At 35.5% G+C, this 72,089-nt stretch overlaps 1 protein-coding gene across 1 annotated transcript; it reads left to right on the plus strand.

Annotated features, from left to right (window-relative positions):
- The first annotated feature begins 35,172 nt into the window (after positions 1-35,172).
- LOC131159946 (peroxidase RIP1-like) lies at positions 35,173-37,423 on the plus strand. Its single transcript, XM_058115193.1, has 3 exons — positions 35,173-35,464; positions 35,574-35,768; positions 36,647-37,423. The coding sequence occupies exons 1-3, from the start codon at positions 35,252-35,254 to the stop codon at positions 37,193-37,195; spliced, it is 957 nt and encodes a 318-aa protein (XP_057971176.1). The 5' UTR covers positions 35,173-35,251; the 3' UTR covers positions 37,196-37,423.
- Positions 37,424-72,089: the final 34,666 nt, after the last annotated feature.

The raw sequence follows: 72,089 nt of genomic DNA on the forward strand, positions 1-72,089 counted from the left end.
TTACCTAGACCCAAAAATCCGGTGTCGATCGACCTTCATCCCTAAGGTCATTCAACGGTCTTGAGCTTATAGGTTCCTGCATGCATGATATGGATCAATTATTACAAATAGTTGGAATTTAAATAATACTACATACCCAAATTAAAAATACAAAGAAATTAAACACTTTGGGTCTTCTTTTTCTTCAAGACAATATGTGCCGCAATATGATTTTGCTAATATGATCTTGCACACAAAATTGGCAAACATTAAATATCAAAGTATTTGTCATAATCAAAACGAGATATGACCCATAAGGTCAACAGAGTGTTTTGTCTATAATTGCTTTTTGATTTGTTTTTATTGAATTTGATATAAATTTAATTTTAGAAAGATAAGTAACATACCATACATATGAGGATGAAGGAGAACTTGTCTCTCTTTGTGTAAAAAGACATTGAACAATCACATCACATTCTATATCCTTGAAGGTTTTGAATATTGTGCTTATGCATACACAACACTTGTGCATATTAAATGATAAATGTCAAATAGGTCTAAGCTTATGTGCTTGAACACAGAAATATGCATCTGTTATAGTGACCTTATGTTGACTTCAATTAAAGTTGTGAATAATGTAATTTGCATATAATTTGCATACATTGACTTCAACTCTCCCACAAACTCATAAACCAAAACCCATGTGTTGACTTTAATCAAATTAAGTTGTGAAAAATGTGATTTTCATAAATAGAAACAACAATAAAGTAATAAATAAAAATCTAAATTTAACTTTTATAATTGCGTTAAAATCTAACATCAATTGACAAACATAAGAGGATATTGTTTCTCTTTAGCGACAAAATAGGTTTGTCATTGTTGTGTCGGGCACCCCACTTGTGACAAATACCAATACTACAACTAATGCTATTGAAAATATAAAGAACTAAAGCAAATGAAAAAACTAATAATAAAAAAAAGTAAAAAGAACAAGAGAACAAATTAATGAGGTTTGGTATAGAATTACCTACGTCCTCGGGCGTCGATGATCAATCAACTACTTTTTGACAAAGTACAATTTTGAAGTGTGTTTTTCAAATGGAGAGTTGAGTTCTTTATATATAACTTCAACCTCAAATCCAAAAAACACTTCTCACCGATGTGGGAAAAACAAAGAAAAAATTCAAATTTATACCAATGTGGAACTATTCTACCAATGTGGGATAAAAAATAATAAATCTCTACCTTGACAATAAATTCAACAAATTTTTCAGTCACCAACATTTTCTAGAGTTCCACCTCATCAGCGCCTTCCAAAAATATTCAGACTTGCAAGATATTGATCAAGTCAAAATAATGTTTGAACTTGATTGTTTTCACAATATTGGTCAACATATCTGCAGGATTTTCAACTGTAGCAATCTTCTAAAGAAATATCTTATCTCCATCAATAATATCTCACATAAAATGAAATCGAACGTCGATGTGCTTCATTCGTGCATGATAGAATTGGTTCTTTGTCAAATGAATAGCACTCTGGCTATCACAAAACACAACAATGTGCTTTTGAATAACTCCAAAATTTTCAAGTAAACCCTGCACCCAAATAACTTCCTTAATAGCCTTTGAAGCTGCCATGTACTCTGCTTCTGTTGTAGATAAGGCAATGGTAGACTGTAAGGTAGACCTCCAACTCACTGGACCATTGGCAAATGTAAAACCATATCCAGTAATTGATTGATGTTTATCCAAATCACCTATAAAATTAGAATCCACATATCCAATAACTCGTTGTTCAATAGTATTATTTTTCTCAAATACTATACCAACATCAATGGTATTCATAATATATCTAAAAATCCATTTCACAGCTTTCCAATGTCCTTTACCTAGATCATGTATATACCTTCTCACCATACTAACAGCTTGTGAAATATCAGGTCTAGTACAAACCATTACATACATCAGACTACCAACAACACTTAAATAAGGAACTTGTGACATATACTTACGTTCCTCATCTCATTTAGGAGATAAAGCTGCACTAAGTTTGAAATGAAGAGCAATAGGAGTGCTTACTAGTTTTGACTGCTCAGACATGCCAAAAATTTGTACTACCTTCTTCAAATATTGTTTTTGAGACAAACTAACTCTTCCTCTCATTTTGTCTCTGCGAATCTCCATGCCAGACATCTTCTTTACTTCACCAAGATCTTTCATCTCAAACTCTTGATTTAACTTAGTTTTCAACTTGTTGATTTCTTCCTTATTCTTTGAAGCTATCAACATATCATTAACATATAAGAGTAAATATATAAAAGATCCATTATGTAGTCTGCGAAAATAAACACAATGAGTATGTTTATTTTTTATGTACTTATGACCCATCATAAACTGACGAAATCGTTTGTACCACTGTCTTGGAGACTGTTTTAAACCATACAATGATTTAACTAGTTTACATACCCAATTTTCTTTTCAAGCAACTTGAAATCCATCTGGTTAAGTCATATAGATTTTCTCTTCCAAATCACTATATAAAAATGCAGTTTTTACATCAAGTTGGACTAGTTCAAGATCAAATTGTGCTACCAAAGCTTACAAAATTTGAATGGAAAAATGTTTAATGACTAGAGAAAATAGCTCATTATAATCAATGCCTTCCTCTTGTGCGTAGCCCTTAGCTACCAATCTAGCTTTGAAGCGAACATTATTTGCATCTGAAAATCCTTCTTTCTTTACATAAACTCATTTGCAACCAATTGTTTTCTTACCCTTAAACAGCTGGACTAACTCCCAAGTCTGATTTTGATAAAGAGACTGCATTTCTTCACTCATTGCTCTTTTCCACTTGTCTGATTCAGAGTTCCTCATTGCTTCTTTGAAAGTGTAAGGAACATTATCATCTACAACTAGAAGTGCATATGCCACTATATTAGTATACCAAGTAGGTTTTTGAATTTCTCATCTTGGCCTTGAAGGAACAATTGATTCTCGTTGCTGTGAAGATTCTCGAATTGAAATCTCCTCTTTTTATACCTATTCCCCACCATAACTAGAGAGTTACCTTATGTAGTCACATTTCTCACTGAGTTTCTCGAAATTGTCTCAACCTCCACCTGTTGTTGAGTACCACTGGTCATCTCTTCAACTCATGACTCCTTGCGTATTGTTTTCTTCACCATCGCAAGTTCATCAAAAGTCACACCTCTGCTTAAAATCATTTTTTTCGTCTCTAGACACCAAAGACGGTATCCTTTGACTCTTGCAGTTATCCCCAAGAATATTACTTTCTTGGCTCTTGGATCCAACTTAGATTCTTTAATATGATAATAAGTCATAGTACCAAATACATGTAAAGAATCGTAATCACTAGTAGCTTTCCATACCATACCTCATAGGGTGTTTTTCCCCTTATTGAAAATGATGGTAGACGATTGATGAGATGACACGCATATCTAACAGCCTCAGCCCAAAACCTTTTGTCTAATCCAACATTAGATGATATACATCAAACTTTCTCCAGCAAAGTATATATCATGCGCTCTGCCACCCTATTCTGCTGTGGTGTATCTCTAACTGTGAAGAGTCGAACATCGTGTTTTTTACAAGGTTCGGTCGCAGCCTATGTCCTTACCTCAAACAACCAGCGGTGAGGATTCCTTTACCACTTCATTACCAGGTGAAGCAAACCTCTCCCCATTCAAGGTGGAGCTCACATCTCTAACGAGAACATCCCTCTCGCTACGCAACGATTCAAATTACCTAAATCGTAGAAACTATACAAAAAAAAAAAAAGCAAAATGCTTGTACAAAAAAATACTCCTAAATCAAGCAGATTAGTACAAATTAGAATCAAAAATACTTCAAATAAAATCAATATAGAAGTTGAAGCTTGAAAGTATATCGCCACAAATCTAATTTAAGAGTGTGAGTTTTGAAAGATCAAATCAGAATTTCGTGAGTATTCAGCAAGAACATTGTAGCCTCTTCAGAAAAGTATAACCAAGGAGTTTTGAAAGAATACGTGTGTGCCGTTATCTCTTCTTAACCTAATGTGTGAGAATATTAATTTTAAATAGTGCTCTAGGGTTTGAAAAATTTTCCCTCAAATTTTCTCTCAACTTGGAAACCAATAATGCAAGATTTGGAAACAAGATAAGCGCTATTAATCATTTAAGTATATACATCCGTTGATTAGACTCGAAGGGTCAGTCGCTTAAGCTTTTTTAAATATATCGCATTCTAAAAGTCAAAATAGGATCAGTCGACTAGTCCCAATAGGTCAATTGTTTGTGCCTATTCTATTTTCATATTTTCAAAGTCAGTAGCACTTTAGTAGCGTGATGAAATATCATTAGTCGCTTGACCTCTTAGCAATACTTGTTTTTCAATGTTTTGGCTCCAAACTTAAATTCATAACTTGGAAAACTTAATTTGGACTTTAAGAAAATATTTTCCATGTATAAAATAGGTCTCTAAGTCCATAATTTATCCTAGGAGCTTCACTCATCAATATTGAAATTTGAAATACTTACATGAGACTTTCACACGATAAATCTATCTAAGTTCCTAAGTCTTCATATTGTGAAGCTTCCAAGATTCTTCTAGGATTTATGTGAATCTTTAATAATCTTCATATCCCTCATGACTTGAAACTTCATGTTCATCATGGCTCATAGCTTTAAGTGTGATTTTCATTCAAGCCCTTCGAGAATATCTACTTGATTTTATAAAAACACTTAGACCCTGAAACTTAACTGTTGGAATTGGTGTGATCCCAAGAGGGGGGGTGAATTGGATTTTAAAAGATTTTCGCTAAATTAAAAATTTACGCCAATTCACCACATATCATATCCCATTTTCATGTGTGTATGTAAATTAAAAAAACGATAAATGCAAACATACACGTGGAACATATCTCATTTAAAATAGAGGTGTGCATGCAAATAATTTTAACGATAAATGAAAGCTTACACATGCAGAAATTTATGTGCAGAAATATAAATGAGATTGAGAGAGAGCAACACAAGATTTGCCATCGAGGTTCGACCAAACTAGTCCACATCTTCGCCTTGGGCATAGCCCCTAAGGATTCCACTATATCTGCTCACTTAAACAGGCAAAGCAGAAGTTGTTTAGAACCTTTCCTTACAGGACAAGGTAAACCCCATGTTAGATTACAGGGCTAACCCCAACCTTATAACCTCTCCTTACGGGACAAGGAAAACCCTAACTCAATTACCAAGTTGAGCCAAACTGGTCTCCTTTACGGGCGGAGACTCCCGAGTTCAATTTTCGGGCTAAACCCAACCAGTCTCCCTTACAGGGCAGAGACTCCCAAGTTCAATTAACAGGTTGAACCCAACTAATACATAAAAAACTTTTGTACATAAAAATGCTTCAGAAAATACAAGCAAAGATGTACACGTTTAAGCTCTTAAAATGCACTCTCTAATGATATGAAATTTGCTCAGTAGAGTAAGGGTGTTTTTCGAAATAATATTTCAACCTTTGAAAATAATTTGTATTATGAAAACTCTAAGGTTTTGACCCTAACAAAAATATTCTCCAAAATATATTTGTCTAGGAATAATAGGAGAACCTAGGGTTTTGCATTCAACTTTTTTTGCAAAAATAAAATATAAGTAAATATTTATATGATAAATATGATCTCCAATAAATATTTTTGCAAATAAAAATTGTTGACTCAATGTGTCCAATCCTATTTTGATAATGACAAATCACTTGGTATTTGATCTGTGCATTGAGATTGTGAATAGGAACTATGTTTAAGCATGCACGGAAGGATAACGATTCATGGAAGCCATAAAGAATAAAGTTTCCAAGATTGGCAAGATCCATGGAACTCAAAGAGTACAAGAATGAAGATGCAAGCACCAAGTTCAAAAACGTCATGGGAATGGGTACTTAGAACTCATGTATTTATATTTTCACATTATTTAATTTGAGGCTCAAATCATACCTTAGAATGACTTTAGGACTCATGCATTTCATGAACATCATTAGGGGACATTCATAGACATAGAAATAATGTCAAAACCCCGGAAAATATTTTTATAAAAGAGTCAAGAAAGGAAGTAAAACAAATTTTTCAAACTAAAAGAAAAAATCCAGGAATTGGGAACTTTAGAAGATCGAAGTCAACGGTCAGTCGTCTGAAGTGGCAACTTTAGAAGACCAAATTTAACCTCAGTCATCTGAAGAATTTCTTCAGAAGACCGAAGATTAAGATCAGTCGTCTGAAGAACTTCTTGTGAAACTCAAAACCTGGCAAAAGACTAAACTCACACTTCAGCCATCTGAACCTGACACTTCGGTTGTCTGAGCCCCAACCTTAGTTGTCTGACCCTGTGTCCAGGTTATTTTTTTTTAAGCTTAAAAAAAACTTCAGTCGTCTTAACCCTTGACTTCAGTCGTCTGAACTTGCGGGAAAACTTAAAAGTTTAATTTTTATTAAGAGAACTTGCGAGATATTTTTGATCCAACGGTTGAGATCTATTCTAAACGCAAGATCACTATATATACTGAATATCTAAACCTTAATACAGTAGTGATGACAAATGAGAAGAGAATATAACATTTTTAAAAAGAAAAGTGAGAAACTTGAGCTGATTACTACACGATTGCCTGCACACCATTCCATATTCATTTTCCTTAGGTAAATCCACTCAAAAAACTAAAAGGGATCTCACTCATATGTCTTGATTTCAACTTCGTATTAAGGTTTGGTTAGTCCATTTAGTTTTATCAAGAGATTCTCATATCAACATCTATTTTGAATATCTTTAGAGGAGTTTTATATTGAGTTTTCACAATCATATAAAGATTGCTTTTGACAAGTTCAATACTTAAGAATCAAGAGTGTTCTTAGTCAAAGACTTGATGTTTTGAATATTTCTAAACTATTTGGTTAGATATCCTTAGAAGTGCATAAATATATATATAGATATATATATATATATATATATATATATATATATTGAAGGATATTTTCTGAAAATCATATATTAATTTTTTTGATCTTTGGTATTCTCATCACATAGATACTTATACATACATTAAGTCAAATATTACCAAGATCACATTGAGATTGAAATCTTGAGAGAAATATTGTTTTTGACGAAGTGTGATTAAAATCTTTGCAATCTTCAAAGTTGTTTTTGTATTCAAAGATTTAACCTAAGTTCTCCAAAGCATTGAGTTATATAAATATTTTTGGGATATTTAATTAAAAAAAAAAAAAAAGGGATTTGTGTGTTGAAGCATATAATTCATAAACGATTGTATCGTTTCATACATTCTAAGCTTCAAGTTTCATCACATGATTATGTATTAGGAATTTGAATTGCACTCACTAGCTTTTGTTGGAAGCAAATTTGAGTGTTTTACAGATTTCATTGTATTCACGGTTCGGGTTGTGAACCGGGTTTGAGGAGAGAGTTGTATCTCTTGTAAGCACCGGATTAGGAGAAAGTTGTACCCCTTGTAAGAAGCGGATTGTAAGGGAAACTTCATCTCAATTTAAGGTGCAAATGGTAAATCAATATTTGATTCTTTTTAGGGATACTTGTCGGCCAAAGATGGCCATCTATCATTCGATCAAAACATGATTAACGGACCGACATGAGATTCATGGAACCAACAGCTATTTTACTGAGGCTTTGAAAACTTCTTCGCAGTATTTGAATTCATAGAGTGACGAACATTGTTTCATCTTCCTTTACTTCCGTCTCCTAGAATTTTCATAACTATCATCCGCTTGTGGCTCATAAATACTGGCATTTTTGTTTTCCTTATCTTAGGATGAAACACGAGTAGACAAAATTTTGGCAATTGAACTTCTTGATGCAAGTGATATACGAAAATGCATAATTTCATTTCTTTAATAAAAAAGGAAATTTTTGAGACACAAGCGTTAACAAATTGCAACAAAAGAAAGAAGAAAACAAAAGCATCCTTGAAGGGGGCGGACGATCAAAAGTTTGCCACTTGAATTTCTCCATTTCCATGATTAAAGAGTAAACCCATTCATTCAGACTAAATGTAGAATATCTCTGATCCAAAACTTATTGTACTCTTTTGACTGATTTGAACTTCAAAATATTCTTTTAACGTTGCACAACGGGCTCCTCCGTTTCAATCGCCTATAGACCCAAATCTCTTAAGGTTTGTACTTTATGTTCAAAATGCCAACATTTTTCAATTGAATGACCTATTGCCCCTGAATGATACTCGCATTGAGCATTTGGATCGTACCACCTCAAGAAAGGGGACTGCAGCAACAATCCTGGTACTGGTGCAACCATTTGAACTGACACCAATTGCGGGAACAATTCTGCCTAAGTCATCAGAATAGGTTGAATTTCTTTTCTTTTTCTTTCCATCGGGGGTTCCCCTCTCATGTCCTGAACATTCAGCTGCCTTGTAACAGGCTTAGGCCTGAGGGAAATTGCTTGGGGTTGCGCACCTGGCTGGTCTATCTGATGGACTGTGGGTTTGTAAGAAAAGTTCTTATTTGTCCACCGGGTCTTACCCTCTTGGTAAGGATGCCCCTGAATCATCTGTGCTTCCTCGTCTTTCTTCCTTTCACTCGAATCAGTTTCTGCGCCATTACTTTTGGTTCTTCCGACTTTGATGGCCATTTCAATTCTCTCTCCTGTAGAAACAATATCCATGAAGTCATGAGGGGTTGCCCCTAAGAGATATCCGAAGTAAGGATCTTTCAATGTATTCACGAATAGGGAGATAGCCTCCCTATCTTCCACCAGAGGGCTCACTTGGATGGACATGTCCCTCCATCTATATGCATATTCTCTAAATGTTTCATTAGGTTTCATTTGCATGCTTTGTAGGGTCATGCGATCAGGTGCCATTTTTATCACGTGGCGATACTGAGCTATGAAGGAATTTGCCAAATCTTTCCAAGTACGAATTCGAGCTTGATCCTGCTGAATGTACCATCTGATAGCCGCTCCAGTCAAGCTATCTTGAAAGCAATGCATCATCAACCTTTTATCATCGGTGTGTGCAGCCATTTTCTGGCAATAAAGTCGCAAATGGGTCCTAGGACAGTGGGTTCCATCGAATTTTTTAAAATCCGGCATCTTGAACTTTGGCGGTAGAGTGACCTTTGGCACTAGGCAAAGGTCACTAGGGTCAACGGAGTCGAATGTATTATACCCTTCAATTGCTTTCAAGCACTCCTCCAATATGTCACAATGACGCTCAGACTCAGATCTGTTTATCTCGATATCGGAAGTTACTAATGGGGAAGTTCGTGCGACTGGAAACCCTTGTGCTGGCACAGTAGGGATGAATGGAGGTATATTTGGCATTGGATCCCCTATGACGCCAAGTGGTGGAGCTGATGTTTGTCCATGATTTGGGGTGAACCTTGGAGGATGAGTAGGGTCCGTATCTGTCTCAGGATCATTCTATACCGCTTTTTCTTTGTTCATCAATAATTCCAGAATTTTGCTCATTTTCTCAGTCAATTCTTCTTGTCCTTGTTCTATGCCCAGGACCCTATTTTCTAGTTGTTCACTCATTTCTCTTGCCTTTGGCCTAGTATTGTACGGATGCGTAGTGGTCTCAATATTGCTTTCGATTATTCAACCAGCTTCTTTCCTTGAGAGAGTTGTGGACCAAAACTTTCTTTTTAGAACCGAATGCATGATTATGTAATGCATGAATGTGTGAGTATTTAATGCATGACCATGGGATGCAATAGGTGTTTATGCATGGATCTAACTAGTGCACTTATACATACAAACAAAGATATGAACATGTATGTAGCCTATCCTACATAGCTATGCATGAAATAAAGTGCATGAATGCGATGTAACCTAAATGACTACTTTGCCAAAATTCTAGAAAAATTCCGCTAATGAAAGATTTCACGACCATTGATGGGCGACAATTTCAGTTCAAATCTTCCCTCAACCGTTTCTTTCTTTGTTGATGGTCCATGTACCTTAGAACCTACGAAAGATCAGGTTATGATCTAACTTTGGGGTTGACCCAGGCTGGTCAATCCATTGGATTTGTTCAATGCGGGCTTGTGTACCTTAACATGCACTTGGACCTCGAGTATTTTAAAATATGGGCTTCAAGCTATTTTATGATGGGATCAAACCCTAGTTGAAAAGGAATTGAGCTTGGATTGCTTAGAAAATGTTGGCCTGGATTTGTAGATAATAAAGCTGAGACCTGCTTCTGAAATCTGGGTTTGACCCTTTTTGAAAATGGGGCTTGAGCCATGTTTTTTCTTAGGAAAAGGTCGGGCCCAAGTTTTTTTTTTTTTTTTTTTTTTTGAAAAAAGAAATTGGGCCCGAGTTATTTGAAAAGGGTTGGGCCGACCTGTATTTTAAAATGCTTAGGCCAAGTGCTTCAGTTTTTGAAAGGATGGGTCATGGTCTCATTATTGGGCTTTTTAGAATACTAGCTAAGTAGTATGTAAGTCTAAAATAGATGCAAAATGCATGGTATAATACAAGGTATCTCACAACATAAATACAACATACAGTATGGGGAGAAGGATGTCCCGACCCAGGGTAGGTATGTATATATAGGGTTCTTTATGGTTCTATCCTAGTTGAGGAAAACTATATACAAATATGTGTGGGTAGGTTCTAACCCCTATTGACAAAAAGGTCCCCAATTTGAAATTCCGTCCTCCCCAATAGGGGTTCGGACAAAACTCGCACTGAGCGGGGTGGTTCGCGGGTCCCATCAAGCTTAAGTTACGAAGGGACAAACGCTATTACACCCCTATCTAATCTTAGTAGATAAAACTTGGGTATAGAGCGTGAAAGTGTGTGAATTCAATTTTTAACCTAATCCCGCTACCCCCACATTTATTCACATGCTATTAAAAATATGGAAACAAGATATCTATAATCAATATATTTATTCAAAAGGTATGGAAACACAATATCTGCAATTAATATGTTTATTCAAAAAATTTGGAAACAAAATATTTTTAGTTAATATGCTTAAAAAAAATATGGAAACAAAATATTTACAATTAGTATACAAAATATCTATAATTAATATGCTTATTCAAAATATCTACAATTAATATGTTTTATTCATAATATTTGGAAACAAAATATCTACAATTAATATTCAAAAAATTAGGAAACAAAATATTTTTAATTAATTAAGGTTGTTTGTAAATTATGGAAATAAAATATTTACAATTAATCAAGGTTATTTACAAATTACAATATTCACAAAATAAGGACTAATTAAAAGATTTATTAAATTTGAACTTGGGATAATTTCGAATTAATTACTGCCTCGACTCTCTAATGTCCCCAACGGAGTCGCCAAACTGTCGCGACGTCCCGGGAGCGCGTGTGCCCCGGGCGGCGAAATAAAAATTAATTTTATTTTTCAAGGAAAAAATAGGGAATGTCAGAGTCGCCACTAACCTTTTAGTGTGGTTATAACACATGATTACTACCCCGTTAGGGGTAGAATGGGTCTACACTACCAGAGCAGGGGTCGGGAGTTTGGTTACGCGAGGGGAAGGTACGAGCACCCCCTACGCGCCCGTTCTTACGAACGGTACCTAATTAATTTAGTATTATCCCTAAGTTAATTTAAAAAGTCTTTAAATTACTTCTTTTATAAATTTATAAATACACATGGAAAATAAATAAATATAATATATACATATATATTCCCTCAGAGCTTAAAGGTACGTGAAGCCCGAAGGCTAATACCCTAACATTAAAATCATAGGGATAAAAATAAAAATATAAATAAAAATATAAAATAAAATAAAAATTTAATAAAAAATATAATAATAATAATAATAATAATAATAATAATAATAATAATAATAATAATAGTACTAATATTAATAATGGAAGGGATAGTATGTGCGCCGAATATTATGTAAATACAATAGCACAAATATGGAAATAGTTAAACATAATAGATAATATACAATATGGAAACAAATCAAGTGAAATTATAGGAACAATTCAAATTATAATCCATTATGCAAATATATATATATGGGTACAATATGGAAACATGTGATAATTAGGAAATATACCAAAATCTAACATGGAGATACAATAATAATACGAAAATAACTATGTAATCAAATATACAATAAGAAGGGTAAGTAAAAGTATCATAAAAATGCACATAAACATATGAGGTGATCACAATAATAAGATGTAAACTATACAATTAAGTGATAATATAAATATGCCAATAAATAATTAAGGCAATGACAATAATACATATGCATGCAAATTAAATACACAATTAAAATATGCAATCAATAATAACATAAATATAAATATATAAGGTCATCATAATAATAATCACATGAATATGCAAAAATATATAATCAAATAAATATGCAACATAATAATAATAATAATAATAATAATAATAATAATAATATGCAAAATAAATATACAATGATAATATTAACATGACAACAAAAATTATTATATTTAAATATTACAATTGAAATCTTACCTTGGCAATGAAAAAAATCCTACAACAATGAAGACAAACCAATTAGTGTAACACAAAAGAAATTTAAACGATTATCACGACAAGGATATGTAACCTGTAATAACAATGTTAAATAATGAAACACGTATAACTAAATATATATATATAAACTGCTTAACATAATCAACAATTATTCGTAACAATATAAACCCTAAATATGGACATGTATACATTGAAATTAATAACGACAATAAAAATATAAAAACTCCATATACATACAAATATGACAATAACAAAAGCTTTAACAATAAAAAGACCACAATAATCATGGCAATAATAATACAACAATAATACTAACATGGTCAATATAAAATATATATGTATATATATATATATATATATATATATATATGTATGTACATATTAACACTAACAGTAAAATAAATGTATATTTATGTGTGTTGTGTGTACAACAGTGTGCAGCAGAAACAGCAGAGGGAGGCAGGAGACTCACTGGGTGTTCTCGTGGAGATGCCGGAGAACAAAGGCTGTCGGAATTGCAGCAGAGACCGGGGATGGAAGCTGTTGGTCTCGGCGGAGGACCGCTGCGGAGAACTGCTGCTGGGATGGAGGCTCTGTGCAGCTAACTGGAGCAGGGGATGGTGGTCGGGTTGCTACTTTGCCGCTGGAGTGGAGTTGCTGAAGTTGGACAGAGTGAGCAGGGGTTGGTGGTTGTTCACGGCGGCAACAGGCTGGCTGTGTAACTCACAGCCTACTCGTGGAATGTTGCAGATGGGGCTGTTGGCAGTATCTGCAGAGGAGCTCACGGGTTGCAGAGAAACAGAGTAAGAGGGGAGGGAGAGTTGAGGGGAAGTGAGAGTTTGAGGGAGGCCAGAAGGTTGCTAGTCGTTGGCTGGGTTGATGGCCGGCGCAGTGGGCTCTGGTTCGGCTGGGTGGTGGCGGTTCTGGAAAGGAGGAGAATGGACGAGAGGGGTGAGGGGCGGCCGTCTGGTGCACGGGAAGAAGAAGAAGAAGAAGGAAGAGGCAGAAGTTTTTTTTTTTTTTTTTTGGTTTCCTGTGGCTCTGCCGTTGCGCCCCTCCATGCTGTGCGCCCCCTTGCCCCTTATATAAAAAAAAATTCTAAAAACCCTAAAAATGAAAATAGTAATAATAATAATTATTATTATTATTATAATAATATAAGGATCAATAACGAAATAATAATAATAATAATAATAATAATAATAATAATAATAATAATAGTAAATAATAATAGTAAGAATAAAAATAATAAAGATATTATCAGTATAATAATAATAATAATAATAATAACATTACTAATAAAAATAAAGATAATAAAAATAATAATAGCCAAAATAAGATACTAATGCTAATAATAATAATAATAATAATAATTATTATTATTATTATTATTATAAGGTAATAAAAATAATAGTAATAATAATCTAGAATAATTATAGTAAATTAATAATAATAATAATAATAAAGATAATAAAAACACTAATAATAATAATAATAATAATAATAATAATAATAATAATAAAATAATAATAATAATAAAAATAATAATAGCAAAATAATAATAATAATATTAAAAATAATAATAATAATAATAATAATAATAATAATAATAATAATAATATTGAGTCTGAGTAAAAATGGGGTGTCTACAAGTTGATCAGGAAAATACTCAGAGGACTACCTCTCGTTTGGGAAGCAAAAGCTACGACAATAGCAGAGGGGAGAAATCTCAAGGAGATGGTGGATGAACTCATTGGATCGCTCATCACCTGTAAGCTGGCAATAAATAAGAGAAAAAATAAGCAAAGCAAAGCAAAGAAAATAATAGCAGTTAAGGCATCATCAACCAACTCTAGTGAGGAAAGTGATTTAGAATCAAATGACGACATGGCCTTGCTAACAAAGAAGTTTGGGAAGTTCTTGAAAAAGAATAACAAGTTCAACAGAAAATTCGGGAGCTCAAAATTAGAAAAAGGAGAGTCAAGCACGAAGAAAAAGAAAAAAGATCCTCCAACATGCTACAACTGCCGAGAGGTTGGACACATTAAGCCTGAATGTCCCAAACTAGTGGAAGCCTCAAAGAAAAAGAAGAAGGCACTGAAAGGCGGTTGGGATACACACAACACTAGTGGTTCAAAATCTAAATCCAGCGACGACAAGATTGCCAATCCGTGTCTAATGGCACATGATGACCTTGAGGTACAATCATCATTTTCATCATCTATGTATTGTTCTAGTGATTTTGAAAATGAAAATGACATGATTTCATATGATGAACTGAAATAAGAATACTTGTACTCCATTAAAATGCTTGAGAAGAAAACAAAAAAATTTCTAATTTGAAAATTAAAGTCAAAGAACTTTCAAACTTAGTTGAACGTCAAAATGAATCTCATGCATCTATTATGAAAGACAAAGAATTGAAAATTGAGGAGTTAGAAAAGAATTTGAAAGATAAATCTGAAATCATTTGTAAATTTACTGAAAGACAAAAGAATTTTGAAAAACTCTTAAGAGCTCAAAGAAATTCTCTAGAAAAGGAAAGTCTTGGTTTTAATGGGAAAGAAAATATAAAACAAAGACATCTTCACATGGGATATTTTGTAAGAGAGTCAAAATCATATGTTCCAACTAAGGACTAGCTACAAAAAAAAAAAAAGATTATTAGTGACGGATTTAAACCGTCACTAATACCCACAAAATCGTCACTAATAGTATTAGTGACGATTTTACGATTATTAGTGATGAATTTATAGTAGTCGCTATTTTCCCGCGGAAATTGTTTACCGTGTTGTTTTTAGTGACGAAAGTATGAGTGACGGCTGCTTAAACGGTCACTAATGCTTAAATCGTCACTAATACTTTCGTCACTAAAAACCAGTTTTTTTTGTAGTGATTGTACGTTGTAAAAATATTACATGTTTTAAATGTAAAAGGTTGGTTCACATTAAATTTGACTGTCTTTTCAAAAATAAAGATGTTAAAATTACGAAAGTATGGAAGGTAAAATGAGAATCTAGTATTAACCCTCCTATACCCAAGAAAATATGGGTACCAAAACTAGTCATTTGATTGTGTCTTGCAAATATGCTTAAGATCAGCATCCTTAAAAGACGGATGGTATATGAATAGCGGATGCTCATGTCACATGACTGGGGATAAAGCGAAGTTCACATCTATCACACCCAAAGATGAAGGATTTGTCACCTTTGGAGATAATGCTAAGGGAAGGATCATAGGTTTAGGTAAAGTTGGTAATAATTCGTCGCTTATTATTGATGATGTTTTACTGGTTGAGGGTTTAAAGCACAACTTGTTGAGTACAAGCCAACTATGTGATAAAGGTTACAAAGTGTCGTTTGAACATGACAAGTGCATAGTTGAACACAAAACTGATAATAAGATACTATTCACAGTTGAGTGTCATGAAAGTGTATATACCACAAGTTTTGATAACTTAACCTCACAAAGTGTGACATGCTTCTCTGCTATGAATGAAATTAGTTGGATTTGGCATAAGAGACTAGGACATGCAAACATGGATTTAATCTCAAAACTTGTTAAGAAAGAATTAGTTAAGGGACTGCCTAAGACTAAATTTGTGAAAGATAAAATCTGTGATGTATGTCAACTAGGAAAACAAGTAAGAACAAGCTTTAAGAAGAAGAAAGAAATCTCCACTACTAGACCACTCCAAATGCTACATTTAGACTTATTCGGTCCAAACCCAATTCAGAATTTAGGAGGAAAATCATATGCATTCGTTATTGTTGATGATTATTCAAGATATACATGGGTATTATTCTTAGGTCACAAAGATGAAGCTTGTGAACAATTCATAAACCTATCTAAGAAAATCCAAAATGAAAAGAGATATACTATCACTAAAATTCGGAGTGATAGTGGTAGAGAACTTAAAAATCAAGGCATGGAAGACTACTGTAATTCATTAGGAATTACCTATAACTTTTCAGCTCCTAGAACACCTCAACAGAATGGTGTTGTTGAGAGGAAGAATACATTGATACAAGAAATGGCTAGAACTATGCTTAATAAACATAAATTACCTAAGTATTTCTGGGCTAAGGCAATGAATACCGCCTACTAATTTATAAACAGAGTATTCATTAGACCATCTCTTAATAAGACCCCATACGAGTTATGGAACGGCCATAGACCAAACATATCATATTTTCATGTCTTTGGCTGTAAATGTTTTGTGCTTAGAGACAATGAGCATCTAGGAAAGTTTAATGTGAAATCAAATGAAGGTATCTTCCTAGGGTATGCCTTAGATAGTAAATCCTATAGAGTATATAACAAACGAACATTGGCGGTTATAGAATCATATTCATGTTGTGTTCAATAAGTCAAATTCCTTCTCCAAAAGAATTGATGAAGATGAAATTGAAATAAACAAGGAACTTGAGAAACTATCGATTGAGAATGATTCAGAAAAGAATAATGAAATTAAGGAATCATCCACTGAAACTAATCAAATTGAAAATGAGGTCAATGAACCACCTAGAGAATGGAAGTACATTAAGAATCATCCCATTGATCAAATAATAGGTGAACCATTACGAGAAGTAGCCACTCGATCCTCTCTTAGGAATATAATGAGTCATTTTGCATTTTTATCTCAAGAAGAACCTAAGAATGTGAGTGAAGCTATAAAGGATGCATCATGGGTGTTGTCCATGCAAGAAGAGCTAAACCAGTTTGAAAGAAACAAAGTATGGACATTAGTTCCTAGACTTGAGGATAAGTCAATCATTGGAACAAAATGGATATATAAGAATAAAAAGAACGAAGATGGGATAGTTGTTAGAAATAAGGTTAGACTAGTAGCTCAGGGATATAACCAGGAGAATGGAAGCCATTTGAATGCTTTTAGCATATATAGCTTTTAAGGATTTCAAATTATATCAAATGGATGTCAAGAGCGCATTTCTAAATGGCTATATAAGTGAAGAAGTGTATGTAGAACAACCCCCAAGTTTTGAAAACCATAAGAATCCATGTCATGTTTATAAACTAACAAAAGCCTTGAACAGTTTAAAGTAAGCTTCTAGAGCTTGGTATGAAAGGCTAAGCGATTTTCTATTAGAAAATGGATTTATCAGAGGAAAGATAGATACAACTTTGTTCATAAAGACTAAGAAAGATGACATTCTCCTAGTCCTAGTTTATATAGATGATATCATATTTGGAGTTATAAACAAAGAATTGTGTAATGAATTTTCTAATACTATGCAAAATGAATTTGAGATGAGTATGATGGGTGAACTAAACTTCTTCCTAGGACTTTAGATCAAACAAGTAAAACATGGAATATTTATAAATCAATCGAAGTATAGTAGAGATCTACTCAAAAAGTTTAATATGGAAGATGGAAAAATACTAGGTACATCTATGAGCGCTTTATTGAAATTAGATAAAGATGAACAAGGTATACCAGTAGATGTCAAGTTTTATTGTGGAATGATAAGTAGCTTACTTTATCTGACTGCCAGCAGACCTGATATAATGTTTAGCGTATGTTTGCGTGCAAGATTTCATTCTGCACCAAATGAGTCACATTTGCTAGCTATTAAACGAATACTTAGATACCTGATAGGAATCGTGGAAATTGGATTATGGTATCCTAAGTATATATCTTTTGAGATTATCAGCTATTCAGATACTGATTTTGCGGGTAGCAAAGTGGATAGGAAAAGCATGAGTGGTACATGTCATTTCTTAGGACACTCATTAGTCTATTGGTTTCCCAAGAAGCAAAATTCAGTTACTCTTTCCACAGCTGAGGCTAAATACATAGCGGCAGGTAGTTGTTGTGCTCAAACGCTATATATGAAACAACAACTAAAGGATTTTGGATTAAGCTATGAAACAATTCCTATAAGATGTGATAATAGGAGTGTAATAAACATCTCAAAGAATCCTATACTACACTCACAAACTAAACATATTGAGATAAGACATCATTTTCTTTATGATCATGTATAAAAAGGAGATGTGACACTTGAGTTTATATGCACAGATGAATAATGGGCAGATATATTCACCAAACCACTTGCGGAGGATAGGTTTATCTAAATTAGGCGATAATTAGGCTTGATGCAAAATAGAGAGGTTGCCTAGAATTATAGTAGATGACTTAATTCAGGGTGAGCAACGTCACTTAACATTCACAATTTGTTAAAATTCTCATGGTTAGCTAATTTATTCAACATTTGGTATCTCATTTTTGAGATGTAAACATTTGGCATCACATTTATTAACATTTGGAACTTGGCACATTGTGTATGTTCACAATGTAATTTACATTCCACAACACAGATTTATGCATTAGTAAGGGGAATGGTTGCTGTCAAAAGTGGGAGAAGTAATTTTTTTGTCTGATAGTAGAATAAATTTAAAATTGTAAGATTTCAAATGGACGAAGAACATAAGGTTATGTACACTCATGCAATATTTTTATACACCTTTTTGTTGATGTCAAAAAGGGGATAAAAAAATCAAGGCAAAAATAGAAAAACTGTGAAAAGGGTGAGAAAAATAGCAAGAATAGCAAATATTGGTAGCAACACTAGTGGTGTAACGGGGGAGAACAATCAGGCCATAGGAGAAGAATTAAACAACGTATGTATGAACATGATCATATTCCACGTGACATAAGAACATGAGCATATTTCATTTGGAATTAGGCTAAACAACGTATGTATGAGCATATTTCATTTGACACAAGCATATTTCCTTTACTGAATATTAGATGCATTATTTGAGGGGGAGCCTTGTTAGGCATAACCCATTATATATTTTTACTCGTGTAATTGTCATCATCAAAAAGGAGAGATTGTTGACTTTATGAGTCGAATCCTATTTTGATAATGACAAATCACTTGGTATTTGATCTGTGCATTGAGATTGTGAACAGAAACTATGTTTAAGCATGCACGGAAGGATAACAAGTCATGGAAACCATAAAGAATAAATTTTTCACAACTTGGCAAGATCCATGGAACTTAAAGAGTACAAGAATAAAGATGCAAGCACCAAGCTCAAGAACGTCATGGGAATGGGTACTTAGTACTCATGTATTTACATTTTCATATTATTTAATTTGAGGCTCAAATCATATCTTAGAATAAATTTAGGACCCATGTATTTCATGAACATCATTAAGGGACATTCATGGACTTAGAAATAATTTCAAAACCCCATAAAATATTTTTATAAAAGAGCCAAGAAAGAAAGCAAAACAGATTTTTCAAACTAAAATTAAAAATCCAGGAATTGGGAACTTTAGAAGACCGAAGTCAACAGTCAGTTCTCTGAAGTAGCGACTTTAGAAGACCAAAGTCAATGGTCAGTCGTATGAAGTGGCAACTTCAGAAGACCGAAGTCAACGATCAGTCATCTGAAGTGGCAACTTCAGAAGACCAAAGTTGACCTCAGTCGTTTGAAGAATTTCTTCAGAAGACCGAAGATTAAGTTCATTCGTCTAAAGAATTTTTGATGAAACTCAGAACCTGGTAGAAGCACCTCAAAAGACTAAACTCGCACTTCAGTCATCTGAACTCGACACTTCGGTCGTCTGAGCCCCAACCTCAGTCGTCTGACCCTCTGTCCAGGTTTTTTTTTTCAAAAATTAAAAAGAACTTTAGTTGTCTGGGCCCTTGACTTCAGTGATCTAAACTTGTGGGAAAAAGTAAAAATTTATTTTTTTATTGAGAGAACTCATGAGATATTTTTGATCCAATAGTTGAGATCTATACTAAAGGCAAGATCACTATATATACTAAATATTTAAACCCTAGTACAGTAGTGACGACAAACGAGAAGAGAAGAGAACATTTTTTTTAAAGAAAAGTAAGAAACTTGAGCTGATTGCTACACGATTGCCTGCACTCCATTCTATATTCGTTTTCCTTGGGCAAACCCAGTCAGAAAACTAAAAGGGATCTTACTCATACGTCTTGATTTCAACTTGTTATTGAGATTTGGTTAATCCATTAAGTTTTATCAAGAGATTCTCATATCAGCATCTATTTTGAATATCTTTAGAGAAGTTTGATATTGAGTTTTCACATTCATGTAACGATTGTTTTTGACATATTCAATACTTGAGAAAGTTTTTGTTAGGCTACTGATCAAAGAGTAAGATTCAAGTGTGTTCTTAGTTAAAGACTTGATGTTTTGAATATTTCTAAACTATTTGGTTAGATATCCTTAGAAGTGCATAACTATATATATTGAAGGATATTTTCTGAAAATCATATATTAAGTTTGTTGATCATTGGTATTCTCATCACATGGATACTTATACATATATTTAGTCAAATATTACCAAGATCACATTGAAATTGAAATCTTGAGAGAAATATTGTTTTTGACAAAGTGTGATTAAAATATTTGCAATCTTCAAAGTTGTTTTTGTATTCAAAGATTTAACCTAAGTTCTCCAAAGCATTGAGTTATATAAATATTTTTGGGAGATTTGATAAAAAAGGGGGGGGGGGTTTGTGTGTTGAAGCATATAATTCATAAACGATTGTATCGTTTCATACATTCGGAGCTTCAAGTTTCATCATATGATTATGTATTAGGAATTTGAATTGTGCTCACTACCTTTCATTGGAAGCAAATTTGAGTGTTTTACAGATTTCAATGTATTCACGGTTCAGGTTGTGAACCGGGTTTGAGGAGAGAGTTGTATCTCTTGTAAGCAGCGGATTAGAAGGAAGTTGTACCTCTTGTAAGTAGCTGATTGTAAGGGAAGTTCCGTCCTAATTTAAGAAGCAGGGATTATAGTGAAATCCTTGAGTGGGTTGCTTAAAGTGAGGACATAGGCTGAGTTGGCTAAATCTCGTAAAAATTGCGTTTGTCTTCTCTCTTCCCTTAACTATTTACTTTCCGCAGTAGATTTTATTTATTCATATTGCATGTGTATGTTGATTAACGTTATACACAATTAATTGGGTAAAAAGAACTCATTGATAAAATAATTTTAATTCTGTCATAAATCCCTAAAATTGATTTGTTAAATATACAAATAGGGATTAAGTGGTAAATAGGTTTAAAGAATTTTAAAATACCCAATTCACCCCACTCTTGGGACTACACCTAAATCAACAAAAATTATTTGGGAAATATGGGATTTAAGCTCACAAATATTTGTACAATAGAAAATTTCTCCCAAGAATATTTATAAAGAAAATAACTCAGAGAAACTTTAATCCAACTCTCAAAAATAATTTTTTGAAAAAGAAAGCTTATGTAAGAGTGGATGATCTAAAGTAAATGGCCACAGAAAAAATTATCTTTCAAAAATGATTTTGCAAAAGTAATAAGTGAAAGAGATTAGGAAAGAGAAAAATAAATTTGCCACAAAGAAAAGATTTTTCAATAAAAATGTTGTGGAGGAAACCTTGATTAACAAAATATTTTGAGAGAATTTGGAAGTTAATCAAAGTTGCTAATTAAACAAATAAAGGGGCACTTATAGTTTTTTAGAAAATATAAATGTTTGGTACATGCTAGGTATTTTCCAAATTGTTTAATTAAAAATTAAACATAATTAGCGTTGGAAAATAACTCAACCCGAGAGGTTCGTTCGACCGGTCCAAGGCGTAGGTCGACTGAACACTCACAACAATCTGAAGAGGTTCGGTTGAACGAAACAAAGCTGGTCGGCTAAGGTTAGGGCAAAAACCAAACATTTGTAGGTTCGGTCGACCAAGCTTACGGCCGGTCTGCCGATTTTTTGGGTTCGGTTGATTGAGGTGTTTTTGAACTACAAGTTCAGTCGCTCGAGGATAGTAGAAAAATCAAGTTCTATGGTTCTGTCGACCATGGATGGTACGTTCAATTTGAGGTCGGTTGCTTAAGGCATGGTCAACAAATTGACTTTTGGCCTACAGTGTGTTCGGTCGACCGTGGTGATTTAAAGGTAACTGGGTCGGTCGATCGAGGCTATTAAATTAACCCAAAAATTGAACATTGGTTGATTGAAGGTCGACCGAAGTCTGCTATAAGGTTTGCCTATAGTCGATCTGAGCATTAAGTCATATTATGCAAATGCATGCATTATTACAAAACAAATAATAAAAAATTAAATGCATTTACAAGTACAATAGATGTTTTCTTCTTCTTTTGCTCTTCAAGTTTTCATGGAACAGTCAGGATGATGTGAGCTTTAAGTCCTTTTTGATTTCTATCTTCATCTTTTATGTGTGCATTCTGAATTATAAACCTATTTAAAATACTAGGCACATACATGAGGCACTTGTATTTGTCAACATCAAAACAGAGACCAGACTCAAAAAGCCAATATTAACTCAAACAACCATGTTAAGTAACCTTGATTTGTTGTCATCAAAACGAGATTAAGCCTTGTACAACCAACAAAGTAAATGTGGTTCGACCTCTTGCCTACGTCCATGCCTTGAGCCACACTCAAGGATTCTAAAATTTACTAAACAATCTCCTTTAAAGATGGAGAAGCCTTTATACAATCGGGGAACAAATCCCTTTTCGCTCACCAAGAGCCTTAAAACAAGGTTCACCAAGAACCCCTCAAAATTGATTCACAAAGAACCCTAGGTTCAACAAGAACCCTTTTACAACAAATGGAAGTAGAGAAGATGTGGTTGGTACAAGTGATGCTCCTTCTATGAGCTAATTACAACACAAAGCAATTTCTCACACTAATCTCTCTAACAATGAATCTTCATGAGTATAAAGAGTAAGAGATATTTTTTTAGCAACAAATGATGCACTAAATGCAAGATTGATATTCACTAATTGTCAAAGGTGTATATATATTGTTAGTAGCTTGTGCTTATAGGCAAATGGAAGAACTAGCCATTATATGGTTGTTGGGCTTATAAAATAATTAAATACTTTGAAAACTAGTTGTTTTATGGCCATTGGGTTCAAAATCCCAATGCAAACCATCGACAGATTCCTCCAAATTGTCGACAATTTGCTCAAATCATGGACGGTTTCATTCGAGTCAAATTCCATTTAACTTACTGCCTAAAACCATCGAAGCACCTGGCCAAACCCCGACTGTTTGTCCTGTTTCTTTACTTAGGTGCTTAATCTTGGTTTAATCTTAACCGAGACCAAGTATATGAAAGATTATAATACTAAGATCGTTTAAAACTTGTCCCTTACAAAAATACATTTGATTATATAATATTCTTTATGAAATGCATTTGAAAACTCATTAAGTTTTGTTCTAAGAATTTGGTTATATCCTATATACTAGCATGCTCATGCAATTGCTCAACTCTTACTAAATAAACTTGCACAAATCAAAACTACAATAGTTACAATCAATTCCTACCTCAAACACTTCCCATTTACATTTTGACTTTACATTTGCTTTAGTTGGTTGAGCTTGAGTTCTTCTAAGTGAGTGTTTTTTTTTATCTTTCCAACTTGAATGTTCACTCGATCTTTGCAATTGATCAAAAACCTTCATGTTGTACCTGTACTAACTTTATGGTAAAGATCAGTTTAACTTAGAATCACTAATGGATTGTTTTCATCACAATATGACAATTAGGATTATGTAGCCACTAAAGCTAACACTCTTGTTTGCATTAAATATGGATACAATTTCAACATTTGGGTACCCAAATCTCCTAGTTCAAGTCATGGTTGGGGTCTATGAAAGGGCATTATGAGAGCAAACAATTTCTTTTGGGAGCATGCCAAAGTAAGAACTTGTGAGGGCAACAAGACTCTCTTTTGGTTGGAGTACTAGGCCACTAGAGAACCTCTTAAAAATCTATTTTTCAATATTTTTGCAATTGCAACTATTAGGGAGGCCAAAGTGAGTGAAATACTTCACAAAGATCATGGCATCACACATTGAAATGTAATTCTTAATAGAAAACCTAGATGTGCAGAATTTACTAAAGTTTCGACTCCTCATTTTGTTATGTTCCACAAAGTAGACTACCACAAGTGAGGATTCATGTTATAGGACTCATTACCAACAACTTGTTCTCAATTAACAGCCTTTACTCTCACCTGATTATTTTGAAGTATAGCAGGTTGATTAAAACTCCAATTTCAACTATCCGTAATCCTTTTATTACATCTAAAGTCTCTTTGTTTGGTTAGCTTCAAGGAATAAAATTCTCACAGTTGATAGTCTACAAAAAATAGGTTGGATCACTACTTCATTCTATATTCTTTGCAAGCATAAAAGAGAATCGGTGGAACACTTGCTTCTTCATTGCGATTTCAGTAGACTAATCTATACCGAAGTTCTTCGCTTCCTCAAGCTTAGTTGGACCATGCCAAAGTCGATAACTAGTATTATTTTTTTATTTTTTTGTTTTGTTGGACTTCTTGAATATTTGAAGGGAGTGTTTAAAAGTTGAAAAAACACTTTATACCTACAGTAGTCTTTGGGAGATGAGGAAGGAACACAACCAAGGATTTTCAATGACATGTTTTTCACCATTGTGGTTGTCTCTACAAGATTCATTCACAATATTTTCTTTTGGAGTCGTAGCAACCTTATTTTTTTTACTCTCTACAATGGCCATATTTTCTTACGCTTTATAATTTTATTCTTACTTTGTACTAGCCTTAGTTGCTTTTAGGGTCATCAAGCTGGTTCTTGCTTGGCTAGCCTTAAATTTCTTCAATAAATTTCTCTTTATCACTTAAAAAATATAAATGCTCTAATAAATTTTAACCATTAACTAGAACACGATATGCTCAAACCGTCATTCTTGAAAGACATGCAACCATTATACTCACCAATTTTTTGCTTTTTAGTCATTCTTACACTAAGGGAATTTATAAAAAATTGTTTTATTTAACTAATAAGAATTACTTGTTTTTTAAATTAATTAATTATATATATATATATATATATATATATATATATCTATGGTGGAACTCTTCGGTAATATGTAGACTAAGGGTTGACAACACACAGTGCATTTGTTTAATTGTACCAAACGTGTGGGGAAGCTAAGTTGCAACTTGCACGTTGTATGCATTGGCCGGGTAATTGTTTTCATAGTTAGGACAATACTGATGACTTGACAATCTAGCAGCTACTGCTAATTGAAAAGTTTACGCGGATGGATGCAACATGCATGCATAATAAATTGATGGTCACCAAAACCATCCACCCGGAATTTATCAAAAGTCTTCCCCTTTGTCAATGATTAGTTTGCCAGTTTCCACTTGCCGATTAAGTTCATCGAATTAGGTAGTTTAATTATTTCCAAATAAATGATCATCCTCACATGTATTCCCATTGACATATATGCAGAAGGCATGAAAATTGGGAACCAACATGCCTGGTTAGACTTTCGTACTCTGAGACTTGGTCCCAGGCCGGCCTCACAATCTTCTTTTCTTTTTTTTCCCTTGTAGGGTCGGGGATTGATCGATGCACGACAGGATGCTGTTACCTAATACCAAATCCATATATAATGATTCTAATTTTCTCTGTTTAATTAAATAAGCTTGTTGACCATATCATGCTTTTGGTTAAGTATAGCATGCATTAGGACTCTTTCCACATGCACTAATTAATAATTATGGGCCTTATGATGGCCCTTAGTCAATGATTCTATCTCATGACTCTTAGTTTTGCGCATTGTTCACAATTGGATTGAAGCTAAGGCAGCAACTAATAATCCTTGTTGGGCGTGCTGGGTTACAACTGCTATGTAACTTGGCTAGCATGACTACACAACTGCAGCTGCTATTAATTAATTTGTCTTAATTTAATCAACTCCTAGCTGCCCATTTTACTTTATCAACAGGAGAACATTTTTATTTTTTCAAATAATCCATAGGAGAAGCATTAGAAAGAACTCCAATCGAACCTTTTATATATGTCATGTTTACTTTGCAGAATAAAATGGACTGGGAATAATTTAAGAAATTTTGACTAAATATATAAAATTTTGATTTATTCCACGTTTATATAATGCACTTATATATAATTTTTCACCAATTTATTTGATTTTTTGTCCACCCCAAAGGAGCACACTCAGCCTAGGCTATTGAAAGAAAAGCAGTCCATATTTAGGAATTAGATTACTTAATCATATAATTATTGAAACAACCCTGAAATTGCTAGTGTCAATGATGATGGGGGAGGTATGAGGGAGACATACAAAGATATCTCCTAATAAGTTTTCCAATCAATGGATTATTATTATACGTGAGTAGTAGTTAATTAATTGCATATCTTTACTATGTAAATTAATTCTACCTAAGCTGATGATGATGAAACGGTAATCTTAAGTGGTGATTTATTACATATTTATAAACATCAAAATTAAGACATGTGATTCAGTTTAAATTTGTACCCTATTAATTTAAAATGATAAATAATGAAGTAGATATATCTGGGCTACATATTAACAACTACTGAGATGGTTATAAGATGTTGTTGGTGATATATATGCACAATATGTGGTAATTAAAAGTGAGAAGATGAGAAAGTTGATGTGAAAGAGTGGCATGATAATTAAAACTCATACTTCCTAACATGTGAATTTTGTACTCTCAATTATTTCCTTTTTTTATTGGTGTGTGGACTTTCTGAACACCTAGCTAAGTAACATGTACGTTTTCTTAAATATATGTTTGATCCAACAAAATATCAAATTCGGGATGCCCAAGAGTTGATATTTCAAAGCAATTAATTACTTGTTCTATGAGTTTTTATACCCCAAGTTAGAAATAATGAACAAGTATTATTGTATTTTTCATCTATAAGACTATATCGGTGCCTATTTGTAACGACCCGAAGAATAATGGTATTTAAATAATAAAAAGAAAGGGAAATGGAAACCAGAAACAAAAGGAGGCAGTCGACGACATTGCATTTTGGAAAGGATAATCCCAAGGAATTTTTCAACTCCTCGTCGACGAATACAGGGGACTCGTCGACAAGGGTATAACAGGAGCTCATTGACGAGGCTAGGATTCTTCAACGAGAAGATACCGAGAGGGAATTTTTGGAAGCCTGAAATTCGTCGACGAGGGTTGAAGTTCGTCGACGAATCCCGCAGTATAAGTAGGGTTAAACGTGATTTTCACTTCATTTTCTTGCGCCGAATCTCTCTCTCTCTCTCCTCACACAGTTTCTCCTCCTTCTCACTAAGATTTTGGGTCAGATTTCCACCGGTTCGATGATCTAAAGCCACCACGACAATCCTGGGAAATTTCTCTGCAAGTCCGTCAGAACGGATCGTTGGTGGGGCTGAGTTGGAAACCATCCCAAATCCAGGGTAAGGCTTTCTACTCAAAATTTTATTAATTGACAGTTGTAGGAAGTGATATACACGTAGAAATACTGAACTTTAGTTCTGGGGAATACATTTTCCGGGGTGTTGAATGGGGAACCTTGCGAGTGCAGGAGTGTTTGATTTAGGGGCATTTCAAGACACAGGTAAGGGGATAAATTAAACTAGTTCTTTTAAGAAAATGTATATATATATATAGCATTTGATTTCAAGAAAGTAAATATGTCTATATATATGATTTATATTTGAGGAAACGGTGTTGAAAATGATGGTATGTTGAATATATGAAAAACCTATTCAGTGTGACATGAGTAGAAATTGTTATGAAATATTGTTTTCTAAAAATGTGATTATGACATGGATTTTTATAATGAAAAACCGGCGTACGGGTCGAGATTTTTATATATGTTTGCCGGCGTACGGGCCGAGCTATGTGTATGATTTGCTAGCATATGGGTTGTGCCATAGATATGACTTGCCAGCATACGGGCTATGCTATGTGTATGATTTTCTAGCGTACGGGCCGAGCTATGGAAATAATTTGCCAGCCTACGGACTGTGCTATGATAGGAATTGCCGATGTACAGGCCGAACTATGATAAAATGTGAAATACCGGCGTACGGGCCGATGATTTTCATGATATACATATATATATATATATATATATATATATATGCAAAATGATATGTTTGATTTGATAATTAATGATATGAAATATCCATATATCACAGTTTCAGTATATGTTATATGATATCAGAACTTAGTTGACTTGGTCTAGGCTAGCACTTGCACGATACCGTTGCTATGTGTCCATGGTCATCATGATCATGATATTTGTGTTAACGTTGCTGTACGGAGTGGTGTGAGATTGGATGGTCGATGTGATTTTTAAGAAGTGTGTGAGCGCCCCTGGTGTACGGACTAGGTCAAGCAGGCCCATCAAACTTACAAATTGTACCTTTGACTTGGCAGTGGTTGGCCAACCATTCTTAGGTCCCGCCTTCGGACCACACAATCCAGTCATATGGGAGTAATACATGACAACAGTCAGCTAACCTACCAAGAATGTTTTTTGTATTATATGTTATGAGATGAAATATGATTATGAAAATGCAGTATGTTCTGTCATATTATGGTGATATATATGTTTTCCTAGATATGAAATAACAGTTATTAAATATGTTTCTATACGATATATGTATAACACGGAATACTCATGTTGTCACACACTGGTATTAGTTTATTTCCTTTACTGAGAGGTGTCTCACCCCAAAATTTTATAAACTTTTCAGGAGCCTCTAATAGGAGAGTGGAAAAAGCCCCGCTGATCTAGAGCTGTTTGTCTGCCCTCTTTGAAGGGTAAATTTTAGTAGGGACAGTTGGATTTAGTGGGAAGTGTCCCTAGATCTTTCTTTTGAGATGTATAAACTGAAATACAGTGCATATAATGACTCTAGTATTTATGGTAATGTTATGGATGTTTTCATATTTATGATATTATGATTGTATGTTTCCTACTACTTAGGCTTTCGTGATGTGTTTTTGATGTATCCCTGGTACCCACGGGTCCGGGTGAATCATAATCTGCTGAGATTTGTGATATTGATTTTATTATATTTGGAAAAAATATATATATAGGGAAATTAAGGAGATCGTCACAGTTTGGTATCAGAGCCTAGGTTGCTAGGTTCTGTAGACTTTAGAATGCAGCAGAAACAATACCAGAGTTTAGGAAATGATTTGAAGTTTTGTTTTACAGTCTAGAGGCAGGATTTCCGTGATAGTTTCTGTGTTTTTCCTGGGGTGGCAATTTTAAGAAAACGATAGTAAGCTATTGTCGGGTTGTGTACCTAGAATGTAGGACTGGGGATTAGAAATAAGTTGGAAATGTTGAGATAAGTGGTGAGGATAGGTGGGTAAATTATGAGAATAGGATTTCTGAGTCGCGTTTGTTTTTTTAGGATGGATCTAGGAGGCAGTATTTCCCATACAAGTGACAGTGATGGAGCAGGGCCTTCGAGTGTAGTTAGGACCAACTCTGACGTGGTATTACGTAGCGTGGCTCAGCATGTTATGGTTGAGATTGCTAGGAGCTCGAGAGAGCAAGGTGGCCCATCTACAGGTCATGGGTGCACTATAGAAAAGTTTATGAAGATGAACCCTCCGGTGTTCTCAGGTGGAGTTGATCCTGCAACTGCTGAGAACTAGATGTAGGAGACCGAGAAAGTCTTGGCTGTGTTGTAGTGTACTGAGTAACAGAGGGTCCTCTTTGCCACCTATAGACTGACAGGAGAGGCCGAAAGGTGGTGGATTACGGTGAGACTATTGGAGCAGTAGAGGGTGACTCTAATAGCCATGACATGGGACCGGTTTAAAGAATTGTTCTTTGATAGATATTTTCCAACTACTGCCAGGGAGGCTAAGGTAGAAGAGTTCCTGAGTCTGAAGCAGGGACAACTATCCGTCCAACAATATGCAACGCGTTTCATCAAGCTTTCTCGTTTCACCCCATATATTGTTCCTGATGAAGTAAAAAAGGCGAGGCAGTTTGAGAGAGGCTTGAGGTGGAGTATATTCAAGCAGGTGGTGGTGCTGCAGATCTAGGACTTTACTGAGTTGGTCGACAGGACATCCTTGGCAGAGATTGGTGAGCGTCCTGATGTAGAGGAGTAAGGACAGAGGAAGAGATCTTCATCTACCGACTACCAGCAGAGTCATAGACCGGGTCAGTGGAGGAGAGGAAACTATGGCAGAGGGCGGAGATAGGAGACAGGAGGACGCAAGGTGCAGGCGGGGCAGGGTCCTCCTGTCTGTGATACTTGTGGTAGGAGACACTAGGAAGAGTGTCGAGCAGGAGGGGTGATGTGCTATCGCTGCGGTAGATTGGGGCATATGGTACGATACTTCCCTATCCCACCAGATGCAGTTTCAGCTCCCAGACCATACCGGGGAGGTTATCAGGTGCCACGTGGGGGCCAGTAGAGGAATGCAGCTCCAGTCAGGGTGTTTACTCTAACGCCGGGTGAGGCTGAGATGGCAGGTGACATGGTGACAAGTATGGTTATTATGCTTTCTTTTAAAGTTATTGCATTGTTTGATTCAAGAGTTATGCACTTGTTCGTGTCTTCGTAGTGTGTTAAATTATGTGGGGCTGAGACATAATCATTAGATGTTGAATTGTTGGTATCTACACCAACTGGGTCAGTAGTGAGGTGTAGTAGGGTGCTTCGAGGTTGTCCAGTTGATATTCAAGGAAAGACATTGTCTTCTGATTTAATAGTGCTAGACATGCACGGGTTTGATGTTATTTTTGGCATGGATTGGTTAGCAGCTAATTTTGCCAACACAGATTGTCAAGCACGAGAAGTGATATTCAGATCTCCGGGGAAAGCATAATTCAAGTTCGTGGGATCGCGAGTGCACTCCCCGCCTCAGCTAGTTTCAGCTATTCAGACCAGAAGACAACTGTTGAGTGGTTGTCAAGGGTTTGTGGCTGTTGTAAAGGAGATGTCAGAGAATGAATTAAAACTTCCTAGCACATTGAGTGGTTACCCTCTAAAGCTAGAAGAAGAACAACAAGAAGAAGAAGAAGAAGAAGAAGAAGAAGAAGAAGAAGAGCCATTCATGAAAGATATTTTAATGTCAAACATCGGTTATAAGCATGAAATTTTTTTTCATGGTTGTACATATTCTACATTATTGGATACATAATTTGAATGCATAAGTTTGAATGTAGCTTGAATCTATGAGTTATCTTTTGACTTTGAGAATGATAGATTATTTGAATTCATATGATTGTATGGGTTATACCTAGAGGGTTTATTTGATTTTGGAATAGGATCTTGATTTGAATATATTAGGTCATTTGACCTAATGCATGACTGTTAGAATATTATTAATGATGCATTTTCTCGGTTCTCAAGACTGAATGTGCAAAAATCATGGAGAAAACAAGCCAGAGAAAGAAACTAGTTCAAATGAGAAAAAAATATAAATAAAGACAGAGTAGAAATTTAGAGAAAAAATAATAGAGGAGAAAGAAATTGAAATTTAAAGAGAAATGAACAAACTTAACAATGAATTATGTTGTGTTTTTTTGGCTCATATACTTGATGGAGTGCATAAACAAGGAAGAAAACATAGGTTAAAGTCACTTGTGCTAAGGAGTAGCAAAAAACCATCGGCTGTTTGGCCAAATTAGTTGACAGTTTGATCCAAAATTCAAACAATTACATTTTGTCTAAAACGGCGGGACACCCAGCGCAAATTTGAATTTTGAATAATTGGACGTTATTTTGGTTGGGTCTCAGGGGGAAATTCCGAGGAGAGTTATAAATACATAGAATACATTATATATAGTGTGCTTGAGGGCCAGAAGGGGTGCCATGGGTGCCAAGTGTTGTTAAGAGTATCCTTGATAGGATTCATGTATTGTTCATGTAACTTGGACAATGATATAGTGAATCCTTGTCATTTGCTCCAGTGGATGTAAGCATTGCTAAACCACGTGATTATTGGTATCATTGTTTTTGTTATTGCTTTCTTTATATTGTTGTGATTGTGGAATTATTCTATATTTGCCATTTAGATTGCTCCATTATTTTTTTTTATCCTTTTAAACAATTATATATTCCGATGTACTTATATGGGGGTCTTTACATAACAAATTACATAGGAAGGAGGACTATACAAAGAGAGAGAGAGTAGAATGGCTGTAAAAAAATGACCGAAAAACTAGTTAAAGGAGGTGAGAGAAAAAATGGAAGAACATAACAATGGAGAGAGAGAGAGAGAGAGAGAGAGAGAGAGAGAGAGAACAGCGGCTAGTGCGGTGGCCAGAAATAGTAGCAGTGGTGATGGAGTCTGATTAGGCGCTAGCCACAACGACGATGGTGGCTTGAGGGAGGTGGCTAATAAGGTGGAGCTCTGACATGGTGGTGGCCAGAAATGGCAACAACAATGATGAAGGCAATCAAGTAATAGTGGCCATGACAATGGCAACTCTTGGGGAGGGGGGATCGCAAGCACATTAGATAAGACATGTTCTGGATCTCAGGAGAAGAACAAAAGAAGAGCAGCAAACAACGGGTGGGGAGTTTCCTTTTACTAATCTAAACATTCTTTTCTGATTTTTTTTTTTTTTCAGCAGGAGATGTGGAGCCCACATGTCACGTGTCAAAAATTGAAAGGTGAGGCGCAGCTACACGTGGAGGGACTGATTCCTCTTATAATTTCCCTAGATGCCTCATGTATACATAATAAATTAATGGTGACCAAAACCCTCCACCTGGAATTAGTTTGCAAGTTTCCACGAAATATAAATGATCATCCTCACATGTATTCCCATTGACATATATGCACAAGGCATAAAATTGGGAACCAACTCCGAGACTTAGTCCCTAGCCAATGATCAACCTCTTCTCTCACTTTAAAAAAATATTACATGATCGATGCATGATAGGATTACCTAATACCAAATCAATATATAATGATTTTAATTTTCTCTGTTTAATTAAATGAGCTTGTTGACCATATCAAACTTTTGGTTAAGTATAGCATGCATTAGGACTCTTTCCACATGCACTAATTAATAATTATGGGCCTTATGATTGCCCTTGGTCAATGATGCTATCTCATGACTGTTGGTTTTGTGCATTAAGCACTGTTCACAATTGGATTGAAGCTAAGGCGGCAACTAATACTTGTTGGGCGTGCTGGGATACAACTGCGATATAACTTGGCTAGCATGACTACACAACTGCAGCTGCTACTAATTAATTTAGGAGAGCTTTTTTTCTTCTTTTTTTCCTTTTAAATAATCCACAGGAGAACTATTACAACCTTTTATGTCGTGTTTACTTTGCAGAATAAAATGGACTGGAAATAATATAAGAAATTTTGACTAAAATATATAAAATTTTGATTTATTCCACATTTATATAATGCACTTATATATAATTTTCTATCAACTTATTTGATTCTTTTTCCACCCCAAAGGAGCACACTCAGTCTAGGCTATCGAATGAAAAATAATTCATATTTCATTTCATACTTCTTTTTATCTTTCTCAAAATTTAAACGGGAGACTTTTAATATCAAAGTCATAAACTTTAAGCTCTTTAGGAAATAGATTACTTAATCGTCTTGTGAAATTGCTTGTGTCAATGATGGGGGAGGTGTGAGGGAGACATAATATGTCTCCTAATAAGTTTTCCCATCGATGGATTATTATTATACGTGAGTAGTAGTTAATTAATTGCATATCTTTACCATGTAAATTAATTCTACCTAAGTTGATGATAATGAAATAGTAATCTTAAGTGGAGATTTATTACTTATTCATAAACATCAAAATTAAGACATAAGATTATGTTTAAATTTGTACCCTATTAATTTAAAATGATAAATAATGAAGTAGATATATGTGGGTTATATATTAACAACTACTCAGATAATTATAAGATGCTGCTCGTGATATATATGCACAATATGTGGTAATTAAAAATGAGAAGATGAGAAAGTTGATGATGAAAGAGTGGCATGATAATTAAAACTCATATTTCCTAACTTGTGAATTCTGTACTCTAAATTAATTTCTTTATTTTTATTGATGTGTGGACTTTCAGAACACCTAGCTAAGGAATATGTACGCCTTGTTAAATATATGTTTGATCTAACAAAATATCAAATCTGGGATGCCCCAGAGTTGATAGTTCAACGCAATTAATTACTTGTTCTATGAGTTTTTGTGCTCCAAATTATGGGAAATATAGAATGCATATGCCCTCAATTATCATGTGACGGGAAAGCATACTATTTTGGTTGAAATAAACATTTTATGAATAAAAAAAAAAAACCATGGTGAGTACTTAGACACAAAGTGCTGCAAGTGCAAGGCAACATGGAGGGGATTATTCTACAATTCCTCCCTAACTCTTGCTTAAAAGCTCATGTTCCTTGTGTTGTGGTTTATGTGTTATTGAGTAGGTTTGACTATAAAACGTACATGATTTTAAGAAAAATGTTGACAACTTATAATAATAATAATAATATATTGTATTAATTGCACTATTCCTTCCTTGATCCACCTATGTCCTGCAAGTTTCCCTATAATTTTCATGTCGGACTCGTTCAAACAATTTTTGTTTTTCCGCAGCTTGCATGCTCGTGCTTGAATATGTTATACCTTCTTTCTTTCATCCCAAACAAACACTAGTTTCTTTGAAGTTGTCTCGTTGGCCGGGTCCAATAATAGACGAAGTAATAATAGAATTGATCCCTTTCTCTCTCTCTCCCTCTCTCCCTTCTATAAATACAAACATTTCCTTTGGCGGAAGCACAAAACATAACACGCACCATTATATCCAAATACAAGGCACCACCAGCTAGCTAGGAGCTTAGAGCATATTAACTGGATATGGCTTCACATACTTTCCTCTACCTCCATGCATTCGTCACTTTCGCTCTTCTAACCACAGCCTTCCCTTCAAAGCTATCCCCTTACTACTACTACAGTGTGTGCCCCGAAGCCTTGCCCACCATCAAACGCGTGGTGCAGGATGCTGTGAACCAAGAGAAACGCATGGGTGCTTCCCTGCTACGTCTTCACTTCCACGACTGCTTTGTCAACGTACCATCCTGCTTTCACTTCCAGCTGATCAATATTACTAGTGATGATCTTTCCTTTTGTTTCTAAACAATGAATTTGATTTTAATTTTTTTGTGGCGCGTTCGTGCAGGGTTGCGACGGTTCAAATCTTCTTGACTCTTCCCCCACCATTGACAGCGAAAAGAACGCGCGCCCAAATGCTAACTCCGCCAGAGGATTTGAGGTCATCGACAGAATTAAGGCGGAGGTGGACAAAGCCTGCGGCTGCCCCGTAGTGTCCTGCGCAGACATCTTGGCTGTTGCAGCTCGCGACTCAGTGGTGGCGGTGCGTACTTAACCTTCCCAAAACCTTTATATGGCCATATATATATATATATAAAGGAATATATCTGCTATTAAAGAAGTGACCAGTCATCATTTTTCTTAATGTCAGCATGTTTCAAAAACCGCATCTAAATATGTATTGTGTGTGTGGACTTATTGAATGAAAATATATTTTCAGAAAATGATTAAATTGGTATTTTGGCTTAATCAAGTTAGCCGATCTACTTGCATCCTTCCTCTTTAATGGCGGCCTGATTCTATTGTTTTGTCATATATTTTTAAGGAATGCAATAAGCGTCTAAAATAACTAGCCTCTGAGAACATTTCAGTCTGGTCCCATGCAATTCTGTGTGTGTTCGGCATGCTTTCGAGAGACTAATTTCAAAAGCACTTTTAAAGCTCTATTTGTCAATTAAAATAATCAATATCTCGAGGTATGTCACGGGCACACAACGATGCATGGGATGGAATCCAAAAAAACATAGTTACCCAATATAATTGTTTCCATTCAATGATTTAATAAGTTTGTATTGAATCACACTTGTTTATTTATTTCAAAAGATTTGTGTTATAAATCATTTAAACGCTCAATAGACTATGATGATGGGCTTGTCCCAAAACATGGAAGCCTTTTCTTGGGGCTCCATAACTAAGTGCAAGAGCCCCTCTTATTTGGATCGGACTCTTTGAAAATTATGTATTTCTAATAGCTAGTTTGATTCAACAAAATAGCTATTCTTGAAATAAGATGAATTGTAACCAAAAAAAATAGTTGAAAATTTGGAGACTTTGCTTTTCAGAGTTTTCTTTCTTTCGTTTTCCTTTCTTTCATGAGGGTCTCTTGATAATTGAAGTGGCCTATGCCATGCATATGTGCAGCTTGGGGGACCAACATGGAAAGTGCGACTAGGAAGGAGAGACTCCACCACGGCCAGCAGAACAGCAGCCAACAACGACATTCCCTCCCCATTCATGGACCTCCCCGCCCTCATCAACAACTTCCGTAAGCAAGGCCTCGACAAGCGAGACCTCGTCGCCCTCTCCGGCGGCCACACCATCGGCTTCGCCCAGTGCCAGTTCTTCAGGAACCGCACTTACAACGAGTCCAACATCAACAAGGACTTCGCCCGCGCCCGCCAGTCCACCTGTCCTCGCAGCGGCGGCGACACCAACCTCGCCCCTCTGGACCCCACCCCCGCCACCTTCGACACTGCCTACTTCTCCAACTTGGTGGGCCAAAAGGGTCTCCTCCACTCCGACCAAGCCATCTTTAGCGGCGGTGCAACCGACGAGCTGGTGAAAACTTACAGCAAAAATGGTTGGGCCTTCTCGGCGGATTTTGCAAGGTCCATGGTTAAGATGGGAAACATAAAGCCTTTGACGGGGAAACAGGGTCAGATTCGGTCGAATTGCAGGAAGGTGAATTAAGTGATTGCTGTTTTTTATTGGAAGCTGTAATAACATTCGCGATGAGAAACTGGGTTTTTTCTTTTCATTTCTTTTTTTATTTTTAGTTTCGGAAAATTCTTTGTAATTTGTAATGTTCAATTGCTTTCAATGTGGTTTAATTTATTTGTTCAAGTGAATGAAATAAATGTAAATGTCAATTGATACTATTGGTTTGTTCCTTCATAATATATTATTGGTTGTCATACTTTAATTGGGAGCGCTACTAATTATCTTTGTTATGTTTGAAATGGAATGAAATATGATTAATTTTATAGTTTTACATATTCATTATATAACTTTTTATTCCTCCCATTTGCATTATGTTTCATTTTTAAGATCCCAAACAGCAAGTTTAGTGGCTAAGATAAAACCTTTCATCGTGGTGGAGTAATTATTTGAGCATTCCACTCTTGTTTGTAATATTATTATATTTTTAAAAGCATCCATCAGGCATTATGACATGACATATGTGGAGATTATCCATTTTTCTAAAGTAGCCTAAGGTCGTTTTTTTTTTCAGGTCCTAAGATGCTTTAATGAATATTATAGAGATGAATATGTGATTGTACTTTAAAATATGAAAATGTAAAAATAATAAAAAATAAAAATAAAAAAGCAAACAGGAACTTAGGAACAACATTTTTTTTTTTTCTATTAGGAAGTTTAATAGGCCTAAACTATGTAGAATACTAATTAAATTTAGCCCACTCTTTTCCAAAATTTTAACATAAAACATTTATATGTAATTTAATGAAAAATAAAAGTCAAACACCTTTTAAGAGATGGTATATATTTAAATGAGCAGATGATGAATTGCATTGGTTGAGAATGGACTCCTTATGCCAACTTCCATCAAAAGTGCAAGGATATATATAGTAAGAATCATATAAATTTTAAAAATAATAGAAGAAAGGAGAAACGACAGAGGTGAAAAGAATTAGATTAGAAGAGATAATTTGAAATGTAGAAATCCCAATTTGTCCAAGGCTTATATAAAAAAATTTAATAAATTTTTATTTCATAAAAAAATGAGATACAGGAAAATGAAATATAGGGAAAATTAAAAATACAACAATTTTACAAAAAAAAAAAAATACAAGAAAAAATAAAAGAGTTAGGCTCTCCAATTCCATGCTAGCACCTGCACACATGCATAAAGGAAGCAATTAGGAAAATCAACATTAAAGATTGATTGATTTGTTTCTTAATTTGATTGATATGCAATAAATATTGAGTGACATGTTTCTTAATTTGATTGACCCAAGTTTAAATATTCCCGAAACACACATGAAAGGAAATCAGCAATAAATATCAAGTTTCAATGCTCCCAAGCCTATAATGGAAATTTTCTTTGAGAATGATAGGAAACACATGGAAGGATAAACAATTAGGAAATCAACAATAACGATTAATTGATTTGTTTCTTAATTTGATTGATCCATTTTTTATTTGATTTAAATGCTAATCAATACTCACAAACCTATAAATAGAGGCTTTCTAAGAGACACTAACACATACACAGAGAGATAGAATCATAGAGAGACAAATCGTGAGCCATTGTGAGAATTCTGATCAAGGGTGAGATATAGAGAGTGTGAATTAAAGATGTGGTGAAGGAGTAAAAGGAATCCTGAAAGTTGTTGAAAGAATCCAAGAGGACAGGGGTGTTGGCCTAACATGGATTTCGAATCTTGTTTTGATGAAAACAAATAAAGTTTAATTTAACAAGTTTTGGTTTAAGTGATGATATATTAGGAAACCTAATATGAAAAGTTCAAAAAGTTCAAGAATTGAAAGACCTATACTTCATTCACAAGGTGATCAAATGAAAGCTCAAAAAGGCCCAAGATGGTCAAGACATATGAAGTTTAAAGAATACTCAAGCTCAAGGCAAAAATGATTCAAAGCAATGATATACATGAAGACCTCAAAGTTTAGAGAGTTTTTAGTGTCTTTAGGAAGTCTTATGTAAGTACTTCACTTTAAATATCATTTTGAGTGCTTTGAAGCTCATTAGGGGTTAATATGGACTTAGAGACCTTACTTTGAAAACCTGGAAAAATGCATTTTAAATGTAACAAAGCAAGATGGCTAAGAGTTTTGGAAACTAACTTGAAAAAAAGTATTTATAATTGTTCAGGAGACTGACCTGTGTTTGGTCAAGCGACTGACATTTTACCTGAATTAATTTTGAACATACAGTAAAGGATTAGGCGACAAACCCCTAGCACCTCAGAGGACTAAACCTGTTTTGAACTGAAAAATTGTACTGTGTTCAAAGGTTAGACGATTGACCACAAAGGGTTTAGGCGACTAACCCTCGTAAACGGCTAGTTTTTTTATATAAAAAAAAAAAAAAAATTAAATTACAAATTCAAGTTGCTTGTGCCCCAAACTTTCTAAAAACTTGGGAAACACTCCAAGTAACTTGGACTACACGAATTTAAAGCTTTTTAAGCCTATAAATAGATGGTTTCTCAAATCAAATTAATCACCAAGAATTAAAAATCAGTTTTCAAGCTATATTGCTCACTCTCTCTCAAAGCCCTCTTGCACACATATTCTTGCTAAAAAATTTCTAAGAAAAACTGAGTCTCTGATCACAAATCTGAAAGCTAATCTTCTGAGTTTTGATTCATATCAAAAGGAAGAAACTCCGTGACATCCTCGAGCTTCAAATTTCATTCTATTTGATATTTACTTTGAAGTATTAGTTGTGCTTAATTTTGTACTAACTAGCTCTATCTGAGAGCACTTCTTGTACACAAGAATTATTTCTTGTCTCTTTATTTTCTTGATGGCTCGGTGTTATTGGATCGTTGTACCGAGTGTGGGCTATCGATTGGAGTGGGGGCTCTACCCTAATTGAAAGAGGGATTGTAACGGTTTGTTTCGCCTGTAAAAAAGTGTTATAGTGGAATCCTTAGGTGGTCTTACCTAAGGCGAGGACATAGGCCAATATAAGCCGAACCTCGTAAAAACTCAGTCTCACTCCCAACCCTTACTCTTTAATTTTTCAGTATATATAAATTGTGTGGTTGTGTATCTGAGTGTAGGAAGCTAAAACAATTGAGATTGAGAAAAATTTTAATTTAAGGAAGTACGTTGATTGATCTTTTGCCGAAACCTTGAAGGGATTGCATTGATCAATCGTTTGCAGAAACCTTGGTTAAAAGGAAGCGCATAAGATCCATAAATATAAGGCTTTAATCAAAATCTACACTGAGTTTTGCAAACACTGAATCAAGGAAGTGCTGCTACAACTTTTGTGTTGGTAACTTGTTGATTGGTAAATTGGTTGATTGATTGATATTGTTGAAGGTATTTGGCTTGTGTTGATATGGAGTGTGGATTGTGGTTGGTTGATTGATTGATATTGTTGAAGATTTTTTTTCTTTTGTTGATATTGAGTGTGGATTGTGGTTGGTTTAATTAAAAATCAAATCATTCTTGAGAATTTGTAAAAAAAAATTAAAAACCCAATTCACTCCCCCTCTTGGGACTACACCTTAGTTTTCAATTAATATCAGAGCGGGGTTATAGCAAATCTTAATTAGAAGCTATATAAAGATTTAAATGGCACACATAGGCGTAGCTCCCTTTAGAGAGGGTCAATCCTCAACCAGACCTCCGATCTTTTGTGAACTTAATTACACATTTTGGAAACAAAGAATGAGGATCTACCTTCAAACCATGTACTAGAAAGTATGGAGGGTTGTCACACATGGTGATCTTATCCCTACCAAACTTGTAGATGGAAAAGAAGTTTCCAAAAAAGAAAAAATATGACCGGAAACGACCATAAGATGTTGCAAGTTAATTCAAGGGCTATAAATGATTTATATTGTGTTCTTGACATAAATAAATTCAACAGGGTCATGGCATGCAAAATAGCAAAAGAAATATAGGACAAACTATAGGTAACCTATGAAGGTACCATTGATGTGAGAGATAATAGAATTGACATGCTTACTAGCGAATATGAAACTTTTAGGATGAATCTAGATGAATCTATTACAAATATATACACTGGGTTCACTCATATTGTAGAGACTCGAAAAATATAATAATTATTATAATTGAAAAATGAGGAAATTTGGTTTCGTAAAGACCAAACTATCGACAATTTGGAGAGAGGCGTAGAAAATCGTCAACGATTTTGTATTTACCGCAGACCGGTTATAGGTGAAATGGTAAAAAGGGGCGGATTAAGACCCAAACCTTCAATGGTTTTGTGAAGGGTGCAAAAAACCGTCGATGGTTTTCTCTGCAGTGTTGATTATAAGAAAGTCATGTGAGCAATTTGTTAAATTAAAAACAAAATCTCTCTCTCTCTCTCTCTCAAACCCTACAGCAACCCTTCCCTTCTCTCTTCGATTTTGGCTCCATTTTAGCCCAAATTAACAATCAAGAATCACCACGAGGTTTGTGGGGAGATTGTCCACAACTTAATCGGAGCGAATCGCCAAGTTGAGATTCCAGGGCATCCATCCCAAAATCAGGGTAAGTGAGGTATTTTAGGGTATAATTGTTAAATTAGTGTATTTGGGGCCTAGGGAATATTAAATGATAATATTCTAGAGGTTGAGTTGATTAATTTGGGAAAAATATGAATTTCAGGGTTTTGAGTTTCGAACACCGCAGGCGTAGGAGTTGGGATTTAACGGGCCTCTCAGTAAGCCAGATAAGGGGAATAAATTATAACAATTATTTTAAGAACTACTAGTTGAGTAAATATATGAAAATGAAATTAAGATATTCTCCTTGTGAATATTGTATTGAGAATATCATATGAAATTGTGTGGCATGAGGAACGTGACTAATATTTTATACTGAGATTGTGATAAAAATGGAATATATATATATATATATATATATATATATATATATATATATATATATATACACGTTTTGTTGACCTTATAGGTCATACCCTGTTTGATTATGACAAATAATTTTGTATTTAATGTCTATCAAGTTTGTGTGTAGACTCATACTAGCAAGATCATTTGATGGCATGTGAAGACTTGAAGAATAAAGACTCAGAATATTCATTTATTGTAATTTATATTATCTTTATTTCGGGTCTATAATAGTAATATAGGAAAGGTCTATAATAATGAATGCATATCATGCATGTAGGAATCAATAAGCTCAAAGACTTTAGAATGACCCTAAGTCCTTGCACTTACACGTAAGATTGTCCCCAAATCACATAAAATATCAGGGAAATCAATTGAATTAAAACATGACTTAAAGGGCTAAAAGAATAGGGTTTCAGGGGACTGAACCATAGTGTTCAAATTACCTAAGTCAACCGAAACGTTAAATGGTCAAATAGTTTACCTGACTTCGGGCGATCAAACCAAAAAGGACTTCACCATCTTCGGTCAACCGAACCTATACCCTTACCTTTTCCACCAACTTGGGTGCTCGAACTTCACGTTCAAAATAACCCCAGGTGACTGAATGCTCAAGTTCGATAAACCCAACTTGATACCCAGCAACCAAATCGCGGACTTTTGGAAAATGGCCTTGGTTCAGCAAACCGTTCTCTTCCTAGGGACCCGAACATGAAAAACGTACTTTTTCTCATGTTTCTGTTCAGGCAACTAAACCACAGCTCAGGTGCCTGAAACTCTCGGGTTGCACAAATTTTTTACCATAGTTAAGAGGGGTTAAACAAGGTTAATTTTTCTAAACATTTTTAAAACAAATTTAATAATACCCTATGTATCCCCCAACAGTTATAAAATTGGCAAGTCTATATATAGGGGTTCATTTGCTATGATTAGGAACTAATTAGAAAATTGATTAGCAACAAATTCTCTGAAAAATTTCAAAGCCCATTCTTTCATACAAAGTCTATATAATCACATACTACCATTCTTTTGAGAAATCTAGCGTTGTGAGAATATCCTTGAGTGATTATTCATTTTTGGTTGTTGCAAAATACCCTCATCTGTTTATTGTATATTTTATTTTCGGATTGAGGGTTGAGCTGAGTTTTCCCCCCATATTTAATTTAAAAAATCTTTTGTGTGGGAAAACTTAGAGCTTGTGGGTCTTAGCATTCATATTGCAAGATACCTTAGCTCATATTTTTGTTTATGCAAAAACCTTTTCACAAGCTCATAGTTGAATATCTCTTTGTGCTTTTATATTGAGAAAATATTTTTGAGATATTCCTCTTTGAAACCCTAAATTGTGATTGATATTTTTTATCTATACATAGTTTCAAAGATTAGCTTGTTGATACACTCTTATACTTAAATTTGAGATAGTCATTACTTTGAGTGTTGATTGCATACATACACCATTGAGCTTATTGTTCTTACATTATTGATATGCTTTGATTATTACTGGTGCAAATCTGCTTGATTGAAAAGCATAATATTTGAACGCATCTTATATTGAAAATTGGTTGTATTCCAAGTGTAGCTTGAGGGGGTTTTAATCCAGCCCAGAACGATTGGTTCTAAAGGTTAAGGTCAGCCCTGTGCTAATTGACCTGGTTGTATTTAGGTGTCATTCCACCCGTTAAATGAGTCTTAGTGTAATCCTTGTGCTTGTGAGTCAAGGCGAGGACATAGGCTATTTGCCGAACCTCGATAACATAGCTGGTGTCATCTCTCTTTATTTTATTGTGCTTGCTTAATTAGATTACTTGTCCTATTTAATTTCAGTTGAATATATCGATTTATTTTATATTTGCACTAGATTGACTCTAGGGTTGTGTAATACTACTGTCAGTTAACTGACCTAGGAAAGAAATTTTAAAATACCAATTCACCCCCCTTTTGGGATTACAGTAAAGCTAACAATTGGTATCAGAGCCTAGTAGCTTAGACTTAAACGTTTTTCTGCAAAAGATCTAAATGGCTCACAACACTGTAACCCCTTTCCCTGAGGGACCCTCTTCCACACATCCTCCTATTTTCAGTGGTGTCAATTACCCCTTCTGGAAAGAAAGGATGTGTATTTACCTTTAGAATATTGCCTGGAAGGTGTAAAGAGTTGTCTCTAAGGGAAACTATGTTCCTATGAAAATTGAAGGTGAAACTAGAGTTCCCAAAACTGAAAAAGAATATACTGATGATGATATGAAAGCTCTTAGTATAAATGCTACTGCCATGAATAATCTCTATTGTGGATTTGATGTTAAAAAATTTAATAGAGTTATGGCATGTTCTTTTGCTAAGAAGATATGGGATAAGTTAGAGGTCACCAATGAGGGTACTAGAGATGTGAAAGATAGTAGGATTGATATGTTGACCAGTGAGTATGAAGCATTTAGGATGAACACTGGTGAGTCCATACAGAGCATGTACACTAGATTCACACACATTATTAAATCACTGCATGCATCAAGTAAGACATGTCCTACGTATTAAATAATCAAAAAAATCCTTAGGGGTCATATCTGAGAGTAGAGATGTAGTGACCCAAAAAATGATAATATTTAAATAATAAAAGGGAGGAAAATGGGAACAGGAACAGAAGGAGGCAGTAAACTTCGTCGACAACATTGCATTTTGGAGAATATAATAATTTCAAGAAAATTGTCAGGCTTCATCGACGAATACAAGGATTCGTCGACAAAGGTCTTCAGGATCTTGTTGACAAGAAAATACCAAGCAATGGATTTGGGCTACTCTGAATTTCATCGACGAATGGTGAAGTTCGTCAATGAATTTTATGAAGGACTCATCGACAAGGTGACGTGTCTCGTCGACGAATCTGACCCTATAAATAGTGCAAACTCGGATTTTTATTCAAATTTCAGTGCTCTCTCTCTCTCTCTCTCTCTCTCTCTCTCCTACTGTCCCTCTTCCTTCTCTCTTCGATTTCGGCCCCACCGGATCGACGATTCGAAGCCACCATGACACTCCTGGTGAAATTCTCTACAAGTCTGCCAGAGCGGATTGTTGGTGAAATGATGTTAGATTTCATCCCAAACTCAGGGTAAGGAATACTGATATTCTATTCTGAAAAATGTTGATTTCAGGGTGTTATGTAGGAGGCCCTACGGGTGTTAGGCTAGTAAACCATAGGGGCTTTTCAGTAGTCAGGTAAGGGAAATATGCTATCTTAGGTAATTTTAAAATATTATACAGTTTATTAAATTATGAAAATTATGTATTAAAGTATGGTGTGGCTTGAGAATATAAATATAGTACGGTGATATGTTTTATGAATTTTAGTATCATGATTTTATGAATTTCAGTACCATGATTATACGAATTCTAGTACCATAATTATATGAATCTCAATACCATGATTATATGAATTTCAATACTATGATTATGCAGTTATCAGTGTTATGATTATACAGTTCTCAGTATTATGAAGTGTGAATTACAGTTACAGTTTATGCAGCATCATGGTTATTACAGTTATTTCATAATCATGGTAAATCAAATAGTGGTATATAGAGATATATTATATAATATCAGACCCTGTTGGACTATGCAATTACAGAGCATGGTACCGTTGCTACAGATATTATGTTATGTTATGAGTGTAACCACCTATTTAGATAATACATAGTAGTAGGTTGATCACCTAGGCCCTTGACATGGACAGGCTCCCCATCAGATATGGGTTGAGGTGGGCAGATCAAACCGATGAAGTATAGTGATTTACCCTAGTCAGTCAACTAGTGTAGATCTAGCCTATGGGCTGCACAACCCTGTAATAAGGGATTAAATCATGACACACAGTTATCCACGGGGAAAGTTTTCAGTTACCATTACGTATATATAGATTTACAGAAACAGGGAACATATTTATGTACACTAGAAGTATTTTGGATAGTAACCTACAATACTGTTACGTTAAGTAACATGGAAAGGGTGGTGGATTTTATCACTTGTACTATATTTACATATTCAGTTATACATGATTATATGAAAACAGATTTTCATAATATTGTAGGTCATTTTCCACACACTAGTAATAGCATATTTCGTCTTACTAAGCGTTGACTCATCCCAGTGTTGAATTATTTTTCTAGTGATCCAGGTAGGCGAGCAGACCAGGCTCGTAGATAGAGGGGCCACAGTACTGCCCTGCCAGTAGAAAGTGAATATGTTTGTGGAGGATTTTTGTATATCCCAGTATAGTTGAGTGTACTTTGGAAAACTAATATATGTGTATATTTTGGGAAAACATGTTAGTACTCTGGTATTGGTACTGTATATATTTTTTCATATGGTTATGTCTATGTGATTTCTGCTTCTCGCTGCTTAGGCTAATGATTGGATTTACTCCCATAATGGTATCAGAGCATGTTATATGTCATAGTATAAAATAAAAAAATAAAAAAAAAACATGGAAATTAAGCAGGTCGTTACAAGAGACCTTAAGGCTATGTCACTAGATGACTTGACAGGTTCACTTATCACCTATGATATAGCTATTAAAGAGAGACTAAATGAGCAAAATAGGATGAGAAAGGTGACTACATTAAAAACATCTACTAATACTTCTAGTGAGTGCAGTGAACCTAAATCTGGAGATGATATGGTTATGCTTACTAGAAAATTCAGCAAGTTCTTCAAGAAGAACAGTAGATCATACAGAAAGTTTAAAGATTCAGTATCTAAGAAGGGATAGTCTAGTAAAATAAAAGAAAAATCGAGCACTCCTACGTGCTACAATTGCAACAAGGTCGAGCATATCAAATTTGATTGTCCGTTGCTGAAAAAGGAGTCTAGGAAAAAAAAAAAAACCATGAAAGCAAGTACTTCATGAGATAGACAAAATAGCAGCGATTTAGATTCATATTGCAGCAACTCTAAAATTGCCAACTTGTGCCTAGGGGTGTACAAAAATTACCGACAAACCAAAAATCAGACCGAAACCGAACCAAAACCATAAACGGTTTGGTTTTTTGGTTTTTGGTCTCGGTTGCAGTTTCCAAAAATAAAAATGTTCAATTTCGATTTCGGTTTCGGTTTTATGTTGAAACTAAACCCAAAAAATTCAAAAAACTGATTTATATAAGATATATATATATATATATATATATATATATATAATATGGCTTGTAAAAATATAGCATGCGGTATAGCCATATAGTCACTATAGAAAATAAAAATGCTCAATAAATTTTTAAGAACTTTATGAAAAATAAAGGTTATTTTTGTTAAAAGTGCCCGACAGATTTTATTTTGTTAAAATTATGAGTCCCTATAAAAAATTAAAATGCTCAATAAATTTTCAACAATTTTATGAAAAATAAAGGTTATTTTTTTTTTGTAAAAAAAATTGGTTTAACACCAAAAAATCGCAACCAAACCACCACATTTTCGATTTTCAATTAAAGCGTAATTTCGGTTCGGTTCGATTTTTGGTTCTTGCCAAAACCAAACCACACTGAACCGTGTACAATCCTACTTGTGCCTAATGGCACGAAATGATGAGGTATTGTCTTCTTGTTCCTTATCTACATATTACTTTTAAAGAATTGCAATATGAGTATATTCGCATATCTATATTGTTAACAAAATGACCAAGGAGAATGATGTTTTGAAAAAGAAAGATGAAAATTGGTCAAAATTGTTTGAAATTGTAAAGAACTCTCATGCTTCAATTCTTAAAGGAAAAGATTTGAAAATTGCCGAGCTTAACAAAAAATTTGGAGGACAGCTCCAAAATTATTTATAAATTTACTGAGGGCCAACACAATTTTGAAAAATTTATTGGGGCCCAAAGAAACTCTCTTAGTAAAGAAGGTCTTGGATTTAATGGTATTGAAAACTTGAAACGGCCTAATCTTTACTTGGGACATTTTACTCGAGATCAAAATCCCAAATTCGACCTAAAGATTTTCGGTCTCAAATGATATGTTTTAAATGTAAACAAATTGGTCACATTCAGTTTGATTGTCCACTTAGAAATAAACATATAAGAATTAAAAAGGTGTGAAGAGTCAAAGGTGATCTAGGTACTAACCCCTATGGACCCAACAAAATTTTGGGACCAGCGTCAATTACTTAGATTTTCTTGTATGTGTGTTTGTGATCGTCATCATCTAAGGACAAGTGGTACTTGGACAACGGCTGCTCACGGCATATGACCGATGACAAGGTCAAGCTTGCATCCATCACTCCCAAAGATGGTGGGTACGTGACATTCGGGGACAATGCAAATGGTAGAATCATCGGCGTAGGTAAGGTTGGTAAGGAGCCTTCCCTGATTATTGATAATGTATTACTGGTTGATGGTTTGAAACATAATTTGTTAAGTATTAGACAATTGTGTGATAAAGGGTATAAAGTATCTTTTGAAAAGGATAAATGCATTATTGAGAGTAAATCAAATAATAAAGTACTTTTTACTGTTGAACATCATGAAAATGTGTATACAACTAGTTTTGATAATTTAGCTTCTCAACAAGTCACATGTTTTTTCTGCAATAAACGAAACTAGTTGGTTGTGACATAGACGTTTAGGACATGCTAGTATGGATCTTTTGTCAAAACTTGTGAAAAGGACTTAGTTAAAGGCTTGCCAAAAATGCATTTTGTGAAAGATAAAATCTGTGATGCATGTCAAATGGGTAAGCAAACTAAATCGAGTTTTAAGAAAAATAAATTCTTATCTACCACTAGACCACTTGAAATACTACACTTTGATTTATTTGGTCCTAATCAAGTTCAAAGTCTAGGTGGAAAATTGTATGCCTTTGTTATTGTGGATGATTATTCTAGGTTCACATGGGTGATGTTTCTCACTTATAAAGATGAATCATGTGAACAATTCACTAAACTATGTAGAAAAATTTAGAATGAAGAAGGCTACAAAATCACACACATAAGAAGTGATAGGGGAACTGAATTCAAAAATGATGGCATAGAAAACTATTGTGATTTAGAGGGCATTTCACATAATTTTTTTGCACTTAGGACCCCACAACAAAACGGAGTTATAGAAAGAAAGAATAGGTCCTTACAAGAAATGGGTAGGACAATGCTAAATGAACATAAATTACCCAAATATTTCTGGGCAGAAACTATGAGTACTGCATGTTATGTCATGAATAGAGTGTTAATAAGGCCTTCACTTAATAGGACTCCATATGAATTGTGGAACAACCATAGACCTAATATTTCCTATTTTCATGTCTTTGGTTGTAAATGTTTTATACTTAGGGATAATAAGCACCTAGGGAAATTTGACTCTAAATTTGATGAAGGTATTTTCCTAAGTTATTCACTTAATAGTAAAGCATATAGAGTTTTTAATTAAAGAACATTAACTGTTTTTGAATCTATTCATGTTGTGTTTGATGAATCTAATCTGTTTTCTAAAAGAGATGATGAAGATGATATTAATATTAGAAAAGGTTTAGATAAGTTATCTATTGAAAATAATGTGGATATCAATTCAAAAACAAATGATAAATCAATGGAAAATGATAAAGTTGAAAGTGTGGTTCAAGAGCTACCTAGGGATTGGAAATTCATTAGGAACCACCCTTTAGATCAAATTATAGGAGAACCTTCACGTGGTGTAGCCACCCGATCCTCCTTAAAAAATTTAATTAGTCATTTTGCATTCTTATCTCAGGAAGAGCCCAAAAATTTTAAGGAAGTCATAAAGGATTAGTCTTGGGTAATGTCTATGCAGGAAGAGCTTAACCAATTTGAAAGAAGCAAAGTGTGGACCTAGTTCCTAGGCCTAATGATCACACTATTATTGGAACTAAATGGGTATATAGAAATAAAAAGGATGAAAATGGGGTAGTTACTAGAAACAAAGTTAGACTAGTTGCCCAGGGATATAATCAGGAAGAAGAGATAGATTTTGAGGAAACCTATACTCCCGTAGCTATAATGGAGGTCATCCGTATTTTACTTGCTTATGCTTTAAAGAACTTTAAATTGTACCAAATGGATGTTAAAAGCGCCTTCTTAAATGGCTATATAAATGAAGAAGTGTATGTAGATCAACCACCCAATTTTTAAAATCATAAGTATCCTAATCATGTATACCAGTTGTCAAAAGGCTTGTATGGATTGAAACAAGCTCTTAGAGCTTGGTATGAGAGGCTTAGTGGTTTTCTATTAGAAAATGGGTTTACCCGAGGCAAAATTGACACTACACTTTTCATCAAATCTAAAAATAATGATATGCTCCTTGTTCAAATATATGTTGATGATATTATTTTTGGAGCAACTAATGATGATTTGTGTAATAAGTTTACCAAATGCATGCAAAGTGAATTCGAAATGAGCATGATGGGTGAACTGAGTTTCTTCTTAGGACTTCAAATTAAACAGGCTAAATATGGGACTTTCATTTGCCAATCTAAATATGTTAGGGACTTTCTAAAGAAATTTAACATGGAAGATGGTAAAATTCTTGGTGCTCCTATGAGCTCTTCCACCAAATTTGATAAAGATGAGCAAGGCATCCCTGTTGATGTGAAATTATATCATGGCATGATTGGTAGTCTCCTATACCTTACAGCTAGTCGACCTGATATTATGTTTAGTGTGTGTATGTGTGCTAGGTTTCAAGTCGCTCCTAAGGAGTCTCATTTGTTAGCCGTAAAAAGAAAACTTAGGTACCTTGTTGGAACTGTTAAGTTAGGTTTATGGTACCCTAAGCATACAACATTTGAGATTGTTAGCTACACCGATGCTAACTTTGCCGGTAGTAAGGTAGATACAAAGAGTACTAGCAGCACTTGTCATTATTTAGGACAATCTCTGATTTCTTGGTTCTCCAAGAAGCATAACTCAGTTGTCTTATCCACAGTCGAAGCTGAATATATTGCGGCTGGAAGTTCTTGTGCTCAAAGTCTTATATGAAACAACAACTTATGGATTTTGAATTGCACTATGATACGGTTCCAATTAAATATGATAATACTAGTGCAATCAACATCTCTAAAAATCCTATCTCAAATTCACGAACCAAACATATTGAGATTAGACACCATTTCATTCAGAATCAAGTGCAGCAAGGGGATGTGGCACTTGAGTTTATGTACACAAATGAGCAGTGGGCTAATATTTTCACCAAACCTCTTCAGGAAGATAGGTTCATACATATTAGACGTGAGCTAGGTCTAATGCATAGTAGAGATGCCTCCTAAAAATTTGATAGAATGCACAAACTTAGGGGGAGCTTCTTATCATAAGAAAATATATGGCTCTGAAAACTTTACACCTATCATTGTTTTATACTTTGTGAATATGTTTGTGGTTCGAAATGCATGGATATCATATCTCTTACATGTTGATAGTTATATTTATGTTTTCCATCTTGATCATACTGACATGTTAGAATAGGTAGTTGTGGATAAAAATTGTTAATTTAAAACTCAATCAGGTCACTTCTATACAAGTATTTTTAGGAAAATGTTCTAATTTCAAACGGCGTGTTGCCGAAATTTCCAAAAAAATTCCTAATCATATCTTGCATTTTTTATGATTCATACTCAATTCCTTGCTTACGTGCCTTATATTTACAGTAGCCTTTTTTGTTGTTGCCAAAAGGGAGAGAAAAGACAAAATTGGGTACTTTTTAAAAAAAGTTCGAACTTTAAATCTTTACACATCTCATTATGCATATTGACAGGGGGAGCCTTTCAAGGTTGTACCCACTTTTGCATGATGTATTTGTCATCATCAAAAAGGGGGAGAATGTTGACTTTATAGGTCATACCCTGTTTTGATTATAACTGTTAGAACCCAACTTTTGATAATGGGTTTTAAATATTAAAGAGAGGGGCATTTTGGTAAAAGAGCAGGCCTCATCGACCAAGCCAGTTTTTGTCGACGAAGTCTTCATCCTTCTCGTCGACGAAACTCAGAGACTCTTCGACGAGGAGAAGCCGAGGAGTTTCAAAAAATCGGGAATATCAGGATTCATCAACAAATTCCTTGTCTTGTCAATGAGTTTGCCCGGGTCAAAGGGCTATAAATGTCATTTTCCTTTACTTCTTCATTAAGAAACTTCAAATATCTCTCTCTCTCTCTCTCTCTAGAACTCTTCCTACTCTCTCTCTCTCTCTCTCTAGATTTCTTCACCAATCATTGCTGGAATCGTGAATCTGAAGTTACCACGAGGATCATGGAAGAATTTTCTACAAGTTCTACGGATCGGAATCCCGTTTCAGAGATTTTCAGGTTTCGACATAAAATCGAGGTAAGGGTCGATATTCAATTCTGATTCGATAGTTTTGTAGGGAATAGTCTTGTGAGTATATTCTGTACTGTGATTTGTAGGTTTTAGAACTCGGTTTGCTGTTTAGGGGCCTTGGAGTTCGGGATTTGCTATTCGGGGAAAAGGTAAGGGGAACTATGTTTAAATTGGTTATTTTTGAATTTGGACTCGGTGGAACTGTGGTTCACGGTCCTGTATATGTTTTGGCTACTCATTTGGGGGGATCTAACGGAGAAAACTATGGGTTTTTCATTATTACAGTTTTGGGAAAAGGGGGCGACGGGCTACATCCCTGGTTTTGTTGAAAACCGTGGGTATATGTTGATTTATACTATGATATTGGGATGGTCATGCCTTGACTTGTTCAAACTGTATTTTTTTGGAAAACCATGATTTAGATTACCAAATAGGTGTGATTTGTTTGGTTATATGAGCATGCATGTGTGTGTGATATGTTAAATGGCTAGTAGGAACAGGGTTCCGAATTGTCCAGGTACTGAGAGTGTCCGGCTCTATATCCGAGGGCGTATGTTTATCTCCAGCCACGTAGGCAGGAGTATCCGGCTCTATATCCGAGGGTGTGAACCTATACCAGCAGATCAGGCCGAAGGGTGTGGATCCACCAGTTTAGCATCGGTATGATGCCCTGGGAGTCTGGGACTAGCCATGTGCCGGTAGCGCCATGCTTCGCGGGTTCGCTACGGGCCAACACCGGATTGTCTCGGACCGGCTTTGGGCCAAAGGGTGTGACAACACCAAGATTGCTGATCATGTGTATATGTATGTGTGCGTGTATGCATTGTGGAAATTAGTACTGGAATGCATTTAACTGCGTGTATGTTGTATCATGATAACACTCAAATGCCACACACTGATATAACATGTGTTCTTCCTTACTAAGAGGTGTCTCATCCCTGCTGTACATACATTTTTACAGGTCCTTCGAGTAACCGGAACTAGCGTCATGGTGTAGGGAGCGTAGTGGCCGGTGTACTGCATTTTGTGCTTAGGTAAGTGCTAGGACTGTATTTTGATGGGTTTCCAATTTGAGATGTACGTGGGCACCCAATTGTACGTTTTTGATAGAGATGTGTTTTGCTCTTGATAGAGATGAATTTTTCCGCTGCGTATATGTTTGTGATTAGATGTGTTTAGGGTGCTTGGGAACCCCACGGGGTTGGACCTTCATCCATTGTACTGTATCTTTAGATGTTTTATCGAATACAGGGACAGGTTATGTTACATTTTCACCCTTGGGTCCCATTTCGGGGTTCGGGGCGTGATAGCTTGGTATCAGAGCTAACCAGGTTACTAGATCTTGTAGACTAGGTTAGGCTTAGTTGTGAGTACATACCTGAGTATAGGATATGGATATGGGTAAAGTTGGTTGAGGGTTGTTCGGTTGCTAAACCAGGATTTGTCAATGGTATTTTGTGTTTTTCCTGGGATGATGATTCCAGTAAAAGTCGGGCAGATCATTGATGACTTTTGTGTCGATGTGATAGGACAGACCTAGACCTGGCAAGGAGTAGTTAACACAATTAGTGTAGATCATTGTGTTAACTATATGTGTTGTAGGGATACTGATAGATTCCTATTGTGCTGCAGAATGGAGCCCACGGATAATGACTTGGGAAGTGGCCTCGAGGAGACTGCAAGTGATGAGTCTCCTTCTGTGGCTCGAGGTTTGACAAGGCAGGTATTACGGAAGATAGGGCGGAGTGCGAGGAGACGCAAGCACTCTCCTACTGCTGCGGGGTGCACCATTGAGAGGTTCACACGCATACATCCTCCGACATTCTCTGGAGGACCTGACCCGACGATAGCAGAGGATTGGGTGGAAAAGACTTAGAGGATCTTGGAGGTCCTGCACTACATGGATAGGCAGCGAGTTCTTTAGGCCACCTTCCAGCTGTCTGGGGAGGCAGGTCGATGATGGACTACGGTGAGTCTACTGGAGAAGCAGAGAACTAGTCCTAAGGAGATGACGTGGAGCCGTTTCAAGGAGGTATTCTTTGACAGATACTTCCCAGCTTCAGTATATGATGCGAAGGCAGATGAGTTTTCTTCGCTGACTCAAGGGAGTATGATGGTGTAGAGATATGCAACTCGGTACGTAAAGCTGTCTCGGTTCGCGCCGTGTCTAATCTCAAGCAAATATGAGAAGACTCAGAGGTTCGAGAAGGGCCTGAGGAAGGATATCCGCAGACTGGTGGGTATGCTTCAGATCCGTGAGTTCTCGATGTTGGTGGATAAAGTCACGGTGATTGAGACCGGTATCCGAGAGGACGAGGTGGATCAGGAATCGAATAAGAGGACATTACTTTATAGTTCTCAGACAGGATCTCGTCAGGGATGATGGAAGAAGAGGAGCAAGGCCTCGGGTTACCATCAAAATACCGAGCTCCAGGATTCGCAGGGGAGCTAGACTAGTGGTTGTTGTACCAGGTGCCTCAGACGGCACGAGGGTGAGTCTCGGTCTTTTGAAGTTAACTGCTATAAATATGGTCGGCCTGGTCACATAGCTCGTGATTGTCGTGCACCGAAGTGAGATGTGCCTGCATTCAGTGGGAACCGAGGTAGTAATCAGATATCTTGGGGAACCGTTCAGACGAATACAGCTCCGGCCAGAGTATATTCTCTTACTCCAGCAGACACTGAGTAAGCAGGGAACGTTGCGACAGGTACCTTATTATTGTTTTCGAATAAAGCTACTGTTTTATTTGATTCAAGTGCAACCCATTCCTTTGTATCTATGAATTTTGTGAGACGGTGTGGGGTTGAGACCCAAGACATGAATGAGGTGTTATCTATTACTACACCATCTGGGAGTGTATCATTATGTAGGAAGATGCTGGAGGACTGCCCAGTGGTAATTCAGGGGAGCTGCTACCGGCGAATCTTGTGGTATACGACATGTCAGGGTTTGATATCATTCTGGGGATGGATTGGTTGTTCTCTAGTTACGCAGTGATTGATTGTCGTAGGAAGGTAGTAGTGTTTAGACCTCCTGGGGAGTAGGAATATGAATTCGTGAGATCGTGTGTGCATTCGACGCCATAGATTCTATCGGCATTACATGTGAGGAGGTTACTCTTGGACGGGTATCAGGGGTACCTAGCTTGTGTGCAAGAACCGTCGTGGGATGAATTGAGGCTCAAGGACATTTGAGTAGTCAGCGAGTTCCCGGATGTGTTTCCAAACGATTTACCCGGTTTACCTCTGGATCGTGAGGTGGAGTTTGCGATAGATTTGCTGCCTGGCAAGGCACCGATTTCTAAAGCTCTGTACTGGATGGCTCCAGCTGAACTTCGAGAGTTGAAGGAGCAATTGCAATAATTACTGGACCGGGGATTCATTCGACCTAGTGTTTCGCCCTGGGGAGCTCCAGTATTGTTTGTGAATAACAAGGACGTGTCGATGCAGATGTGCATTGATTATCGTGAGATTAACAAGGTGACTATGAAAAATTGCTATCCTTGACCTCATATAGATGATCTCTTTGACCAGTTGTAGGGGACGCAGATCTTTTCGAAGATCGACTTGCAGTCAGGATATCATCAGGTGAGGGTCAAATCGGAGCATGTAGTGAAAACAGCTTTCCGAACTAGATATGGCCATTACGAGTTTTTGGTCATGCCTTTTGGGTTGACGAATGCTCCAACGATGTTCATGGATCTGATGAATAGGATTTTTCATGAGTACCTGGATCGGTTCGTAGTGGTTTTCATTGATGACATTCTGGTATACTCGAGGAGTACGGAAGAGCACGTGGAACATTTGAGGTTAGTGTTACAGATTCTGCGAGAGAAGAAGTTGTATGCTAACTTAAAGAAATGTGAATTCTGATTAAGTCATATTGTGTTTTTAGGCCATGTGGTTACTGGGGATGGTATATCAGTTCATACTAGCAAGATTGAAGTTATGGTCGACTGGGTAAGGCCAAAGAATGTGCAGGAGGTTTAAAGTTTTCTGGGACTGGCGGGTTACTATCGTCGTTTCGTAGAGGGTTTCTCTAAATTGTCTAAACCTCTGACACGATTGACTAGGAAAGGAGTGCAGTTTGAGTGGACCAGTGATTGCGAGCAGTGCTTTCATGAGTTGAAGCACCGGCTAGTTACTGCTCCAGTGTTGACCATTCCTTCGGGGGATGGTGGGTTTGTGATTTATAGCGACACATCTTTGAAAGGCCTGGGATGTGTGCTCATGCAGCAGGGTAAGGTAGTAGCTTATGTGAAACGCCCCGAACCCTTAAACCCGGGTCCGGTACGTTATACCTGATCATATCCTCATAAATCATATTTCATAACATACGCAGCGGAAAACATGATCATAATCTCCATATAACATAATACCAGAGTTTACTAATTCTAACTACCAACCATAATAAATTAATCATCCACCAGTATTCAATTATATACATGTCTTCAAAACATTTCAGTATGTTCACAACTTATTTTTTTCCATAGACTTAAAATATAAGGACGTAAAACATAAATATTTGTATCTCATAATTAACATAGAAATATACCATTTTCTTTTACTATTTCCTAATAATGTTATAGAGCCTCGAGCTCTCTAAGCTCGATCTCGATGAAATCCTGAAAAAAAGATAAATTTATATTCGGGTGAGACACATCTCAGTAAGGGAAGAAACCATCTATTAAAGTAGTGTGTGACCAACATGATTTTATATATAACATAATATTTAACATTTGAAAATCCTTAACATAATTTTCAAAAGCATTCCCTGATCCTAATCAAACACATGCGAATGTTTAACCCACGAGATTTCCCGAGGATAGGGGTGATTACCCGCCTATACAAGTAGCACCCCTCTGCTCTGATACATTTGGCAACCCGAAGGTCATAATTTAAGCATACCAGGGCACTCACCTTACTCAGTAAGCCTTCAAGTGATAAATTAATCTCGTACTCACGCATTCAACAATAGTTTATCGGCAAAGGCCCTAAGGATAAGGAAGTCTACCCGCCCATACAAGTAGGTTCCCTCTGCCCTAGTACGTTATGTGGCTAGTGCCACATCTGTAGCTACTAGTGCACTCGCCTTACTCAGCAAGCCCTCAGGCGAAAGGTACGCCTCGACCAATCGTAACATGTTCTACGTACATACGTACTTCTAATATCATAATACATCATTCTGTTCTGTCATTATACATTCATGCACATTCATTTCTGTTCATAACTTAACTTTACATTTCGTTTCACTTTAAGTGGCTTTTTCCCATTTACATCATTTGCCTTTGTCATTTCATTTCATTGTCATTTCATCAATCATTTCATTGCATAACATTTCATTTCATTACTTCGTACTACAACTGGTCTTTAGCCATCATCAGTTAGTCTACGTAGAAACGTGCTAAATCTGCTAACACAGCTCCTTTTAGCTGTCATTAGTTAGTTTACACAGAAGTGTGCTAGATCTGTTAACATGGCTCTCTTTCAGCTATCATACATTTACATAGTTGCATTTAACATACACAGGCAACATTGTCCATATCATATTTTATTTTCATGGTTTTACTTACTTAGCCTGCATCTCATACATTTAACATATATTTGCACAGATTCTCATGCCACACAATTTAACGGTAAAATTCATACACTGCCTGTAAAATAAGCCAACCAATATTTAATATTTATATATTAAAAATACCTTTCATTACTTACATAATTATCCTGAAAATATTTCTCACTTTTATCAATTCATTTTTGCATATACATATCTAATAAACAACCCTAAACTCGAAAAAATATAATTTAAACAGTTGGCATTTTACCCACACCAAAACGTATACACGTACATATAACACAATTTATTTTTCCATTAAATTCATAAAAATTCTGATTTAATATATATTTTTCCCCTTACCTGGTTTCTTGAACTACGCCAACAGGGACTCCGAAAAATACCTACAGCGCTCACCCGGATCCTGAAATTAAATTCCTAATTCTAATAAATTATTCTTGAATAAAATATTATTTAAATATTCCCTAGGGTCATAATTCCTAAATAAATAAATATACCCTTAAATTTAGCCAAATTGCCAAATTTTCCAAATCCCACTCTCGCTTTGGAGTAGGGCCTAGAAAACCCCAATTGAAAAATTACATATGCCAAAATGACGATGACGACGACTAGGACCCCGTGGTGGTGTCCGTTCGTTGATTTAGCCACATATTAACGGTGACATTGAGAAAATGGGAAAAAATTACCTTTCCCCAGGAGCAGTGCCTAAGTCATTCCCATGAAAAATCTGCTCCAGTAGAAATGTCGGCAGCGGAAAAAGAATTCCAACGGCACCTTCCGTTTCCCGATCCGTCGCAAACTCACCGATTAATTGAGAGAAAAGGAGAGAGACGGAGACAGAGTGGCTGGCCTCAGGATTATTTTTCAGAGGGGGGGGGGGCGTGCATCTCCTGCCTTCTTCTTCCTTCTTCTTTCTTCTTGTTCCTTCTTCTTTCTTCTTTCTTCTTCTTTTACTTTTCTTCTGTCAGATACTTTATATATATTATATATTACTTTAACTTTTATATATATATATATATATATATATATATCTTATTTTAATTATTATTATTTTTAAATCCAATACAATAATATATAATTTAACAACTATTTATTTATTTATTTAATTTATCTTAATTTAATTTAATTTCTTTAATTTTTTATTTTTTTTAATTTAATTTTTTTTATTTTTCCCATGTCATTCCTTTTATTTATTTATTTGTTATTTTATTTATTTATTATTATTATTTTTAATCATTTTAATTTTTCGGGTCTTTACATTATGCCTCTCGGAAACTAAAGGAATATGAGAAGAACTACCCTACGCACGATTTGGAGTTGGCTGCAGTTGTGTATGCACTGAAGATTTGGCGACACTATTTGTATAGTGTGCAGTGTGAGATCTTCAGAGACCATAAGAGCCTCAGGTATTTCTTCACGTAGAAGGAGTTGAATATGAGGCAAAGGCGATGGCTAGAGTTGATCAAAGACTTCGACTACACGATCAGTTATGACTTGGGAAAAGCTAATGTGGTAGCAGATGCGTTGAGTCGGAAGTCAGAGCATGCAGCAGTAACTGCAGTTGTAGCTTAGCATCATGTCAGGCGGGATCTGGAAAGCCTTGGCATGGAGTTGGTGTCCGGTGATCATCAGGCTTTCATTGCTAGCTTGGTGATCCAACTGACCTTATTTGAGCGTATAAAAGTCGCGCAAACTAGTAATGCAGAGTTGGCAGAGGTTATGGAAAAGGTATAGCAGGGACTGGCTATGGGGTTTAACATCTTTGAGGGAGGTGTGTCGAGGTTTGGGACCAGACTATGTGTTCCGAACGATGATGAGATCAGAAGGAAGATTCTAGAGGAGGCACATCGTTCTATGTATACGGTACATCCTGGTAGTACGAAGATGTATCGGGACTTGCGCGAGACCTTTTGGTGGTCTGGTATGAAGAGGCAGATTGCTCAGTTTGTGGAGCAGTGTCTGACTTGTCAACAGATGAAAGCTGAACATCAGAGGCCAACAGGGCCGTTGCATCCTTTTCCTATTTCGGTGTGGAAATGGGAGCATATTTCCATGGATTTTGTGACCGGATTGCTGCCAGTACTTCACGGGCAGAATGTTATTTGGGTGATCATGGATAGATTGATGAAATTTGCTCATTTTATACCAATGAAAGTTAGCTATCCTTTAAGTAGGATGGCGGAGTTGTATGTGCATGAGATTGTGACAATGCACGGAGTACCGGTGTCCATAGTATCGGATCGAGATCCGAGGTTTATTTCTCGATCTGGATGAGTTTGTAGGAGCCATTGGGGACAAAACTTACTTTCAGTACAGCGCACCACCCCCAGACTGATGGATAGTCAGAGAGGACGATACAGATATTGGAAGATATGTTGCGAGCGTGTGTGTTAGACTTTGGTGGTAGCTGGATACAGTTCATGCCACTTGTAGAGTTCGCTTATAATAACAGCTTCTAGCCTAGTGCAGGGATGGCACCGTTCGAGGCTTTGTATGGTCGGAGGTGTCGATCTCCTTTGTATTGGGATGAGGTCGGTGAACGTCAAGTTTTAGGACCTAAACTCGTGCAGCAGGTGTCTGAGAACGTAGGTTTGATCCGGGAGAGGATTAGATCAGCTCAGAGTTTGCAAAAGAGTTATACGGATGTTCACCGCCGTAAGTTGGAGCTCGAGGTAGGGGTAAAGTATTCCTTAAAATTGCTCCGATGAAGGGAGTGATGAGATTCGGAAGGAATGGCAAGTTGAGGCCGAGGTATATCGGGCCATTCGAGGTACTAGAGCGAGTAGGTCCAGTAGCCTATAGGATTGCATTACCTCCAGCAGTTTCGAGGGTCCACGATGTGTTTCACGTATCCATGCTGAGGAGGTACATGTTGGATCATTCACATGTTATTAGTTATGATGAGTTGGAAATTGGGAAAACTGTAGCGTATAAGGAGATACCTGTCCAGGTTCTGGACCATAAAGTTCGGAAGCTTCATACCAAAGAGACATTGTTACTGAAGGTATTGTGGCGAAGCCATAAGGTTGAGGAATCTTCTTGGGAACTGGAAACGGAAATAAACCGGAAGTACCCACAGTTGTTTTGAGCACTTGTACATGATCCTATGATGGGTTGGGATAGGTGGTTAGTCGTCGGGAGTGTGTGTATTGTAAACTCCTGAGACAGTTGCACTTGTACATGATCCTACGATGGGTTGGGATAGGTGGTTAGTCGTCGGGAGTGTGTGTATTGTGAACTCCTAAGACAGTTGTATATGTAACCATGGTATTCCTCCGCCATAAGTGAGGGTATGTATTGTGTATGTGTATGATGGGGCTACGTTGTAGTAGTCGCCAGTTTTCTCTGGAATTGTGTATATGTATTCGATGGTATGAATGAGAGATGGCAAATTTCGAGGACGAAATTTTTGTAAGGAGGGGAGATTGTAAGAACCCGACTTTTGATAATGGGTTTTAAATATTAAGGAGAGGGGCATTTTGGTAAAAAAGCAGGCCTCGTCAATGAAGTCAATTTTCTTCGATGAAGTCCTCATCCTTCTCGTCGACAAGGAGAAGCCGAGGAGTTTCGAAAAACCAGGAATATCAGGATTTGTCGACGAATTCCTCGTCTTGTCGATGAGTTTTCCCGGGTCAAGGGGCTATAAATATCATTTTCCTTTACTTCTGCATTAAGAAACTTAAAATATCTCTCTCTTTCTCTCTAGAACTCTTCCTACTCTCTCTCTCTCTAGATTTTTTCTCCGATCATTGCTGGAATCGTGAATCTAAAGTTACCACGAGAATCGTGGAAGGATTCTCTACAAGTTCTACGAATCGGAATCTCGTTTTGGAGATTTTTGGGTTTCGGTGTAAAATCGAGGTAAGGCTCGATTTTCAATTCTGATATGATAGTTTTGTAAGGAACAGTCTTGTGAGTATATTCTATACTGTAATTTGTAGGTTTTGGAACTCGGTTCGCTGTTTAAGGGCCTTGGAGTTCGAGATTTGCTATTCGGAGAAAAGGTAAGAGGTGTTGGCCTTACAAGGCTTAACATCTTGTTTTGATGCTAACAAAAAAGTAGAACTTAACATGCTTTATTTAAGTGATGTATTTTCAGGACTCAATAATGAATGCAAGGTTAAAGAATTCATGAAAGCTTATATTTCAAAGAATGATGATTTATATCAAGCTTGAAGCATAGATTCAAAAATGAATTTAAAGATAAAGCTTGAAGATCATGAGAGGATGAGGATTAATGAGAACTTGATGAAAGCTCAAAGAAATATGACGCAAGCATAAAGATCACAAGGAATTCAAGAATTGGAAATTTGAAGGAGTTTATAGGAAATTTCATGTAAGTACTTCAAATAATTTTAATATGGATATATGAAACTCTTAGGTTAATTTATTGGATCTAGATACCTTTTAACATACTTGAAAAATATTTTTATAAGGTCAAAAATTATTTCAAAAAGGTTAGAATCATTTTAGGAATGAAAAGCATCTAAAAGAGGATTTTCAAAATGCTGAAAATTTTTCTACATCTGCATTAAGGTGTATTTGTCTCTATGAAAACCCTTTTATTTTAAAAAGTATTAAACATGAAAGTTGTAGGATTTTCTCTTAGATTTCATTTGAAACCAAGATCATCAAATTAGGAGTTATACAGAAAAAAGTTATTATAGAAAAACATAAGGGTGCTCGAAGCTGACAGTAGCATGTGTGCATGCCAGGCGACTACCTGAACATGCTAGGTGCCTGGGTGGCTATGCCAGGCGACTAGCTTAGTTCTGGCAAGTGACTGCCAGGCTACTACCCCTACTATTCCTTTAAAAATAACATGGCAGGCAACTGGAGGATTGGGACAGGCGATTGCCACGCGGCTGTTTTGATTTTTCTCATAACGGTCAAATTTTTAAATGAGGTTGTTTGTGGCTCAAAATTTATGGAAACTTGGGAGATATTTCAACAAACTTGGGGACCAAGTTACTTACCTTTTAAAGTCTATAAATAAACCTCAAAGATTATTGAATCATATACCAAGAATTCAAATTCAGCAAAAAAATCAAAATATCTCTCAAATTGCTCTCAATTTCTCAAGTCTCTCTCTTGCTCTCAACTTGCACGAAGCTTACTGAGTTCCTGTTGATTTTACTCACCAAGTTTGTGCTACAATTCTGAAATCTTTCATTCATTGAAAGAATTAAATTGGTGATATACTTCCTTGAGCTTCAATTTGAATATTCATATTGTTATTTACTTTAAAGTATATAGTTCTGAATTGTTGTACTAATCAGCTCTTTTAGGAGCAAATTCTTTGTACACAAAATTTGATTTGTATCTTGTAGATTGACGATTCCAATGGTTGTTTGGATCGTTGGCTAAGCAAGGGGATATTGCTTAGAGAGGCGAGCTCTAGCCTATGTAAGGAGTGACCGGACGAGGGGATATTGTTTGGAGAAGGCGGGCTCTAGCCTTAACCAAGGAGTGCTGTAAAGGTTTATTCCACCCGTCAACGGATGAAGTTTAGTGAATCCTTTGGTGGTTTTCCAAAGGTGAGGACGTAGGCTGGGTATAGGCCGAACCTTGTAAAAATCCCCGACTCACTCTCTCTTTCCCTACTATTTATTTTTAGCACAATGAAATTGCGTGGATGGTTTATTTGATAATCATATATGCTACGTAATATAGAAATCAAGTAAACTTAAAGTTTAATTTTGATTTGGGTTGCGAAAACCGAAAGGGAGTACGTTGGTTATACCATATCTTGCGGAAACCATACGGGAGTACGTTACTTAGTTAACAGCCCAAGGATAAATTAACTGAGAGTTCAGTTGAATTCTGAATATTGAGAAGAGTTTGAATGTGTTGTTGAAAAACATATTGAAGAAGCAAATCTATATCATCAAATTATAAATTATAATTCAACTACAGGACTTACAATTTCATATCCAGGACTGACAACAAAAGATATATTGTGATTGAATGGTATAAAGCTTGAGATTGATTGGATAGTGTTTGTATTCCAAAAGTGCTAAATCTTGAATTTTACATCAATCTTATTGTGCTGAAGTGAATTTATATTTGGCAATCAAATTGGTTGTATTGGTTTGGAAATTGTGATTAATTGTTTGATTGTTTCTACTTTCAAAGTGTGGTTGAAGATTGAATGTTTGATTGTGTTTAATTGATTGGTTGTTTAATTGTGTTATTGATTGGACAAAAGAACTAAGTTCTTAATTGATTAAAGAATTAAACAAACAAGTCAAGAATTAGTTAAAAGAAATAAAAGAAGTTTAAGGTAACTTAAAAAGAATTAAAAAAATTTTTAGAAACCAATTCACCCCCCCCCCCCTCTTGGGAAGCTATTTCTAATTTCAAGGGGAACTATGTTTATATTGGTTATTTTTGAAATCGGACTAGGTGAAACTGTGGTTCATAGTCCTATGTATGTTTTGGCTACTCATTTGGGGGGATCTAATGGGGAAAACTATGGGTTTTTCATTATTACAGTTTTGGGAAAAGGGAGCGATGGGCTGCATCCCTGGTTTTGTTGAAAATCGTGGGTATATGTTGATTTATACTGTGATATTGGGATGCCTGTGACTTGACTTGTTTAAACTGTATTTTTTTGGAAAACCATGATTTAGATTACCAACTGGGTGTGGTTTCTTTGGTTATATAAGCATGCATGTGTGTGTGATATGATAAATGGCTAGTAGGAATGGGGTTCCAAATTGTCCAGGTACTGAGAGTGTCTGGCTCTATATCCGAGGGCGTGTGTTTATCACCTACCACGTAGGTAAAAGTGTCCAGCTCTATATCCGAGTGCGTGAGCCTATACCGGCAAATCAGGCGGAAGGGTGTGGATCCACCAATTTAGCGTCGGTACGATGCCATGGGAGTCGAGGACTAGCCATGTGCCGATAGCACCGTGCTTCGCAAGTTGGCTACAGGCCAACGCCGGATTGTCGTGGACTGGCTTCGGGCCGAGGGGTGTGACGACACCAAGATTGCTGATCATGTGTATGTGTATGTGTGCATGTATGCACTGTGGAAATTAGTACTGGAATGCATTTAACTGCGTGTATGTTATATCATGATAACACTCAAATGTCATACACCGATATAACCTGTGTTCTTCCTTACTGAAAGGTGTCTCATCCCTGCTGTACATACATTTTTACAGGTACTTCGAGTAACCGGAACTAGCGTCCTGGTGCAGGGAGCGTAGTGGCCGATATACTGCGTTTAGCGCTTGGGTAAGTGCTAGGACTATATTTTGATGGGTTGCCATTTTGAGATGTATGTGGGCACCTGATTGTACGTTTTTAATAGAGCTGTGTTTTGCTCTTGTATAGACTCTGGTATGGTACTGCATATGTGTATATAGATGACTTTTTCCGCTGCATATAAGTTTGTGATTAGATGTGTTTAGGGTGCTTGGGAACCCCACAGGGTCAAACCCTCATCCATTGTACTGTATCTTTAGATGTTTTATCGGATACAAGAACAAGTTATGTTATATTTTCACCCCTAGGTCCCATTTCGAGGTTCGGGGCATGACAATAACAAATAATCAGGTATTTAATGTCTATCAAGTTTGTGTGCAGGTCATACTAACAAGATTATTTGATGGCATGTGAAGACTTGAAGAATAAAGATTCAAAAGATTCATTTGTTGTAATTTATATTATCTTCATTTCAGATCTGTAATAGTAATATAGGAAAGGTCTGTAATAATGAATGCATATCATGCATGTAGGAACCAATAAGCTCAAAGACCTTAGAATGACCCTAGGTCCTTGCACTTACACGTAAGATTGTCCCCAAAATCACATATAATATCAGGGAAATCAATTGAATTAAAATAGGACTTAAAGGGCTAAAAGAATAGGGTTTCGGGCGACCGAACCTTAGTGTTCAAATTACCTCGGTTGACCGAACCATTGAATGGTCAAATAGTTGACCTTACTTCAGGCGACCGAACCAAAAAGGACTTCATCGTCCTCGGTCAACCAAAGGTATACCCTTACCTTTTTAACTAACTCAGGTGTCCAAACTTCACATTCAAAATAACCCCAGGCAAATGAATCGCAGACTTTTGTAAAATCGCCTCAGTTTAGCAAACTGTTCTCCTCCTAGGGCACCTGAACATGAAAAATGTACTTTTTCTCATGTGTCTGATCAGGCGACCGAACCACAGGTCAGGTGCCCGAAACTCTCAGGTTGCACAAATTTTTATCGTGGTTAAAAGGGGTTAAACAGGATTAATTTTCCTAAACATTTTTAAAACAAATTTAATACTACCTTATGTATCCTCAATAGTTATAAAATTGGGTAAGTACTATATTTTAAAAGATATGTTATATGATGTAAGAATTATGTTATTTACGATATGTAAGAATTTCATGTACAAGTATGTTATGAATTATGCCGGCGTAGATGTCATAATCCTTATGTTATGAAATACACCGGCATTGATGCCGTGATTTTACGTTATGATTTATGCCGACGTTGATGTCGTGATTACGTACGATATGCAAGAAATTATGAAATATGTATACGACAGATATTACTCTGAATTACGAAACCATTATGTTTAAATATGAAATGTAATATATGTTATCAAAACCCGGATAGCTTATTTTAGTTTTATGAAGTACGGTATCGTAACTGTATGTTTATGAATATGAATATGAATATGTTAGTGCTACCACACATCTTATGTAGAGTGTGGGAGATGGCAGTTGATGTGGCTTTATGGGAGTGTCGTAGTTCCCCTGGTAGACCGGCACAGGTGGAATAGACCCATCATACTTACAGACTTACGTTTGATTTAGCATGGTCGGCCAACCATTGCTAGGTCCCGCCTTCGGGCCGCACAACCCTATCATGTGGGGGGTAAGACATGACGATAGCTAACTAACTATCTATCCTAAGTAATAAGTTACGTATGATATGGTTATATATGATGATTTCTCAGTACAGAAATTTAGTATGATACATTATGTTATGATAAACCATGTTTTTATGCAATATGATATAACTGTTATACCAGTTATGAATTATGTACTGTTTATATGTATACCACGAAAAATACTCATGTTGTCACACACTGATATTAATTTGTCTCCCTTACTGAGAGGTGTCTCACCCCCAGTATTGCAAACATTTCAGGGAATCTAGGTAAGAAGGCGAATAGAGCCCCGTAGTAGTAGAAGTGGTTTGAGCTACCCTATCTATAGGGCAAGTGGATAAGCTAGGGTCAAATAGAATTTTTGGGTGAAGACCCTAGGAATTATTTTTGGTCTTTTGTGGATAACTGTTTATATATGCATATGACATATTTAGTAGAACTCTGGTATGATTTCTTATGTTTTATGGTATGTATGTAATTTATGTTTTCCGCTACTTAGGCATCAGAGTTTTATGACAGATATATCCCTAGTACCCATGGGTCCAGGTTGACCATGACAATGATAGTTTAGTTAGATATTATGTATGTTATTATGTGGAAAAAAAAATACGGTAAAATAGGTAGGTCATTACACAACCCCTTTCGTTGGCCAAATCAACTTTCTATACCAACATTTTCCAAATAGTGTGGCTACACTAATATCTCTTCCTATAGTTACGGTACCGTGCTCTTAACATACTAGTCCATCATGGCTCTTAAACCATATAATGCAATTTATGTAATATTATATAATAACAATATAACGACCTCCTCATAAAATGCTAATGTTACATTGCAATTTATATAATATACAATATAATTCTCAACAATCACGTGATCTATAAATTCACAACTCAGTATAAATTCACCACTTAGTATAAAATCACAATTTCACTATGTATATTCATAACTCAGTATAAAATCCATATTCCAATATAAAATCACAATTTCCCTATATAATATCATAAAAGGGATTCCCAACCGATTTAATTTTGCAATTAAAACAAATTATTCTCATGCCACACAATTTAAATGCTTATAACATAATATAATAAACTGTCCAAGAAAAATATATTTTTCAGAAAACAACGGTCTAATCATCTCCATAATTTTTATTTAATTCACAATATACAATTTTCAGGAAAATGGGAGATGATTACCCTACTCACTTGGTTTTCTCCAATTACATACATAATAACCAAAAATCATCGTTTCCATATGCCTAAATAGTTCAAAAAACCTTATATAATCAAATTCCTGCAATTTGATTTAATTCCAAAATATTCCTAAAAATATGATATAATCAAATTCTGGCAATTAATTTAACTTAGATATATTTTAATTAACATAAAGCTAATTAAATTCATGTACTTAAATTTAATCGAAAGTATTTTAAAATAAATTGACATAATTTATTCCCCTTACCTTATCTATGGAGTGGTGCCTATGATGTCCAAACGACAAATTCACTCCTGCTAAAACGTTTGAGAACGGAGTTAGGACCTGGATATGGTGTTCGTTTTTCAATTTGGCCAGGAAACGGAGAGAAATCTTAGAGAGCGAGAGAGAGAGAGAGAGAGAGAGCTTGACGACTAGGGGGGTTCCTTGAAATTGAAATTGAATTCAGTTAGAGACTTCCTGAAACTTCCTATGTATACATATATATTATTTTATATTATTATATTATGTTATATCATATTAATATATTAATCTATCATACTATTAAAATAATAATTTTTATCAATTATTTATTCATTTAATTTAATTTATATATATATATATATATATATATATATATTAGGATCACACTCACTCACATATTATTTTTGGGATAGTTACAAGTAATTTGGTGAACTAATCACACTTAGGAAAACAACAGATTAGTAGCGACTCCATTGAATTTTCAATATTATTATCTCTCACCATTATGGGCATATATGTGAAACAATTATGTGTTGTGGACTATCTAATAAGGAAATGCCCTATTTAAAAGTGATCGGTTATTTTGGATTATAATGGGCTTTAATGTATCCGAAACGATTGTAAACATTTAATGTGTAGATACTTTAATGGTTATTTCCGTTTATTATAATGGACGAAAACGGAAATACACGTATATGTCCAACGATTATATATATAGTGGTTATGGTCCCCAGATCACACAGACAGTTCTATAATTTTTTTTTTGTCATTCCATCGCCAAAAGAGAATACATAGAGCGCAAAAAGATTTCTCTGGACATTACGTGTTGATCTAGAAGGTCATCCGCACAGTTCGACACATCTTGGAACGCAATGGATTCAGGTACGCTTACGCATTCGGTTTAATGTTCTTAATGATTTGACATGACTGATTTTGGCATGATGATGGTTCTCATCAATTTAAGAGATACTCTTTAAGTTCTTACAAGTAGTATCAGAGCGGCTTCATGTTTAATCATTGGGAAATAGTTTCTCCATTTTGGGTTGATTTGAATAAATCATTGTTTTTTTAATCTAAAAATTTGGATCCATCATAATAATAATAATAATTAGAACATTTTTGGAAATTTTGTTCTTTGCAGGGATCGTGAGATATTTAGTTATAGTTTAAATTTAGTTATTATATTTTTGAGATAAAGATTTGGTTTGAATTTTTATTTTATTTTTAGCAAACTCGAATCAAATTAAAATTATGGCCCAACCGTTTGTAAAGTAATGAAATTTGTTTTGGGTTTGGGCCCATTTTTTTTTTTTTTTTAAAGGGAGGATGGTCAAAGGATGGAAGTAATAAAATAAATTCAAATATGGGTATTTTTAAGAACATGTGTGTGTGTGTGATGGAAGTAATCAAATAAATTCAAATATGGGTATTTTTAAGAACATGTGTGTGTGTGTGTGTGTATGTTTTGAAACAAAGTTGATTAAAACAGTAAGTCGCCAAAGTGACCACTTCTGTGGCAATCAATTTTGTTTTAAAATATAAACAACTTATGTGTGTGTAATGTATGTAAAAATTGATAGGCCCAAAGGAAGATATATTTTCGACAGAATTGCACGTGCACCTGTGGTAATAAATGTGTGATAATTTTTCAGTCTATTTAACATGTGAATAATAATTCGGCCCAAAGGAAGATTTATTATTCAACATATTCTTATTGTCAGCATTTGATTACTGCACCAAGATATCACTTACAAATTAATATATTTGTCCAAAGATAAAATATTAACAGAGTACATGATATCTTGAGATGGGAATTGCCTTTTTTTTTTTAATTTAATTTTGGTTCAGGATTTATGTGAGCTTGTTTTAATTTTTATGGTTGTTTGTTATTCTCTTTTCATATATGACTCCTACTAATATTACATCCAACATCAATTCTATTCCTATGCTAAATGGCTTGAATTTTAAGTCATGGAAAGAGAACCTTTTAATTGTTCTCGGAGTCATGGATCTTGACCTTGCGTTAAGGGTTGATTCTTCCCACCTATTACGGACAAAACTACCTCTGATGAGAAAAAGGACTTTGAAAGGTGGGAGAAATCAAATCACATGTGTATGATGATCATGAAGAGAGCCATTTTAGAAGCATTTAGGTGCACTATGTTAGATAAAATAACTCCAGCTAAGAATTTCCTTGCCAATATTGAAAAGAGGTTTGTCAAGAATGAAAAGTCTGAAATTAGTACACTCTTGACAAGCCTAATTTCAATGAGGTATAAGGGTAAGGGTAACACTAGGGAGTATATTTTAGAGCTATCTCATCTTGCTTCTAAATTGAAAGCATTTAAGCTTGAACTTTCTGATGACTTGTTAGTGCATTTGGTATTATTATCCCTTCCGACACGGTTTAGCCAGTTTAAGGTGAGCTATAACTGTCAGAAAGAGACCTGGTCTCTGAATGAGTTCATCTTACACTATGTACAGGAAGAGGAAAGACTTAAGAAAGATAAGGCAGAGTGTGCTCACTTAGCCTCGACCTTCAAGGAAAAAGGGAAGAAGAGGAAGAAGAATAAGACTGCTGCAGATACAACACCTCAAAAGAAACAACAAAAGAAACTACTGAACAGGAAGGTACAGGTTGTTTCTTCTGTGGAGATGAAGGACATAGGAAGAAGTAATGCACCAACTATCATATCTGGTGTTCTAAGAAAGATATGCTTCTTATTTTGGTTTGTCGTGAGGTTAATTTAATTTCGATATCTGAACACATTTGGTGGATAGATTATGGTTTAACCACTCACATCAGTGTGTCTATGCAAGGTTTCCTGAATTTCCGAAAGCCAAATGATATTGAAAGATACATCTATGTGGGCGATGGCAAGACAGTTCAAGTTGAGGCAATATTACTATTTAGATTATTGTTAAAAACTGGATTTTATTTGGATCTTGTTGAAACATTTAATGTACTGTATTTTAGACGAAACTTGATTTCTATTTCTGCTTTGGACAAGTCTGGTTATTGTTGTTCATTTGGGAATGGAAAATTTAGTTTGTTTCATGATTCAGATTTTGTTGGTTCTAGTTCTTTATCAGGTTATGATAATCTTTATATGATAGATACAATTGCTTCATTTTAATGAATCTTTGCATTTAAGTACACATGGTAGTGGTACCAAGAGAAAATTAATCGGAGAGAATTCAGCTACGTTATGGCACAAGAGATTAGGTCATATCTCCAAACAGAGAATAGAGAGACTTTTGTCAAACAAAATTCTAGACCCCTTAGATTTCAAAGATTTTAATGTTAGTGTAAATTGTATTAAGGGAAAACAATCCAATGAAAGGAGATTTGAAGCCAATAGGACCTTGGACATCTTAGAACTTATACATACGGATATTTTTGGGCCATTCCCTATGGTTGCTCAGAATGGTCAACAATATTTTATAATGCTCATAGATGATTTTTTTAGATATGGCTATATATAACTCATTCAGGAAAAGTCACAGTCTCTGGAAGTGTTCAAAAATTTTTAAGCTGAAGTTGAAAATCAACTCAACAAAAGGATTAAAACCATACTATCTGACCGTGGTGGTGAATACTATAGTAGATATAATGGTTCAGGTGAACAACGTCCAAGGCCGTTTGCTAAATTTTTATAGGAATGCGGTATTGTCCCTTGGTACACTATGCCGGGTTCACCCACTATGAATGGCGTTGCTAAGAGACAAAATAGGACGCTTAAGGATATAGTGAGGAGTATGATTAGTCATTCCAC

Source organism: Malania oleifera, chromosome 7 (genome assembly GCF_029873635.1).
Source record: "Malania oleifera isolate guangnan ecotype guangnan chromosome 7, ASM2987363v1, whole genome shotgun sequence".
NCBI lineage: Eukaryota > Viridiplantae > Streptophyta > Magnoliopsida > Santalales > Ximeniaceae > Malania > Malania oleifera.

Bases quoted from the DNA above. Each gene is read 5' to 3' on its own strand.
- LOC131159946 (XM_058115193.1), top strand. From the start codon at position 35,252: ATGGCTTCACATACTTTCCTCTACCTCCATGCATTCGTCACTTTCGCT. The intron at 35,465-35,573 runs GTACCATCCTGC...GCGTTCGTGCAG, and splicing joins TCCACGACTGCTTTGTCAAC to GGTTGCGACGGTTCAAATCT. The intron at 35,769-36,646 runs GTGCGTACTTAA...GCATATGTGCAG, and splicing joins CTCGCGACTCAGTGGTGGCG to CTTGGGGGACCAACATGGAA.